Genomic DNA, 72,089 nt, shown 5'->3' with positions numbered 1-72,089 from the left:
ACGTTTAACACAATTTGTTATCGGAAACCAACAATATGAATTCAACCGCTTATTCTATGGAATATCCATAGGACCAGCAGCATTTTCAGCTTTTATGAGCAAAATTTTTAGACCACTAATACTCAAGAAAAACGCAATCACCTATTTAGACGATGTTTTTATGCAATCACAAACAAAAGACGAAATGTTCAATGTTTTAGAAAAATATCACCAAATACTTCAGAACGAAAATCTGAAGGCCGCCCCCGATAAATCACACTTCTTTTTGACAAGAGTTAAATTCTTAGGACATAATATAGAAAGAAAAACAATCACTCCATTGAAATCACGCATTGACGCTATTCAAAAACTTCAACCACCAACAAATAAAAAGAAAATCCAAGAATTTCTTGGAATGTTAAACTTTTTAAGTAAATATGTTTATAAAATGCAATTATATCTACGACCATTTTATAACATCCTTAGACAACAAAATAATTTTGAATGGAACACAGAACATCAAACACGATTTGAAGAAGTAAAGAAACTTTTAACTGAACAAATTTCAAACAAAATTCCAGATTCAAATCAACCATTTTATGCAATGTGCGATGCTTCGAACTTTGGCATCGGTGCAGCACTATTACAATCACATAATGGTACAAATAAAATGAACCTCATATCAGCAAATTCTCGATTATTCACTCAAGCAGAGCTACGACTCTCAACTCTAATGAGAGAATGTACAGCCATAATATATACACTGACAGAATATGAATTTCTGATACTTGGATCAAAACATCCAACAGTTCTATTCACAGACCATAAACCAATCATCTTTCTCTTTACACAAAAATCTAACCCAAACCACCGAGTTTACAGATTTCAACTAATTCTAATGAAATTTCCAAACTTACATATAGTTTGGACTGCAGGAAAAAATCTTGCATTACCAGACACCTTAAGTCGAAATACACCACCTGAATTACTTACACGAAAAACAACAGTTGAAATACCCAAAAACATAAAATTCTACCTTGCAGAAAACGAAACATCACCCCGATTGGAATGCAAATATGCAGTAAAAACTGATATTGAACAATCACAAATAAATAGTTTACAACATTTCCCACTTTATTTAGATTGTCAAAATAATCATTATGAAGTTGATTTACTTGGAACATCAACTTTCAAACCAATCCCATATTCTCAATGGATAAAAAATAACACCCAACAAAAACGAACAAAACAACACCCGCCTAAGAAAGACCATTTTCCACTAATTGAAAAAGAAGATTTAACTGATAAAATAAATTTATCAGGACCACAAACAAATGATTCAAAATACACAATAAATCAAGTTTTTGACCTTCACGACCCACTTGATACAATACCCTTATCTAAATTCGAAATTGAAAACATTTTTCTCCCTCCAACAGAAACGATTACAATTTCAACACTGAAACAATATCAAAATCTTGACCCGATAATTAGACAACTAAAATCATGGCACAAATATAAAACTAAACCTGTCAAGGCAGATTCAACCATTCTAGGAAACAAAACACTCCTCCGATACTTTCGCAAATTTAACAACACAACAATTAACGAAAATACAGACCTTTTAGAGTATAACCTGAATGAATCTACAGTTCCATGTCTCCCTTTAAGTATGATTCTTATAGCTTTTAATATTTCACATACACAAAATATTAAAGGACACTCTGGATCAGAAAAAACATATTCAAATTTTATACAAAACTTCTATTTCCCAAATGCACCAATTTGGATAAAAGTACTATGCAATGACTGTATAGTATGTCAACTAAATAAACCTTACCCAAATCAAAAACAAATAGCACAAAAACAAGATTTTAAAGGACAAAGTTTGTACTTTAATCATCGTATCTCATTTGATACGAAAGGACCAATTTCACCCTCATCAGAAGGAAACTCGTACATTATGGTAATTGTTGACGCATTTACACATTATGTAGCACTTAACCCAGTACCACATTGTAACGCTTATTACGCTTACACAACACTCTATGAACACTGGATAGCAAAATTCGGACTACCAGAAATTTTAGTTACAGACAACGGTACAGAATTCATAAATAATGAAATTATCACACTATGTCATTTATATAACATTAAACACAAACCACGTACATCTCATGCACATTGGACAAACGGCTTAGTCGAAGGTATGAACCGTTCATTACAAGAATATCTTAGATGTATCATCAACGGAAATGATACAAAATATACCGAATGGTCAGCAGATGTAAAATTATTTCCCTTAGCATATAATTCACAAATAACGACAACTTTAGGAATGTCACCATATGAAATGGTTTTTAACCAAAAGCCACGCAAACCAATAATGTTTACAGCAAACTCTCATAAAAACGCACAAGGTTATTGTCAACCAAATAAAGACTCAATTTGTTATAACCTACCTTTACATACACACGATGAAGATCATTTTCATCACCCACAAGTTCCTAAACTAGCCTCCGGTATACACACCGAATGGATTCTAAATAGAGATAAAAAACACAATGAAATTTATCAAAAAATAACAAAAAAGTTATTACAAAGACAAAACATTAATGAACAAATCAATTCACGTTTTACACCAGCCTCCGATTTAAAAATTGGAACATTTGTTTTAATACCTAATTTTAATACTCAAAAAGGAATTTCTAAAAAATTACAACCCCTTCGAAAAGGACCATACCAAATAATTGCAAAACCCACTGATGTCACATAAAAAATTACCGACTCAAACAAAAAAGAAATCGTTCAACATCGAAACAACCTATTACCTTATTACCCAAAAGAATACGCACTCCGCGAATTAACTCAATTATATTCTTTCACAGGATTAAAAATCATTCAAAATGAACCACATCTGAAAAACACAGAACAAAATGATAACCCCACCGAAAATCAAAACACAAAACAAATCGCCACTAAAATCAATACACAAAACCATAAAGAATCACCAAAACAAAGAAAAAATAGAAAAATGACCGAACAAATAATACCCCAAGAACAAATCGACAAATCAGAAAATAGAAAAACAACAAGACTCCGAAATCAACCACGAAAAAACTATAAAATATTCATCCCCCAATCTAAAATTTTAAAGAAAGTGGAATTTCAAAAGTAATTTTAACATTATACTTCACTATCTTGAAACCTTCGAAACATTTTTCATTTACATTTTTCAAAATAACATGCTGACAAGTACGTAATAATTCTAGTTCAAAATAGACCAATAGGATTCATCCAATCCGTCACTTTCTCTAACTCAAACTAAGACCAATTAGACGAATCATATAGAACTCCAGGCACATCTATAACTATAACTTTACGACCTCCAGGTCAAAAATAAGCAAACCACTCCGACTTGACAACTAAAATAAATATCACCATAATACCGTACCCCTCCCTTATCTAATAACCCAAAGATCAACAATATTTCCCCAACTCAGACCACGAATACCCCCAAAGCAAATTTGTTAACTTAGCCTAAAGTAACAAAATGAACATTTTAATTAGCCTAAAGTATAAAAATCTCACCATACCCCGGATCATTTGACAAACAAAAATAAAGAAAAAGACGAGCTCCCAGTCACCATGAAAATTGCCCCTAACAATTTTTTACAGAACTCAACCCACTTGTCAAAAAACTAATAAATAATCCGACCACACTAGAAAATCGCCTCAAACAGCAAAAAATATTCGACCAAGAGATCATTTCTTAAATGCTCTTCTCTCAATCAGTTACTCAAATACTCATAAATCTTAAACATTTTTTTACAATACTTGAAACCTTGATAATATTTCTTTTTGATATACTTGAATCTTTTCTAATAATCCTAATCATTTTTTGTAACATTTTTTTAATTTTTTACACTATACTCGAACTATTCCTCCAACTTTCCAAAACCCTTGATTACATCCACAGGTACGAGTCATATAACTTGTCTAAATGATACGAAAAATTTTCAGTAGAACTGATATTTTTTTATTGTTTGTAATTTTCATAGCATTCTTATCATCCCTCATTTTGACAATATGTAAATGTATAAAGAAAGCAATCTTCACATTTGCCCTAGCAACAATCCTTCTAATTCTTTTTTTGGAAGAATATTATAATAAACATAAACCTTCCCACTAAAGTAACAATTCAAAAATCCATCAAAAATTGCTACCCAACAGTCACAGAACCAGTCTTCACCGACATCATCCCAAGATAACCAAACACCACCTTCAACTACTCAAAATCCTCAAACATCTACACGAATTTCTTTTCAAGACAATCCATACACCTTTGAAGAACGACATGCTCGTTTATCAGAACCACTAGAACCAGTTCAACGACAAGCACCTCTAAGCGAACCAACATATAACCTATACCCAACACTACCACAAGAACTAAGTAGAATAAGAAATCCTAGTCAAAACCAAAATACAGTCGAAATAAATAGACAAATTATACATCCTCGACGAAACAGAAATTTTCAAACTCCCCGAGTTCATTTTGATATACCTCAATCCCCATCACAAAACACTCCAGAAAACCCCATTGGTATATTACCAGAAACCCCTACGCTTCTCTCACAACGTAGCACCTCAAGCCTACCATCAGATTACTTAGGTTCAACACCAACATCTGAGCAAATACGTGAAAATCCTTTCAACCCCACAAACCAAACATCACGATTTCCATATTGGACTACACATTCATTTACACAAGGTGAACCAAATTTAGTCAATGACCCCATAGATATTTCTACGGATACAACAACATCCTCATCACTACCAGAAACATTATCACTACCATCAACACCATCAATAAGCCAGTTTTCACCACCACCCTTTAACTTAAATTTTCCAAATAATCTCGACGCCAGATATCGAGAACAATCATCAATAAATATTCCTTTAAGACTAGATTGGAATACATTTACAGCACCTCCACCACTATTTGGACAACATCAAGAAAGTAACCGCCTTCATAACTGGGCACTTAATAGATTACAATATCGCCAAGATATTCACAACGATATCCGTGATCACAATATTCAAATACTCCAACAAAACAGTTTACAATTAAAGTTTGAAATCACAGTTAAGTTAAATAATATTACCCAACATCCCTACCCATTAAATCCACCTAACATAACAGCTCAATCACTACCACCACCGTTTATAACTACTGAAGTAATATACAAATACGACAGATATACCAAAAACACAATTGGCTACATTACATTTTATAATCCATACTCAGGATTATCATACACATGTATATTCTAAAATTATTAATTTTTCTCCAACTCCTTTTTCTAGTAATCTCAAATCAAAACATAAACCCTTCTCCTCGTACAGGACCACAAGATTTATTAGTAACACATTACGATTGTGAAGAAAATGAACAAAAAACACTACATAAATATGCAATAAATCAAGTATCACAATGTGAAACAGAACCACAAGCTATAGAAACCACAGATGTAATAGCAACACTCTATTCAAAAGCCCGAGCAACAACAGTTACAGGTTATAAATTCACAGCAACATTTTCCGAAAAGAAAGTACATTGTTCACAAGTCGCGAATGGAAACAAAAACCGACTTGACCATGAATCATTCTATCAAAGTAATATAGAACGTCTTTTACATCTCAATCCCGACGATTGTAAAAATGAATTACTTAGACTAAACATCACACAAAATAAAAACTCCGCAAGAAAGTTAGTTAATTTTCAAGTTTTTCCAGACTCTGTACATCAATCACAACTTGAAAGACACCAAGGACATATAAAACTAGACGAAAAATACCCGTATAACGGCGCACACGGACGATTAACCTATGACCTACACGATAAACATTGGATACCACACATTGGTATAAATGACCCATCAAACTGCAAAGCAGACACAAAAAATAAAGGATACCAAGAAATAATGTTTTTCGATTGGAAAATACAACTCGAAAAAATACAACTAACACGAGATTTATCAGATAATACAATGATCTATCAAGGAATCCGATTACCTTGTAAAAATGATCAAGGTTATTGCGACCCTACAACGAGAACACAAGCAACAATTGTTTGGTTCCCCGAAGATACATGTACAACATTTCAAGTAGCAAAAATACACGCTCGTATGATAAAATTTCACGAAAAATATTTTATACAATCAATTCCATATGAACAAGTCCATCCATCACGAAAACTAAGTTCTAATTTTAGAAACATAGACAATATAGAAAACAAATTGACACGTTTCCAAATATATCAAGAAACAGAACTTGCATGTAAATACAGGAATCCACTTCACAGAACACAATATTCTGAAATATTAGTTGAATACGAAAAAGGATTCGACATGACCACTGGAAAAGTAAAAATCGACCCATAAGCCACAGGTCATCCTCTAAACGAAGGAACATCCTATATACCAGTTAATTTTGAAAAAAGCAACGGACAACCTGGTGGACATCTAAAACCCCATGACACCAGAAGCACACGCTTACAAGAATTATCACTAATGAATACTACATATTTCGGTAATATCCACTATGATATTCATTTAGATATGAAACTAGATTATACAATTAGCCGAATTTTTCAAGAAATGTCACTCTCCGAATTAGAAACACTACACCACCTATGCGAATTAGAACGAACACAAATATTACAATCACTTGCACTAGCAGTATTAAAAATACCCTATGCAGGATACTTATTATCTGGAAATAGATCAAATTTTTTAGACTATGAAGGAAACATCTTATGGTTTTATACTTGTACTAAAAAAGTATCACCACTATACGTTTTTGAAGATAAACGATGTTATAAAAGAATCCCTATCTTTTATAAGAATAAAGTACATTTCGTGGATACACTTTCACGAAGAACCTATTTCTGGGATACCGCAGTCCCATGTGGATCAGAAAATAGCCACAATGTAGTACAACTAAACCCTGATGAAAATAAATATTATCTTCTCACTCCATATCCCACATTAATGCAATCACTCAAAAAATTTTCACCAGAAAGCATTCGCGCTATTGCTCGAAACCCAAATATAGACTTACAATCAATAGGAATCTATTCAAAATCAGATATTCAACATCACATTAGAACACAACAATTCCAAGAATTATTAACACAAATGGACACTATACAAAGACAATCAATAGACCAAAATTTACGCAAACTTGCAGAAACCGCAGGATTTGCCGATATCTACACGCAAGACTATAGCGGATATTTTAAAGACATTAAAGATTATATATATCTAAACGGTGAAAAATACCGTCCCCAAGATATATCACCAATTAACATTTTTAGCTTTGTTACACTCAAAAATGAGATCCTCGATTTTCTAGGATGGCCCTACTACATCTTAGAAAAATTGACTATTTTATACGCAATGTTTAACTTTATTGGATTTCTTTTCTCACTTTTAAAAGGAATCTACAACACATGTGCTATACACACACAAGTAAACAGACAAGCAAGCGTAGCACGCATACTCTTTGCAGGATTTTTTGGAATCTTTTCTACATCTATAAACAAAATTCTTTTAGACGCACAAATAAAAGAATATAACACAAAAATAGCAACACGACAAAATACATACGACGAAGAACATAACAATGTAGACATAACGCCAACGGCACCACAATTACCACCCCTACCAAATAACCATCCACTATCCCTAGTCCCACGAAATTTTCGAAATTTAGCCATCACACATAATCCAAATTTTCGACTCACCACATCACAAAGTCCCATCCAACATATAATGACACACCAGTCACAAGATGATAATACTTATGAACAAATTATTGAACAACCCCATACCACCGCTTTTCAGTCTCAAAATAATCATTTTTTTAGCCCACGATGAGCCGCCAACTTGGATCACTACACCGATCAAATTCCCACCCAACCAATCTTACCTCTCCAATCCCAATAATACCACTTTTTGCTTTTCCGCCACCCGATTTTTCACCTAGTAATGTAACATCAGGCATGAATTCCGACACTAATTCACACATCTCAGTTTTATATTCCATCTCACAACTCAATCACCCGAATATTGAAACCCCCGATGAATTTGCCGACTCAGAACCATCCCCATCCAATAATTTTCATAACTCTTCTAATTTTTCTCAACCCCCTTTTCAACCCATATTATCCAATAACCCTGACCCCATCACTCCCACACCCTCTTATGCTTCCCAAGTTACTCCAACCTACTCCTCATACCATTCTGACCAATCATCTCATTCTCCAGACACCCCCCGAATCTCCCCAGAGCTAGATAATTTTATTACCCTTCAACAACAACCCTACCACCTTAATACCCCAACCATAAACCAAATCTCCTCCACAATAAATTCATCCAACCCACCTACCCCTACACCCTCTTCAAATTATACTGAATCATTAGCACCATCATCCACATCAACTGAATCTTCACTCAACACTAATAGAGCTTACCGCACTTTTAAAAGAAAGTTCCCCAACCATCCTTTCCCAGCAAAACCAGGAACAGCCCGTGAATACATCAACCACCCAAAGCATACTAACACAAAAGAATTTTTAGCCATCACCTTACCCTCATTCCCACAATACACCTTAAACACCCCCCACGACACTAACGAAACACGCAACTTTGTCGATGAATACGTTTTAATGCCCACTCTCTCTTGGACCTCATATTATCATTTTACTAACCCTCTTTGCTTACCTTTATCTAACACTCACATCGATATAGAGCGAAATACGGACATGCTATATCGACTCACTACACCACTAACCGCTAGACAATTTACTTACGTTGGATATAAAAAATCACTAAAAACACACACTGCACCTAGAGCTAACGAATATACACTCGAATACTATGATCACAACATCATCAGAGCTAACCAAGATCAATTCTTAGACGACGATCGCTTCGCTAATCCACAAATTACTGAGAAATTTTTCATCAAGACACCATATATATTCACACTAAACATCTTCGACCGAAAGTTTGATCACATTATTTCAGAAGCACTAACAGACGCACAAGCATACGAAAGTTTCAAAGAACGCTTCCAAATATTTTCACTAACCTTTCATTTCCTTGCACCACACGAAAGAGATTTACACTGCTCACACGATATTATGTTGCGCACTAAACAAACCCACACATATAGTTATTATCGCTTCATCCAAAATCACTTTGACCTACACACACCCTCTAGACAACCACACCATCGTTTTCAATTCATTAATTCCAAATACACTTCACCATTTTTCCTAAACTTCACATATTGTATTAAAGACACTAACCTCCATGGTATTCTTCGTAATTATGACCCCATAACCCAAATGTACATCTTCTGTCCCATCACCAAGACCTTCAACGCCGAAGAATCCCGACCCTTCCTTATCCCGCACGAGTTTGTACAACCTATAGAAATCCCAATTTTAGAATTCATCCACAACACTAAATTCAATCACAAATTATATAATCTAATCCAAAACACATCTTATGAGTTTGCAGTTGGCACTGAAGAACTAACCACTATTAAGGCACTTCAATTGCTTTGGCCACTGCTTCAGACTAAAAATATCATCCGCATCTTAGCTAAACTACTAACAACTTCAGAACTAATTCACGACATCTTCCCCCACGGTTTTGTTCCCCGACGACTAACAGGTAAGTATGAATTAAATGAATATAACTAACTAATTGAAATATTAAAAACTCACCATACTTTATTCATGTTTTCTTTAGATTTTTAGCCTTCATCCGACGATCACCTACAAAAACCACAAAAGACAAATAAAAATCGCAAATTTCATCAAACAGATTTCAAAAATTCTATTAATCTCTTACACTTATAAATTTATAAATTTAATACCAATGCAGTAAATTCATTTCTAAAATTTTCCCCACAAGCAGTAAATCTAATTATAATGAAAATTTGTATCTTAAAATTCCCCCATAACTAGCAGTAAATTTCCAAATTCTATGCAGTAAATTAATAAAATGCAATTGCAGTACTAACCTTTTGATATTTTCATTCATTCGCACAGAAATTCTATCCACACTCGCACAGCTCGCCCACGAAGAATTGTTTAAAATAATGAATTTCAGTTTCAAGTTTTCACACTCAACAACTCTAACATATAATAACATGTTTCAAACTTTCCTTTAACCCGGTTGGAAAGGAATTATATACTAAACAAAACTAACCAATGCAGCTTACTAAACACCACAACACATAGCATAACAGCATGACTAAGAAAAGGAAACCAACGGTACCCAAACCGGATTAACCCAGTTTAAAACTGGATAATTTATTCTTTTGAAGACTATTATAAAGTCTAAGAAAGAAATAATAAAACACAAAAAAGTCGAAAGACAAACCCATACCACAAACAATTCGATTTTTGAAAAAAGGACACAACCAACAAAACATAAGAAAAACCACAACAAACCCAACATAAAACGTTGTCACATAACAGGACCCCTCACAAAAACCGCATGAAATCATACTCCCATTCCTGGCCTAACCCACCAGGAAGGACGTCCTGAGCATGCTCTATAGCCGGCCTAACCCACCGCGCTACATCCACGCTTTGTGACCACACCTCTATTTTTAATAAGAGCTACTCAAGTGTGAGTAACTCTTCAAAATAACCGAACTAAAACAAAAAGCTTTTGTGAAAACAACTAACTAAAATCATAATTAAAAAATATTAAACTAATAAATGTTTTATAAAATGTAAATTACATTATGCAATACATAGATCAGAATACAACACCAAGGACGAACATCTAAAGACAAAACGACCCCACTACACTCGAGAGAGAATGACCAACCACAATCGATATGCCACTCACAATCACAACTCAAAGGATTTAGAGTACGACTTGACTTCGCAGAAAAGGACTTCATTGAACTAGACCAATGACCACCTCGATGTTCAAGTATACGTACAGATCCGAGTAACCAGGCATCCCCTCCACGCACAATCTCCACGCCATTCCCAAACTAGATCAGACACAAAAGAAGTTCTCCACGCAGAACAGAAAAACCTGACATAGCCAACCATTCTGAAATCAGATTTGAGTTTGTTGCGAAGACTTAGTCGTTGTCACTAGAAGACACAACGTCTTACGTCTCTAACTCCAGCTTCCTGGAACTTCTTTAACAAAAAGGAAACAGAAGAAATAAGATGTTCGCCAAACACCAACGTCCATCATCCATCCTTCGAATTGCAGAAGAACTATTCTAAAAAACTCTGTAAAACCCGGATGGGTGGAACCTGATCTAAACTACATTTTATGATTGGATAAATTAGATATTTTACCAATGTAAAGTATTTAATATTAACCAATCATGATCCATCTAACTAACAACCCACTTATTTGTAAGTGCTGAAGTTACTTGTAATTTCAGCACCAGAGAGATTTGAATTTAACTTAGAAATTAGTTGGACTCTCCCGAGCACTTCAGCAGCCGCAATAAACCAGTATACCCTAGATCTATTGAGCCTAGCAGAGACTAGTTAAACAACCTGAGACTAGATAGTATAAGAGTAAGATTAGGATCGGTATTAGACTAAGAAGTTGCACGAATCTATCCGGCCGAAAATAAGATAGCGTGACGAGCAGACGGTGTACCCTATCCGAAATTACTCTATGAGTTAACCAACTCGGTCCTAACTCAGTTCATACTATACTAATGAAGCTTTTAATACAGCAGATATCATTATCTTTATTTTCTCTGAACTTTTGAAATTGCCAACTTTTTGTAATTCGAAATGTCCGGACTCGTCGACTGAACTGATTAAATCTCTCTTTCTTTCTCTTTTCTCTCTCTCTCTCTCTCTCTCTCTCTCTCTCTTTCTCTCTCTCTCTTTCTCTCTCTCTCTCTCTCTCTCTCTCTCTCTCTCTTTCTCCTCTCTGTCTCTCTCGCTCTCTCTCTCTCTCTCTCTCTCTCTCTCTCTCTCTCTCTCTCTCTCTCTCTCTCTCTCTCTCTCTCTCTCTCTCTCATCAAGTACAAATTTATTAAAGTAATCCCAGACTTTAAATCATTATCGTTATTTAATTTCTTAGTAAAGTTCGGACAATATATGTCTTACCATTATTTGCTTATAAAATTTACTGTTTTTTGTTTTCATACAAAATTTAAATTTTTTGTTGTTGTGTATTCGCTGACCTCCCACTAGCTCATTTGTAACTAGCGCGGGTGAAACAACTGATAGTTTCCGGACACAAACAGCTGAACTATCTGATAACTACCGACCCTTGAAAGCAACTAGAGATTATTATTTGTGAGTGTTTGAATCAGGGTTGTAGGCTTTTGTCATTTTGCCAAGCACACATTGGGGCTTCGAAACAACTTTTCCCTGATATTTCCATTTCAAACTAATTTTTCCAAAGAAATCATGAGTTTGTATGATATATAATTTCATAGAAACTATAATTGGGCAACATTTGTGCAATCATAAGTTTTTGAATTTGGCATTTTTCTATGGCTTCTATGGAACCATATTTGGTGCAACTTCAATAAACATAAAGTATATTTTAAATTGCGATTAATATTTCATGTTTATAGATATTGAAATTGCACACTAACTGATGTTTGTCCAAGTAAGTTGCTCATCATCAGTGATTGAATTTTTTCTAAATACTAAAAATTTAATATTTTGATTTAAAATTGGCGCTTGAAACTTTCCGACCAGTTGCAAATTTTCTGACATCTTTACTAATTATAGTTAGTCAAGATGTCAGAAAATTTGCAACTGGGCGGAAAGCTTCAAGCGCCAATTTTAAATCACAAGAATAACTTTTTAGTATTTAGAAAAACTTCAATCATCACTTATAAGTCTAAGCCAGAAGTAAACATTTATTGAAATAGATTAAATCCAATTTCTTTTTGCCCATAAAGGGGTCAGAAAAGAAGCGTAAAAGTGTCAAGTCAACGTCAGTAACTCGTACATGTACATTGGCAATATTTCTTCGTCGGATATCCAATCGTTGATTTCAGAGCCCCCTGTACTGTGCAGTCGTTCTTTGTGTCCGTTCGGTGCGTCAGACACCTCGGCAGATTTTGTCGGCAAGAGTTCACGCACGACTCTTTCTGAACAAAAGAGGAACGCCACGAAATGATCTCCCCTGGGTTAGCGTTGTGATCGTTCAGTTGATGTGGCGAGTTCGGCTTCGACCCATGTTGCCCAAAAATTCTCACCAAATCTAGAAGTCTATCGGACGATTTTGAAGCCCCTAAGTTTTCCGCTCTTCGTGATTCAGTAAATTGTAGAGCAGCAAAAAATAAAATAAAAGTTGAAGCGAGAGATATAAGCCTTTTCATCGGTGTCAATGATTTTTAGAACTAACGGCGAGAGCTAACGAAAAAAAAACGCAGATTAAAGATATTCACTTTTGTTAAACTCGCAAAATTGATTGCATTTACCTGACTTTAGCTCAAATTATTTGATATTTGATTAAGCATACAATGTTTAGAATTGTTCCACAAATCAATTTCAAAATAAAAGGTCGTTCGAAAGGTTCAATTTGATTTGACACGTTTCAATAACCTCAGTTTGAAATAGTTGAAATTTTTCAGCATACGATTTTGCTCAAGAAAAGTTTTGCTTTGGGGCAGAAAGAACATTTTTTTAGCTCCAAAAATTTGTAATTACTCCATGCCATTTTTAGTCTGCGCACAATAGATTCAGTCCGAACTCAAAATTAGATAAGTTTTGAGTAGCGATAAAAGCAATTGACGTATTTTTGGCTACGGCAATGTCAGCTTTCGGTAATAATACTCACAAGTTTCTCATAAAAAATTTTAGTACGTCTATTATAAAAAAAATATGATACCTCAATCTGTTGTCATCTGCAGGCAAAAATATATGTTGTACACCGTAAGTCTTTATTTTGTTTTGGATCTTAGAAGTTTGGACCATCATCTCAGTGTGTCTCACAACAGTTACAGTTTGTGTGTCAAACCTTTGATATACAACCTTTCAAAAACATGAACTCACCCCGAGGCTTTAATCCTGAATTGTATTTAAGATTTAAAAAAAGGTTCCCAAAAAGTTCAAGTGGTTTTGTTCTACACTAATTTCTTTTGCCAACACGACTTTGGAAGAAAACTGATAATATTGAAATACGTCTATTGTAATGCAGCTTGGTGTATGATAAAATGTTTCTTTTTTACAGCTAATTCTACTTAGTTACAGATAAAATGTGTTTAAAAAGTGACTTAATCTCAAAGTTAAAACATTAAAAAGTGAGAGAGCATTCTCTCGGCCGGAGAGAATGAACATAACAAGGTCAAATCTAAACTAACCAGTTAAAGTAATTTAAGATTAATTAAGTGAATAAGAATAGAATGGTATGATTCACAAAATTCCCCTTAGTGGGAAAAAATTTAAACTAATATAAAACTTTAAAACGTAACATGATAACTGACCCTTTCTCCCCTTAAAGGAGTCCACCGAGGAATGAAAAAATTGATACTGCCCAAAACTACAGTACAAATTTTGATACTCCGAAGGAGTGACTGTTTGGTAAGGAGAATAGCTCAATTTATGGTTCCGGCGAATTATGATCGGTTGACTAAAAATAAGATTGAATTCTAACTGCCTGTAAAGAAGCACAGTAAAGAAGCACAAGAGTATAAACGAGAGTTTGAGTTTTAGCTTAACTGTCCCCATCCATGAATTTCTCTAACTCCGCATTAAAGATTTCGTTATCCAAATCTATATAGTTATCAAAACTATTCACAGCGTCTCTCAGGGATTCGTCCGTGGAAAACAGAGAGATTTGTTCTGAGGATGATGAGATCGCCGAGCCAGGTATACTTTCTTCCGATTGGGTGTTAAAGGTAGGAGTCTGGATATCCGAAGGATTCTTTGTACTGATTGGTGGAGGGGAACCCTAACTGTCATTTTCGTCCAGTGGTATGGGGTTTTTCGAAGAGCCTGTTTGGTTGTCGTTCTCGTCTATAATATCTATGTACAACCTTTTACCGTAGAATTGGCGAGGCCCAACATTTCCATTCGAAAGTTTTCATATAAAATCGTTACCCGTAATAGTGGTCTCCTTAGGATGACTTTCTTTAGTGGTAACATTGTCGTCCGAGGAATCTTCGATTTCGAAAATCGGAAAGTCAACTAAATTTTCTCGCTCCACTTTCTTCGTTTTATCCAACGGAGCATTTGAGCCTTCTGTCGTCACTGTAGTAGAGGGTTTGCTAGATGGGTGAGACATAGAATTGTTGTGGTCTGCTGGTATTATACTGATTGGGCATTCCACTGGATCCATCGATTGAGGCTGTTCATCTCAAATCTCAGATTTTATATTAGCTTGATATGTTTGAGGATCTAATGATGAGGTAGACTGTTCGTTAAAAAAAATATGGTTATCCGAAATGAGGCGTTCTCTAATCATGTCCCTACAAGAAAAACCACCCGCGATCCACTCCCAATCACTAATGTCAGATGTATCCGACGGTATGAACATGGAGTCATCACCTGCTAGATATTCAGTGTTAGAAGTCGAGGCTTTATTTCGGGTTTGTCTGGGCTTGTAAGGTTCAGCTGATTGGTTTGTCACTCTAGTCCTAGTATTGTCGGAAGTAGCCAGTTCTATTGACGTCTCGTTTTAGGGCCTAATTTCCGCGTCTGTTGGGGCTTTGGCTTAGTAGTCTTTCTTGAACCTACTTGAAAATCAGGATTAATAAATGAAGGGACAAAAAAATTTCGTCTAAAAGAACGGGTTGTAGAAGATTTAGACTTCGGGATGGCAATGTCTGACTTTCTAATGACTTTTCCGTCGGATAGTTCAACCGTAGATTTTAATGAATTTATTATTTTCTGACCAAGTTGTTTGTAGAAGGGGTTTCTGTTTATGCATCCCTCAGTCTTTCGAAGTATTTTACCTTTAAACGGGCTCTTTAGAGACACTCGGGAAGAAGAAGGTTTTGAAGCTGTAGGGTAATCTGAATCGTATCCTTTCTCCAGTGGTGACTGGTTCTTCTTTGGTACTAAACTGTCTTTGTACCCGTCTTCGATCCGATCATCGGCATTCCAGTCGAGAGCCCTTTCTTTGCTTAAGATTGACTTCTCTTTGTCTGAAAATCTACCGGATAATTTACTATATGCCAATTGTTTCCAGATCGTGTTCGGTTTTCTATTAAAATGTATTTCGAACGGTGAACATTTTATTTTTGATTGAAAAGAAGAGTGTAAGTTCCAGATGATTTTTGAGATAGCGAGTTGTAAAGTAAGTTTTTGCTGATCTAGTGACATTGCTAATAATTTATTTTTTACAGTATGTACAAATTTTCTAGAAGACCGTTAGAACGATGGTCCCCAACTGTACAAAATATTAAATTAATATTAAAAGAATTACAAAACAATTTAAAATCCTGACTAGTAAAGCAGGACGCGTGGTCAACACGAATAGAACTAGGAATCCCATGGAGATAAAAAAAATCTTGAAGAAATTCGATTACAGTGTTTGATGACGTTGAAGATGTAATTTTAGCCGATGGAAATTTTGAGAAACGGTCGATACATAATAAAATGTATTTATTCTTTCCCCAGGTGTTGTCTAATGGGTCGGTAAAATCAAGATTAAGTTCCTCGTTAGGCTCGGATAAGGTAGGAAGTTCACTAATTTGAGTGGTAGGTATAATACTTTTTATGTTCTTACCAGTTTGAATGCATTGTGAACAGTTAATCCCATGGAAGTAAATCTGCCGGTTTTTGTGAGGCCACCAAATATATTGTGCTAATTATTTCATACCGAATTGGCCGATGTGGAATTCGTGTAAAATCTTTAATACAGCATTTCGAAGGGTAAAAGGGATAACCGATCTTCCATCCGTGTATAATAATCCGTCGGATTCGTGAAACTCTTTAGAAAATTGGTTCAAGTAATGTGAATTTGCATTAATATTTTTACTTTGTTCTGAAGAGCTTTAACGATTGGATTTAACATTTCATCGTCTTCTGTTAATAAGGCGACCAACTTTGCTTTAAATAAAGTGTTTAAGTCCAAAGGTCTTTCGGGAAATTTTAGATTTTCTCGATATTTGGTCACTAGTTTTTTATGTTCGGAAGAAATTTGGTAATCAATTGTGACCTGTATGCCGGAAGTAGAAGGGTTAACTATAATTTGATTATTCAATATAGTTACACTATTTATATGTTTAAGATCCTTAGGATTAATAACTAAATTACGATTAAGAATTGAGAAATAAACGCTGAATTTGATTCAAAGATTTTAGTTGGGTCGGTGTTTGAAAAATCCGAAGGAATGCATTTAGAGTTACAGAGTTTGGTTCTATATTGATTTTGATTGCAAATTGGACTAGATGAATCAATGAATTTTAGAGCTGTGATTATCACGTGATTACGTAATCTTGTGTAATTGGAATTTTCCGATTTTGAGCCAATTGAATTACATAATGAATTATCGTTATCCAACGGATTGAGTGCGTTATATGTTTTTTTTAGTAGTTGCGACTACAAATTTTTCATCCTAATGTCATGGGGATATTGCTTTTTCCAAAGAAGATCTTGAAATTAGGTCGGTAAAACCCATGTCTTTTCCTGCAAAATGTTTCATTGTAAAATTAAATGGTAAAAGACGATCTACCCATCTTGTTAGTCGACTATGATAAGTTTTGTTTCCGTGATTAGGTAATAAAGCTGAAAGGAGAGCTTTGAGGTCGGTAATGATTTCAACTTCGGATCCGTAGAGATAATTTTTATACTGCTCTACCGCCCATATAACTCCTAGTAGTTCTAATTCGTTTGTTGAATATTTGGATTCGTTAAGATTTAAAAATCTTGAAGCAAACGATACTGTTTTCCAGTCATTCCCGTGGAGTTGTTCGAAGGAGGCACCTATCCCGTTATGAGAAGCGTCGCTTTTACTCTCGTGGAGCGTTTAACGTCGAAGTGTGTGTTTTCTGTAAGATTAACTATTTCTAGTTTTATTTTCTCGAACGCTTTTGTATGGTCTTCGTTCCATATGAAAATTGACTTCTTGTTTAGAAGGGGTCTTAACGGGCTTCTGAGGGATGCTAGATTCGGTACAAATTTGTGGAATTGGTTTGTTGACCCGAAGAATGATCTTAATTCTTTTAAAATTTTTGGAATTGAGATGTCTTTAATCGCTTTGGTTTTGTCAATTAGTGGAGCGATTCCTGATTTCGATATTTTGAAACCAAAGCATTCAACTTCTTTTTGGAAAAGTTTGCGTTTTGACCATTTAACTGCAAAGTTGTAACTGTCTAGAGCAGATAAAATTTTATAAACAATTTTCTTGTGGTCAAAAAAACTTCCTTTGGAAGCGACTAAAATGTCATCGAGATAACAATTAGTATAAGGAATATTTCCGAGTGTTGAGTCCATGACTCTTTGAAATTCATTGGGCATATCGCCGAGTCCGTAAAAACCAGTTAGGAATTGATATGTGCCCGTTATATTTCCGCCTACCAGGCTAAAATTGCATTGGCTGCTAGTAAAATTGTCTAAAAAAAGTTGACTATATGCATTCTTTAAGTCTAAATTGGTGAACCATACTTCTGCAGCGGAATCATTAAAATTTTGAGCTGCTACATAATAGAATTATTCGTGTACATTGGGCATCTGGTATTTGTTCTTGTAAATTTGTTTGTTGATGAATTTTGAATATAGGGCTAACCTTATCGATTTGTGTTTTTTACAAGTGATAACTATCGGACTAATAAATCTGTCTTCGTCGCAATTTTCTAATTTTTTAATATGTCCTTCGGATTTGAGTCTGTTTAATTCAGTTTTTAATGAATCCAGTAAATGTCATGGAACGCGTCTGCCCTTTAGTTGAATTGGTTTTAGTGGTTCGTGGAAGTGCGTTATTTTGTTCGATTTTTTATTTTTCCGATCCGAAGGAATAGTTGTTTGAAAGTCTTGGAAATCATGTGTATTTCATTCTCGTTGTCAAGTGATGAAATTAAATTGATAGACTTACAAGTGTTCTTGTAGGGGTAAGGCGGGAAATCTTTTTGGGATACTTCGTTTCCCACTTTTGGCAAATTGTCATTTCCCAAGATGTTTTTTTCGTGTCCTTTTGTTAAGAAGAAGTGGCATTCCCTGTGAGACCATCCATTTAGAAAAAAAAGAAGGATTACCTTTCCAGTGATATTGATTGCATTGTCTGTAAATCCGCAATAAAGTTCTTTAGTCGCCTGGTCCACTGGATAAATCTTCACATAAGGGTCTCATAACTTCAATTCATGTAGGACATTTTGTTTGAGGAAACTCGTGGGACTAGCTGATTCCATCTGTGTATTAAGAGTTACTTGGTTTGTTTTTTCCTAGGCCGATGTTTAATAGTTTCTTCAATTCTTTTCCTTGGTTGTCGTACATAGTTGTCACATTTAATACAGAGTAATCATCGTTATCGCTCTGTCCGGACTCCGACCATGCGTTGATTACTCCACAGCATTATCTATTAACACTGTCGTTATTTTCATCCGGTTGTTCCGAAGGACAATTACAATCTGTATTATGTACAATTTGGCTATCCACAAAATTTACATTTTACGGCGTGATTTACAAAGTCTGGTAAAATGTCCTCGATATTTACAAGTTGTACAGGTCGTATCTTTTGCAAGGCTTACTGCCAGATGTCCTTTGGAGAAATTTCCACCGCATTTCATGCAAGTGTTGTTCCTTTCGATATTTAAGGTGGGTTCTCTTTTCACATTAAAATGATTAAAAGATTTATTGGAAGAGTATCCGTTGGATTTAAAAGTATTCGTCATTTTTATGTGGTTCGTTATTCCTTTTTCGTCGATCAAGGCCACATTAAATGCTTCTAGGGGAGGCAAGTTTTCCGTGAGAAGTTTCCGTTGGATGTCCGAGTTCTTCATATTATTGATAAAAATATCTCGAATCCACTCATATTCTCCTGTTGGTATATCACATCTTTTTGCCATTTCTGCAAGTGCTCACCAAAATTGCTCCAACGATTCTCTGTCTCTCTGTTTTCTATTCAAAAGCTTTTGACTTTCGAAGGTTACGTTTGTCTTTCTCACGAATGCTAAAAGACAAGTTTTCCCAGAAGTCTTTGAAGGAAATTTGGAGAAATTTAACTCTCGGGAACTTTTGGCCAAATATTTTCTTTCCTTCGTTTACGAGGGCTAAATAGAATATGGACCTGAGTTTTTTGTCCGCCTCTTCTAATCTCATGCCGTTGAATTTTTTAGTTTCTGACTTTATAGAAGCCATTTCTTCGTCGTCATACCTCTTTTGTTCGCGGATGTTCCTCTCCAAACGAGATGTTTTTTGAGAATCGATTTCGTATTCCGGTGGGTTTTCTAGTGTTGGTGGGAGTGGGTGATATTGTTCCGCTGGATTTAGAAGATTTTGATGTCGATATGTTCCTTTGCGATTATTGCTAGTTGGAATAAGTCGCTCCACTCTTCCCAAGGAATTGGTGGGTCCACCGTGTGATTTTGCCAGAATGAAGGTATACCTCTCACGTTTGATTCGTTACTTTTTGACTGCACCATGATAAAATGTTTCTTTGTTACAGCTAATTCTACTTAGTTACAGATAAAATGTGTTTAAAAAATGACTTAATCTCAAAGTTAAAACATTAAAAAGTGAGAGAGCATTCTCTCGGCCGGAGAGAATGAACATAACAAGGTCAAATCTAAATTAACCAGTTAAAGTAATTTAAGATTAATTAAGTGAATAAGAATAAAATGGTATGATTTACAACAGTGTAACTTAGCTAAAATACCTGTAGCACGAAATTATTCTCCAATTGATAATTTGATACCGCGAAAATCGAGCGCTGTAAGAAAGTGCAATGAACTTCCAATTGTTTCAGACAACTATTTGATCAACAAAATATTTAGATATGAGCACACACATTTTTCTGAAAAAACAAAAAATAAATACTTCCGAGCAGACCAATTAAGCCTGAAAACTTTTGAACTAGATAGAATTTTTTTTTTGAAAATCGATTTGCATAAAGTTCAAATTTTTCTCAGCAAGAGATTCATGCAATAAAATTTGGAAATGATTCAAGTTCTTCCATATCGTGAATTGATTTGCAAATGTTTTAAATTTTCTGCGCCCACCATTAAGAGTTGAACTTTTTGAATCAATGAAGTTATAATATCGCGTGAACCGAACCACAAAAATTTAGAAAAAATTCTAAGCAAGATATTCAAGCATTGATCTTCGAAGCTTTTCATGTTAATTAATTTATAGCGTGATTTTTTATCTATTAATTTATAGCGTTAAATTTTTATCGGCTCTCTAAAAGTTTTAGCAAGATATTCAAGCGCTGATACTTTGACAGTGCTCATGTTTTTTCTTAATTATCGAATCGAAACTTTTTCCAAGCTATTAAAGCTAATAACTTTTGAAATAATTCTTGTTAGTTTCTTGAGAGAAGTGGATTGCGAAGAAATGGTTTTTCTTCGGGGAGCTATTCAAGAAGCAAAAACTTTAATTCATCTCAAGGTAATTCATACAGCAAAAAAGGTGTCAGTAAATTTCAATTTTTTTAAACGAGCTGAACCATGGCCAATATATTGAATACTGACCGAAAGGAGGAGAATTATTAAGTAGATTAAGTTAACCGATTTTTCGGCCAATCAGAATGCAGCAAAATTGGAAACTTTAATACAAAACTAAAAACTATTTTACTAATTTATTAAAAGGGGTGTTAATATTTAATTTATTAAAAGAAATGTTTAGATTGAAATAAAACAAGGATAGACCTTGAAAAGATTTGTATGAAAGATTAAAAGTTTAAGAAAAGGTTAGAGTTTTAAGTTTAAATGAGATTAGTTTCTTGACTGATTGTGTGTTATTGTTTGGTTGAAGAAACAAAGAAGCAAAGCAGACAGAGTTTCTTGAGAAGCAGAGATTTTTTTGTTTGTGATGAAAATTAATATAAATAAATTTAGTAATTAGTTTTTTGTTAAATTTTTTTCAAAAAATTTTGAAATCATAAAGTTTTAAAAGTTTGTATAAACGATTGACCGAAATCGATTTGATATTTTTAAAATTGATATTTATACATCAATGAGAGATATATAGCTTGATTATGAATCCTACTGCTCCAAGTAAGGTAATTCTTATAAGTGAATGAAAAAGTTTTTCATTGATAAATTTGTTGAGAATTAATCGTTTCAGTCTGCTTTTTCGTTTCACGGTGTAGAAGCTCGGTTGTTGTTTGGGTTTTGACCTGGGGTAAGTTTGATTACTCGTTTGAATTGAATAGACTTATTGAGACGGTGAAGTAAGCACAATAAGTTTTCAATACTGTTTCACATTTTGTGGTGTGTTTTTGATCTTATATCTATTGTGTCTTTGTTAACTCTAAATTTTTAGAGGTTTGATCGAGACTCTTGGTCGCATCAGATGAGTTTAAGTCCGGGATGGCTCACGCATAGAGTAATTTTAGATAAGGTATACCGTCTGTTCGTCAGGCTACCTTATTTTCGGCCGGATATATTCGTGCAACTTCTTAGTCTAATACCAATGTTAATCTTACACTTATATCTCTTAATAGATCTCTCAATAGATCTAGTGTACACTGGTATGGGCGAAGCTTGATACCAAGAACTATTCTAGGAAGAGCAACTTTTTGCTAAGTTAAATTTAATCTCTTCTGACTGAAACTATAAACAGTTTCAGCCTTACAAATAATTGTAAGTGTTAGTTATGGATGCTGATTGGTTAGTTATAAGTATTGTACAGAGATAGTTTATCAAAAATATAATAGGATAAAATAAAAAAATGTTTTGAACTGGTTCCATTTTGACGGAATATTTTTATAGAATTCAAAGGGTATTGTTGTCCTCAGCTCAATGTTTAAAATATATTTCACCTGTGATTGATTTTCGTAAAACTATTGGGGTCAAAATTTGCAAACTTAGCACATTTGGGATAATTTTTTTGAAAACTTCATCTATTTCGTTTATCGAATACTACTTCATAGACCCTAAAGTGTAGTCCTACTGAGATTAAATGTAGGAAATTTAATTTCAGTTAAACTTAGCCGGTCAGAAATGCGCATTCAACATCTCAAAAATAACGGTGGAATAATTAACAAGTTTCAAAAGAGGGGGGAATAGCTTACAAGAGCCACATATTGTCTCATAGATACCGATACACAATTTTTTTAAATGCACAAAAGTTATTGAATTGGCACGGACTGTGCACGCTATATTTCACTTTCTACGAAGATCATGTTTTTGCACTTTCACACGTGTTCTTTCACGGCAAGGCATATTTGAAAAATAAAATGTTAGAACGCTTGAATGAAAAAAGAAATCATTTGCATAGTTTCGCGCACTTCTCGCAATTTTCTGGGCTCTTTTTTTGAAAGAAGCCCGATTATAACAATTGAAAGAGCAAAAACGGCTTTTTCCTACCCCCTCCCCCCCCCCCCCCCCCCCCCCCCACCTGCAATTTTTTACAAGTGAAATTACTGTTCACACCAACCGATTAACAAGACAATTGGCATGCGGACTAACCGGGCCATGACAAACATATTTGGTCTTCATAAACAACCTTGTAAAAACACTCATTACATCATACAATGATGCTCATACGAGGTGGGGGGGGGGGGGGGGGGGGGGGATGAAAAAAGAGCTGCAAAAACAAACAGAAAGAGCAAAAACATAATACTCTTCAACAGTTAGAACATAGTTGAAGATGGACTCGGGCAAAAGAGCTGCCATCGGACACTTCGTGTCCTCAGGCCGGGTTCTTTTTCCCTCGGGCATCTTTCAACTATGTTCTAACTACTACAAAGTGTTCCGACGACTTTCGAAGAAAATAACGGAAAATTTGTGCTCGGGTTGGTTTTTATTCTACAGACAAGATTCGACTGTTAACCTAGCAACTTTTGATGGAATATTTTTAAATCATTCAAAAAGTATTGTTGTCCTGAGCTCAACCCTTAAAAGGAGTCCGAACTTTCAGGTCTTCGCCTTGATACGAGCAGTCTTGTTTTGTCTTGGGTTCAGTGCAAAAATCAAACCAAGTCAACATAACATCCCCCCCCCCCCACCCAAAATCCGTTTAGGGGCGAGGATGTTAACTTGGTTCTGAGTTCGAATTTTCAACCAATCAGAATAGAGCATTTTACATGCAGCGCTAAGTAGATTTAAATTAAAATGAACGCTGGGGTGGAGGATCTTAACTTGGTATATTGGGGGGGGGGGGGGGGGAAATACAAAGCTTTAGTGCTAATTTACTGTATTTATACATAGGGGTGGAGATTCTTTAGAGGATACCATAGGGGGGGGGGGGATTGTTAAGTAGATCCGTAACTTCTGATTATGATTGGTTGAATTTTTCCATCTTTCGGTCCCTCATCATGAGAAAAGCCCCCTGAGATAGTTAGTATAACGAGTTAGTTATCCCATTCTCATTTTGTTTGTTTTGTATCTTGTCTGAATGGCACTGAATGAAAACTAAAAGGCTTTAAGCCGCGAGTAGAGTTTAGTCTGTCTATCACAATGTGCCTGGATAGAGTAGAGTAGATGCATAACCAAATCGGAGTCGAGTGTTTACTATCGTGACGTAACAATTATAAGCAAAGACGCGCGAAGTTATGCAACCGACTGTTTCGATTGTATAATCAAGCTATCATTCCTGTAGTAGTCTGGTCTAGCTCTGTCGTCATGTCTAGACTGATTAAATCAGTTGTTTAGACCTTCTAAAAACTAAAATTTTGATCAGAAATGGTTCATTATTTCTGGTAAATTATTTCCTTCCTAATCTTTGTTTCGCTTTATTGAGCTAATCAGCTGCTTTTCTGGTTTGAATAGTTTCCCATGACATGATTCGCAGGTCAATGGTATCATACCTCTAGTAAGTGTTACTTTTGCCGGAACCAAATACGACATGACGTATACTTAATGTTCTATTTATAGCTATCATTATCGTATCGTAAGTTTACTAGTAACAGGACTATTGTTGTCTGCTTTTCTCTGTTTTTGTTGAGGGCAGAATGTAATAGGCATATGTTAATTGACTCCAAATTTATAGATACCATAGTTTTTTTTTCATAAAAAGAAGTTAACTTCTTTGTTTCTCTGGAATATGCACTTCGTTTTTATGGAATAAATGGAAATCATGCGCGGAACGGGATCATCATGTGAAAAATTTAATCTCACTAAACGGTTAGTTTTACAAGGCGGATTAGAAATCCGAACCGTTAAAAGTGCAGTAGTTCAGTTCGCGAATGCGATATACTCCATTGCGTCATGAGTTTGATCACAGATTACTACTACTAAACCGAACGTCAGTTACTTAGCAGCAAGTAGACAACCACATGAGCAGACAGGTCAGACAGCAGACATCATTTCAGTTTCCATATCTACGGCAATTTAAATAAAACGTTTCTTTTTTTTATAGAAAAAAAACACCATATTAATCCACGAATAATTTGAACAACTTTATTTTCATAATGTTATATGAAAAGTTAACTGAATTTGATAAAATAACTTTTGACAGAAGCGTCGTTAGACAAGAATATCTATTAACTTACAATGAAATGGTTCTTTCTGTAAAAAATGGGAATTTTAAAAACCACGTTGGATATTCGTCAATTAAATTTGCTTTTATAACATGACTCCGACAAATTTTTAAAGATTTTTTTTCAGTATTATAGTAATTTGCTCATTCAGTCGAACAAATACAAACATACATGTACAAATTTCCATGTGTCGATGGTGAACAATTGACTCGGATGACACTCGGCCAATGTCGGATTTCTACAAAATTTATCGAATGTTAGTGAAATTTTTTTTTGATCACGCCTCATATTTTGTTTATATACTTCTTATTTTTTATTTTCCACTTTCAATGACGCCATCTAGTTAAGCGGAAACGATGAAGATTGATTACCATTCAATTTTACTTCAGGGCTCGCGTTACATCTAGTTAAAAACTCGATTTCAGTCATAGTCTTATTTCATAAACGGTTTCTACTCGAGTATATCGCATTCTAGCAGTGCTTTTATCAAGAAATCCTTAATCAAATTCTTACCTTTCAAAGCTACGCCAAAGTTTCGGCTTGTTAGTTCAATAGCTGCTTTTCTTTTATCACATTTTTAAAGCTGCCTTTTCTTTAAAAAAGTACGCAAAACAATTCCCCCATTTAAAATGAATCATTCATCACGTGTTTTTATTTGACCGACCTGTTAATTCGCCACAATTGTACTTGAGATAGACTGCTAATGCTGTACATGGTATCAATGTTGATGTAAGTACCATCATCATCTTCATCAAAAAACTCTTCATCAAAAACTCGTGAGTTGAACCGAAGCGTGCCAAACCAGGGATAAGTGGAGTTACGGATTGACTGACCAATCGATTGGTAAGTAAAAAGTTATTTCACCTCTTAAACTTTTTGAATGAAGCCTGTTTATTGGTATTGGGTACAAATGTGATAGAGGGTTGAAGACTGTATTTCAAAAATGTTCAATTTTTTGCCTCTATCATGACATAAAAAACATGAAATGCGGTAGGTTTGAGAAAGTCTTCAAAATGATCGAGAGGCGTCCATTGATTTACTTAACTGCTATATTCGCTCAAAATTATCGTGGGTACAAATATGATAGTTGGGTCCCGAAAGATAAGATGGGTCCCTGAAGAAAATTTTTTAGGCCTTAAAATCTTCGAAAACCTGATTCGCATTTCTTTACTTGTGTTTTTGAAGTTTGCTCAAAAAATGCAGGGCCCATCTATCATACTTGATTTTTCTTGGGACCCAACTATCATATTTGTACTTCATCGTGATTTGGGACCCCTCTGTCACACCTGTTTTTCATCTAATTCTCAAGATTGTAGTTTTGTGGGTCGTCTAATTTCCGTTTTTTATCGTCGTCTAATTTACTTGTCTAATTTCCTAGACCCCAATATTCGATTCTACTGGACTGATTAGGCTTTATACTTTTTCAGCATACGTTGTTATAAATCGATAATCGTTTTTTCCAAAAATTGGGCCTTCCGTTAATGTTATACGGCCCAAAAAATGCAAAATAATATTAAGAAGTATTCGATTCTACTTTTGGGCCGTATAACGGTTGGCCCAATTTTTGGAAAAACGATTATCGATTTATAATAACGTATGCTGAAAAAGTATAAAGCCTAATCAGTCCAGTAGAATTGAATATTGGGGTCAAGCAAATTGGACGATGATCAAACACGGAATTTAGCTACAATCATGGTTTGTGAGTCGTCTAAATTCCGTTTTTTTATCATCGTCTATTTCGCTAGTCTAATTGCCTAGAACCTAATATTATACTGATTTATAACACCCCAATATTTGCGAGATGAAGCGTGTTTATTTGCAAGATGAAGCGTGTCTAATTTCCTAGAACCCAATATTCAATTCTACTGGACTGATGAGGCTTTATACTTTTTCAGCATACGTTGTTATAAATCGATAATCGTTTTTCCAAAAATTGGGCTTTCCGTTATACGGCCCAAAAATGCAAAATCGCACGTCAAATTTTTTATTAACCAAAATAACTGTGACGATCGCGTCCAGACAAATCGGCCAAAAAGAATTCAGCCAATGTGAAATTCAGACAATTCAGCCAAAAGTATGCACAAAATTCAGCCAGAGACAATTCAGCCAAAATAGTGACCGCCGCAGTCGCGCCAACGTGTTGCGAGCTTACCAACAGAGGGTAGGACTCAATACGAAATTTAGAGAAGGTTATCGAGAAATAACTCTAATTCCGATTTTTTCTTTCGAATGTAGCTTTTTGTTAAACTGGTTGAATGGTCTCAGGCTGAATTGTCTATGCGCCGTGACAAAATATAAAACGCAAAACAAATAATATTCAACCGTTTTAAGTTTTTATTGAGAGTTTGGGGCGTTAGGGGGCGGGCCAAAACTGAGCAATTTCTATCACTATTTAGTTGGTCTTTTGGTACTACTATGATAGACAGGTCGCGCATGCATTTCGCATGGTATAATTTTGACCAATTATTTTGTATAAATTATTCATTTCAAAAATTTAGCAAAATATGTTCAGTCTGGAACTTTTCAGATTCAAAATAATAATTAATTCATTGCTTATATCAAGAAAATTGCTCGTATATGTTTATCTTATAGTTTAACAAACATTATTGGGTTACCTTATTTGTCATCAAAACTCATTTATTTTTTAATTTTTTGCGTTTTTTTAATTTTCCACCTTAAAATGGTGAGGAGGAAATTTTATTAAGTAACTAAATATAAAATTTGTTTGAAAATATACTGCGACATCTTTTTGAATGACAAAATCAAAATTATTAAAGGATTTGAGAGCTCTAGGTGTGTTATGCTACAGAGACCTGGTTATTTTCAAGAGATTATCATAGTAGTACCGGTCATGTGATAAAATAGCAATGTTTTTGGTCATGTTTGTATTTTCCGGCGAAATGAGCTTTGGTATAATGAGCATTTCCAACTTTTGTCTCGGCTGGTTTCATTTTTAACCAATCAGAATCGAGCATATTGATCTCATTTATTCCCGTTTTCAAAATTGTCAATATTATCTATTGTTAAAATTGTCAAAATCATCTAAATTATTTATTTTGGGCCGTATAAAGAAACAGACCCCACAAATTGAAGCTCAAATTGAATGAGTGGCTAGAAAATGGGAAGTAGGCTATAGTTTTATTTTTAGATTTTGTAGAAGTAAATCAGGGAATAATTCCTTAAGCTCGAAGCCTGAATGTTCCGACTGCCTTATAGGGTCTATGGAGTAGTGTTCGCTTTAAAAAATAGATAATTTTTTCAATATTGAAACGTTCGAAATTTTTTTAAGATATTTTGAAAATTTTGAAAATACAGAAAAACACACCCGAATACAAAATTTCTCCCCATTTTTAATATTGGGAACAATAAGGTTAAAAAATTGGATCAATATTACAAATAAAGGCAGATTTTTAATATGAGGTAGGTTAAAATAAAGTATTTTTTGATTTTTTTTGCCTCTAACGGTTCTTTTTCTTCAATTTTTTCTACCATTACGTTCAAACAAAATTCACATATTTGAGTCTAAGTGCGTCTTGAATTGTCATGTGATTTGCATGTTCCACTTTCAAGGTTAGGCAATGCTCTGGATTTTAGCTAATTTTACATAGGGAAAAATATAGCGTTTGCTTCTTTTTCACACCATCCCAATTATTGGTAAGTGTATTCATTTAGTGGGGATATAACCGAAAGGCCATATGCAAAATATAACATTTTTGGATTTTTTCCAGTTTTCTCACCCCTCGTAAAGTTACAACTTAAAACTGTTCAAAATTTGTTCACAAGACATTTTGCTGGTAAGAATTGTGGTAAGAATTTGTTCACCTGCTTGCGTTGCGCTGACACGTTTTAATACAGTATATAAAATAGAAACTCATTTTTGATAGACTTCAAATACTAAATTTCAGAAAAAAATCAAAGATGGGAAACTGTATAAGAGCCTCAATTTTTACTTAACATAGCGAGTGGGGGTGAGGATGAAAATTGTTTTTTAATTTTCATCAATTAGTTTCATTTGAACCACTTTTTAAACATTTGCTTCAAGAATTTGTCTGCTTTGCATACTGCCCTGTCTGTTTACTAAAGTGCCAAAAATAAATGCCAAAAATAAAATTCTGTCTGAACTACAAGAACTGTCTGAACGTTCGCTGAACGGTGGAGATGGTGATGGAATCCAACCGTTGTCATGGTGTCAACCATTGTCTGCAGGAAGTTGGTGAGATCTTCGTAGCTTCTGTTGTGTCGTAGAGTCGGGCGATTGATGCTGTCTAGTCGTCGAAGGAAGGATGTCACTGTCTTCGTCGGGTTTTCAAGATCATTTTCCAGGCGTTGGAGTGCTGATTTGTACATTGATCGCGGATGAAAGATTAATTATCTTCGAAGACAAGTTGATGTAGATGAGTCAGCTTCTCCGATTGGGACATGTCCGTGTTTTTGATTGTCGTGTTGAAGAGTCCGATCCAATCTAACCAATGTTGCGGGTTTCTGTCGAAATCAAATGGCTTGACAATTGGGACTGATTTCCTGAAAGTCTTTGACATATTTTGCTGATTGCTGAAGTCGGGTTGCATTGCTCCTTGCGTGGGTGTGACGTGTTGAGTTGCTATGAAAGCTGGTAAGGTCTGATATGATCTGTGTTGATATCCATGCTGAGATGAGGATTGTTGGCTGAATACTGGCTGGGTCATTTGTTTAGGCTGATGCTGACGGCAGCTGATTATATCGTTCGTTAATGTTGCTTGGGCTAGTTGCACTAATGTTAGGATGGTTGTCGATGCGTGTCCTGAGTTGGTCATATGCACTTCCTGATGTGGTCTTATGAGGGCTGTGTTCTTTCTAAATATTGGGTCGGCTGGCTTCTGGTCCATGTCCTTGTTACCTAAGCTCTGCTGTCGAAAATAGGCTGTAGGGATGGCTGAGTTGACTGCAATGTCGATTCAATTACGGGGTTCGTAAGTGTCGCTTGATACCTTTTGGAATTGATTGGGGGTAGTGCTGCGGGGGGGGGGGGTAGTGTGTTATGTGTTCGAAGATATGTGTCTGAAGGCGCTGAACTGGTTGTGAAAAATTGGGCGTTGACTGGGAACTGAAAATCTGCATGAATGGAGGTGGTGAGTTGTGCTGACATGAAGGTCGTCTGTTGCTGGTGTATAATGATGATAAGTATGGAATTGCCGTGCTGTCAGTTGGAAATCAATACCGATTTTGGGGGCATCGATGAAAGCAGAAAAACTAGTGCTGAAGAGTTTAGTAATTGTGTCCTTGCAGGTTCCGTCTGTCTTTTGTGAAATTAAATTTGAGTTTCGAAGTTGAGGCCGTGCTGTATTCCATGAAGTAGAGCTTCTGGGCTGCGAGAATATTGCTTCAAACGTTTTGACTTATCAACTTTAGGTTGCGGTTTTAATGCGGTGTCTTGATTTCGGCTGCTGTGGAGTTGTGTTCCATTAGCGGGCTGTTGGGAGTCGAAAAATGATGTACGGCATCCTGTGGGGGCATGAAATACCTCATCGTAATCGTTGGTCAATAATGATGATTAAGTGTTGACTGCGGGTGAGATTGTCATTGCTGCTCCGGAGAGCGTGGAAAGAATGTTGAGGATGGTGAAGGTAAATGGCAAGGAGACGAAGTTTGCTGTTGTATGGGCTGCTCGTTTTTAAGTTGATCGGAGTCCCTGTTGGATCCTTGTATAGAGTGATGTAGCAACTTGAAGGTTCGGTTCGTTGCTCATGGCGTTGCGAATCGTAATGTGCGAAGAAGCGTTGCTGTTCAGTCGTGAAAAATTGAGAAAGCTGAAGAGGAGGTTAGAAGAGACTTATCGTATCATTTTTAGTGCATCTGCACCTTTCTTTAGTAAAATTTCTCTTAACTTTCTGTTTTGTTGAGACGAACTTATAATTTTGTTTTGGTTCATATTTTCGGTGCTCATTAGTGTACGAATCTCATCGTTCATAGGCGCAATTATCGCTTTCAATATATTCAGCTCTGAAATAATGTCGATGGCGGCACGGCTTGCAATAATTTTTATTGATTGTAGAACAAAGGCTGCATTTTTTTCGACTAATTGCAGCTTGTTATCATAAAAGTTATCTCTTGAATTTTGCACAATAGTTTTAGACTAACTCTTTTGCTTGCTACGTGTAACAGGCATTTTAAAGGCGTAAAAGATATCACGACTTGCAATAAATTAATTGATTGTAAACACAAAGACTGCGTTTCTCTTTCATCTAAATGCAGCTTGTTGTCATAAGAGTTATCTCTCGTGTTTTGTACAAAAATTTAAGCTTTACTTTTTTGCTAACTAAGTGTAACCGGCATTTTAAAGGCGTAACAGAAGCAGAAGGCCCTAAAATTTGACTGGGAAACTATTGCACTCACAGCGGATTATTTGCGATTTTAGTTTGAAGAAAAAAAAATTGATCAAGCAAAACAAAATCAGATTTGACCAAAATGAGGCTAAATAAAAGTGTAAGATTGAAAAAAAAATTTGGGGGCCATAATGTCCCGGTAGGCATGAGAACTGCGAAGGGCACAATGAAGGAAAGTGCGGGACAGTAAACCGTACCCAGTAAACCGTAAACCGTGGGTATTGTGACTTTTTAAAAGTTTTTTTTTAAAATTTTGTGAGTAATGTTTTTGAGAAGTGCGTCGAAGTGGAGGGAACGTCTATGCTCAGGGTGGTTTTTTTTCAGTTAATTTTCACAATTAAAAAAAAAACTTTTGCTGGTTTTTTTTTATCATTTGAAAGATATTTTTGGTGCTCAAGTGTAGAGATTTTGGGGCTAAAATTATTTTTGGTGCTCAAGTGTGCTCAAATTACCTGGTACTGATTTTTCGTAAAGTTATGGGGGTTTAAAAATTGCTATTTTGGCCAATCTGGGATAATTAAAGCGCGATTTATTGTGTTTTTATAACAAGCTAAAGTTAGGGATTATTGCGTTTCAAATTAAATCAGGGCAGGTTATTTGGCCTTATTATAAGAATATCAGACGCTTAATGCGTCTTTTTAAATTTTATTAGCGTGTGCGGGATGAATTGAAGAAAAAAATATAAAATTTATTACTTTTTTCGATCGTTTCGACCTAAAAACTTTTAGCACCAAAAAATGCAGTCGAACCTTCAGAGCTTTGATCTGATATACAAGCAGTCTTCTTATGCTCTAATTTTGAGGTATTTTAGCCAGGAAAAAATTGCATTTAGCCTGTGCCATTTTGTTATTTTCAAAACGCTAAAATTATTTTGTTAGCAAAAATTGTCATCGTATAACCTATCATGACTAGCCTTAGATCTTAGGGCAACTTTTGTTGATTGAATTTCTTTTTTGTTTTTCATGTTCTAATTGCATTTCAGTTTTTTTTTCGCGGCTCCAACGTGAATTATGCAGTACAATTCCAGGGGCCAAATTAAAAAATTGAGTTGCCGCTGAGACAATTGGACCAGTTGTAAATCTGTTCATTTTTTGTATAGTTTTGTCCACTCATTGAAGACCATTTTCATTGTAGACATTTGATACCAAATTCACAGCAGCTGAACAAACTGAAAAGGCAGTTCTGTCTGTAAAGCTACAGCACGCTGTTTTCCAGGTGGCTCAAAAGACTGCACCAATAGAAATGAAGTGGAATGACTCATAAAACGTTAGACAAATTTTATTGGGTGTCTGGATATTTAGCGCCAAAGGTTACAATAGTTCCTGGTCGTTCTCCTTGTATATAGATTATTTCGCATAACCATTTTCTGTTCATTCTCATTTGAACCAAGGACTGTTTTTGGTCAAAATAAGAACCGTAAATACGCAAAATGACTTTTTTAAAAATGATATATTGGGGCTTAATGCTAAGATAGCTACAACATGCAGATTTGGCACATGCAGACCACACCAAAGATTAAAATACATTGAATGCTGAAAGGCTTGACAAAAGCAAGACGGGTAAATTAGTAATTTAAATTCAAAATACACTTCATGAATGATTTGATTACAAGAAGCATTCATTTTGAGGGAATAGTTTCAGTCAGATCTGAACATAGGATATAAAAAACCCTCCTCGCTATTGAGAAATGGTTGAAAGAGGTTATTCATCACGTTATTTTAATCAACAACATACGAACCAACTCCTCGGCCGTTAAAAATAAAGAAAAGTTAAAGCTAGAATCTCCCATGTTTTTTTTCCTTTTTTTTTCTATTTGTTCACACTTTCTGGCCTCATGTCAATTACTAATTGTCTTATGATGCAGAAAAACAATAATCATTCGAAAATTAGCCACATGTTGCTCATATAACTGCAATCTTTAATTCCCTAAAATTTGGCTTCTTTGAATGTTCGTTCATGTTGTACCAACACGTTTTTAGCATAATTGGTTTTCAAGTAATTTGGGGAGTCAACCAGCGGGATATCAAAAATTAATTAATCCTTCATTAAATAACAGAAGGTTAACCTCAGTGTTAGTGTTAAAACAACTGGGTTTCAGTTTCATTTTTATTAATTATCATTTCATCCTGTAAGTTTTTAAAGCCTGAAATTTTTCCTCTTTCTTCACTTACTTTCGAAAATATATATAATTGGGGTGAGTTTTTCTTGAGGCCATTTTCGGTGGTGTGACAGGTATTTTATCCCCCTTCCAATTGTGTAACCGACCGAGTTTTTCAAAAAATTTCAGCGAGTTAAAAAAAAAAACAGAGATGAATTTCTACGATCATCTTATCAAGGACAACTTTTTCAAATTTCTACAAAGTTTATATAACTTGCTGTACATATAGCTCAGAACTTTCCGGCTAAATTGTTCCTTGCAAGATATTTTTTCGTTTCCAAATTTTTATTATAAATTTTTGATTTAAGGAAGATATATAGCTTTCAGAAAATCCCACACACGCCTCATTTGATCATTTTCTCAACGAAAGTTTTTGCAGAGCTTGGAAATTAAAATGCTGAGCTTGAAAATAAAAAATGACAAATTCTCGGGATAAATCAAAATGTATAGTGATTGTAAACTCACCCCCGCTTCAAACTTAAAAAAAATAGACTGTTTTTCGGTAAAATATAATTAGGATCTAATCCAAAATATAGTCACTTCCGAAGGAAGAAACAGTTTTCAAAAACATGCTTGATTTTGAAACTGAAAGCTATATAAAAGAAAGCTATCTAGCCAGCTTTTTATATCATGCTTTTCGCAAGATTGTAGTGATTCAAAAATTTTTCAGATTGAATTTCTAATTTTTATATAGTCTTCATTTTTTGATATATCCTCGTTTTGTTTTGATTATGTTTTGATGTTTTTCGAAAAAGGTAGACAAAGAGGATACTCCATATAAATCTAACGGTTCAATGCCTCAGTAATTCAGTAAAAAATTAGTAATATTCTGCTAGATTGGTTATCTTTATCGTTTAATCATAATTTCAGGTAAAAAAAAATCAGTAATATTCGACTAGATTGGCTATCTTTATCGTTTAAGCATAATTTGAGGTCGCATATTTCTTTCGCTTAGACGGGCTACATGCGTTCTCGCTTTTTTGGCAAAAAAAGGTTGTGATAAAGGCCTTTAGGTCGTGAGAGGGACCTTCAAAATTTCTCTGAAATCCTGCCCTCGTTTAAACGCTAAAAAAGGATCAGAGATGTTGAAAGGATCCTATATAAAACATAATCAGCTTGCAAAAAAATGTTAATGTGTTTACAAATTTTGCAAAGATTTTTCCTAAACAATAATTAAGAGTTCTTATATGTGTATGAAATTCAAATTTACTAGTATATAAAACCAATCGATACTCCAATTTTATAATGTAATATAATATTTTATAATATAACCAGTTTTTATATCATGGTTATTCAAAGGTTTCAAGGTTTTCAGATTGAAGTATTTAACTTGATTCGATCTGTTTTTCGACATATCTTCTTTTTGTTTGATTTTCTTATGCAGAAGGTTATTTTGCGAATATTTTCCTTTTTATGTATGGACGCTCCGTGTGAATCTAACGCTAGCATGCCTCGATTCTAAAAGTTAGAAATAAAGCAATGTTTGACCGTATTGGGTATCTTTGAAAAAAGTTTTGATCTCGCATTCTTCTCGCGCTAAAGAGTTGCTTTTTGAGCTCGAAGTTTCTTTGGTTCAAATTTTTTAAGAATGTCAGGAAAATATTTGCTCGGGTTGCTTTTATCTATTCAGACTAATTTTACAAAATTCTGGTCCCTCGGGGGATCGATCTTTTGATCTGCAATGGACCAGCCGGGTGTGCACGCCACTAAAGTAATATGATACGAGTCTGTCTAACCTTCTCTTTTTTATAATTTACGTGTGGTGAATTAACCCCCCCTACAAAATCATTCCAAAATTCCAAATTGAATTGAGGCAGCTAATTGGTTTTATTAGTTTCATGCACGACTCAAATTTTAACCTTTAAATTTTGATACAATCAGCTTAGAACTTATAGTTTTGCCCATTTTTTCATAATTCACCAAAAACGATTCGAGACCAATTAAATGGCAGTCCGAACATTCAGGGTTTCGCCCTGATACGAGCAGTCTTGTTTGTTGTATACAAAAGCAGGATTTTTTCGAGGAGAAGTGAAAAAACCTCTAAACTTCTCGTCAAATGAATTGAAGTTTGTTCCTTTACTTCCGATAGTCGTACTCACCCTGTATTAATTTAAATTAAATCACCCTGTAAGAAGCTTCACATAGGTTTTTCGTCAGTGAGAGAGAGAGTTTTTTGGAATTACATTTTAGGAACACAATTAAGGGGCTTCAACAGAATTAAAATGAAGCCAAGTTTCGAGCAGATATATTTTTGGACACCCTCAAGTGCTTGCTGAAACTCACTCACGAATAAATTTCTAATTTCAGTGCAAAATATAGGACGATTGGACTGAAATTTTCATAGTAACGCCATTTGTTAAAAAAACCGCGGTTAAAGTTTTCGTTTGTTCATTTTGGCCTGATATTAGAGAAATCGTACTACTTTAAGGCCTAAGTTGGCTTTCCATTTGTTACATTTGTAAGATTGTGGGAATCTGAAAATTTTGATACTGGGGTTGATATTGAATTTTTTGTTCCGACTTTTGAAGAAAACGGAATATTTATGCTCGGTGTGGTTTTTTATTCAGTCAATTTTCGCCGATCAAAATAATATTTTTATGCCCCATTGAAGATATTCGACTTTTTGGGTTCAAATTTAAAAAGATATTTTACCTCCAATTTTTTTGTAAAGTTCTGGGGGCTTGAAAATTGCCAAATTAGCGATCTTCTGGACTAAATTATGCGCGCTTTGATTCATAATGCTGAGAGCGTAACGCAGCGTTTTTACCATAAACTATTCGATATGAATTAAGGGACTGTCGGAACATTCAGGGCTTTTGATCTGACACACCAGCAGTCTGGTTTGCTTTTTGAAGTCTATTTGATATATTCTTGTTTTTTTTTCCAGTTTTTAATAGGAAAGATATGTTTCGGGGTACAATTAATTTATTTTGAAAACTGCATGGTTTAACTGGATCAGTTACCCGTTCCATTTATTATGTCTAGTTCCAAAAATAGTTTGTTAACAACGAAGCATTAATTAAATAAGTTAGTTACACTTTATATTTAAAAAAACAACGATTTGAGGTCGCATACTTTGCACCCATATACCCCATTATAACTCTTTTTAATCTTTTTCACTGACTTGGTGAAAATATAGAATTTCCAAACAAGTTCTCAATGTTGAAAAAATATCTGTTTGATATTATCCTTTTTAGTTCAAGTGTACAGTTACTCCTCCTATATATTCATTGCGAGTGAAAATTTTTTAATATAGTTTAATATTGCTGGTGTTTTTTTCTAAGCTAGTTTTTAATCTTTTTGCCGCGCGCTCAAAAAAAGAAAAATTAGTTCAAAAGTCAAAATAAAAAACGTTTTTGTCCCAAATAACATTGGTCGGTACGAACTTCTATGCTACTTGCAAATTGAGCGAATATGGTTAATTCTATGTTATACTTGCCGCCCTGACCACGCAAATGATCCCCTTTTGCTAATATTTTATACAGGCGCCAATATATATTAAAGGGTTGAAAGAAGGCAGAAAAATTCGAGGAAGTGCGTGCCGAAAACGCAATTTTGCCGGCGGCGCAGATTTTTTCGCAAAATTAGCGTCTTTTTAGTTTTTTTTCGGAGAGCTCTAAAAACCAAAAAAATGCCTTGTTTTTTGAATATCATACCACTACCCATCAATCGAGAATATTGTTGGCCCGCGCCTGCTTCATACTAACAAATTCTTCGAGACTTTTGAGCTTCTATGCGCAAAATTTGACATCACTGGTATTGCAAACTTTCTGTTTGTAGTTTTTTGAACCTCATTTTGTCAAGACTTTCATGATGTGCATACAAAACTGGAATTTAATAATTCTTTTCTGCACGCATTAGTCATTTCAGTTTCGCAATTTTTTATACACCCATTTCTTGTTAAGAAAATCTATCAAAGTGAAAATTTGTTCAATGTTTGGTTTCAGGACATGGAACATTTTTATGTTCTTTTGAATATTTTCTATCAAAAATGGTTCTTCGACCAGAGACTTCATAGCAAAAGTCGAAATTTTATAAAAGCTCAATTATTTAACTACGAAGAGTTAAGTAATTTTTGTTTCAAAAAAGATGTTTTACAGTTTTAGATAATTAAGGGAACCAATAAGCAATAAACAAGCAGTAACTTAAATTCGCTTAAACTGCCTTGACCCCCACTTTGTAATCAAACCAACGATCAATCTGTCTGAACAAAGAACAAAGTTCATTGGCTCTTTTTATGCATCTATTAAAACGTGATTTGATTGTGATAAACATTAAGTTAGATAATAAAAGGTACTTGAGTTTAAGTTACTGGTATTAGCTTAGCTTGGTGTGTTGTTACGTAAGGCAACATACCTGATAATCAAAGTAAGCGGTGTCTAAAATTAGACATATCAATCAACTCGTCAACACCTAACTCGACGATCAGCAGATATTAAGATTGTTGCAAGATTGTTTGAGTGGATTTCATTTAGCCCTGGATTTAAACGTTATTTCATTGAGTATTTAATAAGCCTGAAAACTGGTTTAAAACCATTGACTTTGAAGACTAACTCGTTCCTTATAATCCACTTGATTATGAACTTTTTTCATGTCAGAACTTTATCCATGTAGTTGTAATCTATAGCCTTTTAGTCTTTGCCGAATTTACTTAAACTAGGTTATTCAAAGTAATTTATCGCCCTTGTTATCGATTCTTCCGCTACATCAGATGATCCATAGGTGTCAAATCAAAACTATGTTTCAAAGTCATTGTATCAGTGTCTGTATCTATCTTTGTACTTATTGACTGATTGTGTTTTGACATTCTATTTACATCGTTCTAAATTGAGTGACCTCGTTTTTCGTTATTGCTGAAGTTTAATATTACAGTGACATCCCGTTCAGAAAAATTACATGATCTATATTTGGTCTCAGACAACAGTCGTAAATTTTAACTCGTAAAACGACATGTCCCAGTTTTAAGAAGACAGTTTAGCCCAATTCGGGGCTGACTTATTAACCGCAGATATAAAAGTTCCTTTTTTCTGATTTGTATACTCAGACATCCTTTTGACACGTGACAAGAACAACCAACCCATTCCATGGCCCGAATCAATGATCAAAAAGGTGAGCTTTGAGGTCAAATTAGAGTTCAAAGTTACCCAAGGTCAATTTACCAGACTGATGTATATGTAAATGGTATCATCGCGTCTCTTTAACGGTCGCCATCTCTTTGATTTTGAAATCAAATGCCCAATATTTCATCACTGAACTGGGTTACTTAACCAAAACAAAGTTATCTTTTCAAAGAATATTTTTCTAAAAGTAGACCAGTTGCAACTTTTCAGGGCTTACAACTTGATAGTAAAATAACTGGACCAATCCGTTTATTCTTTATTTTGATAAAAGAAACTTGTAGAAACAAATTGTCATTATTTGGCCTGAAACAGAATTAGCCTCTGCACCCTAAAGAATTTAGAGGTAAGTTTTCTGCGGACAATTTAATTTTGCTCCGTTTCATATATGATCATCGTTTATTAGTATTGGGGTATTCTTCAATTTCATAGGCTTAGATTTTTCTTCATTAGGCTTAGCTTTTTCTTCAAAAAATTTTGTCACCTTTTTTTTTTACAACTTTGGCAGTCTTCAAAATGAGTTTTAAATCCATTTTTAAATCCATTTTCAAATCCATTTTTAGTCGTAAATCGTATCATCGTCTAGCATTAAAATTGAACGCAAAATTCAAATACTGAAAATAAAATCATTATACGCAGAAATTTGATACCAATCATAATTTTGACTAACATTTCACAATTTGAGCGGCAATCAGTGTTCGATTTGAGCCATTAAAGGTCAGGGAGTCTGATCTCATTTTATATGTGTTAATGAATTTCATTTGATTGCTGATTGCATAGTTTCTCAATTTCTAAGTTTTCTCGGATCAATTTGCTCTTACGTATTTTCAAAAATGAAGCTATTAAAATTATGCTAGTCGATACATTTTCATGCTTTCAAACTTTTATAATTGTCGAGCTTTAAGCTAGTCGAGCGGTCGCCAATTTTCCAAATGAGAATTGAATGACTAGCGTTTTTTAAAACCCCAATACCAACAGCTTTTTTGTTGCAGAAACGTTAACCTGGTAATACTAACAAGATTGTTTCCCGGGTGTCTAACATTTTTTACATTCAACATTTTGTAAATGAAAATAGTCGATTTTTTTAAAATCAAATACACTACGAGGCCAAACTGTGCACTGGATAGGCGCACAATTTTGTGTCTGTATGTTCCTGGTTTCCAGAGACAGTCTTTAAACATGTTAAAATTTTGTCGGAACGATCAAAGACAGTGAAAGAACAAAAGAAGAACACAGGGAGTGTCCTTATTGCGAAACATTTTACAAAAACACAGTTTGACCTCGTAATGTACCCTCTTACCCAGCATCAGTAGTGGATTTAAGGGGAAAACGGTGAGTGGACACCCTTCTTCAAGAATTCGACCCCCTGGCTACCCAAAAGGTCCTTTTTTAGTACTATCTTAAAAACTCCATTTTTCGCAAAAAGTTTTTTTTTAAAAACAAGATATTCTTTTTACTCATATACTCAGATATACTTGTTTTTATTTATACTTTAGTTTTGAGGGTAAAATATACTTTTTTGCGGGTTAGCGCGCGCCAAAAAACGCGAGTTTTTTGGCGAAAACTGTCTGAAAACCTCTTTTTACCTTTTTTCGTGGAAAAATGGCCGAAACGTTGTCTTTTTTGGTGTTTTGGGAGAACTCGTAAGTTCAATTTGGTAGACCAAAAAAAATGTTTATTTTGCATTTATTATCATTTCAAGGCCTATAGATATTTAACATATGATAAATATTTTCCCTAGCAAAAACTAGTATAATATAATAAATTGTTTTCGGGCATTTCCATTGTGGGTAGTTGAAAAATTTACAAACCACTCCAACAATGTTACTTCCTAGGAGAGCACCATTGGACCTACAGGTCCGTTCACAGGTGTCTCAGAACGGAAATTCATTTGGAAAGTGTTTGATATTCGGTGAGAAATAAATTTTCAATGCTTGAATTTAAATTATGTGACTACTTAGATTTCGCTTTTGAGTGTTTTTTTTGCCCGAAAACGTGAAAAAGTAGCATTGCTAGAAAAAATGACGAAAAATAATCAAGGATCTTACTGAAATAATAGAGATTATTTTTTAAAAGCTCCCCGTTATCCAGGATATAGCAGTATAAAAATTTATGAATGAATGAATTTACTTTCTTGAATATTTTTTTTCCAGAAAATTAGCCTGATAGCTTAGGATAATGTATAGCATTTTTTAGCCTAACAACAATTGACTTACGTAATTCTTATGAAGTTTACTCCGATGTTATTTCGATGTGATTTTGGCTTAAAGATACGGCGGTTTGTTGAAAATCCGCCATAAAAGGACTTATAATAAAAAAAAACTTCGTTTACTTAGAACTTGTTCAAATTTAAAAAATTTACCTCACTTTAAATTTCATTAAAGTTTTTTTTGCGGTTTTTAGCTTCGCGCTACCTGATCTACTTGAGGTTGCTCACCTTGTATCTATGAACCTCTCTAGGGGCTTATTACTATCTTCGAATTTCGATTTTTTTATTTTTCCGATTTCTTTGTATTTGCTCGTTTTTAAATTTTTTTTAAATTGTATTCGGGCGTGTTTTAGGTTTCTTAAGACTTTGTATTCGGGTGTGTTTTAGTTTTTTTGTGTGTCCCACGCAAAATCAGCTACAACAATTAATAATCGGAGTGACTTGAGTGATAAATAATATAAAAGCCTTGTCAATCGTGATTCGAACGCCATTACAAAGTTTTTCAAAAAGTTTTAATGTCGAGAAAAATCGGTTCTAATTTTGAGCTAGTAACGCAATCGAGTAACGCTGGTTATATGGAAATTTACTGTTTCTTAAAAAAACTTGATTTATATGTAAAAAAAATAGTTTTAGATGCTTCAATTAGCGTTTGTTTTGCACAAAAGTTTTTTTTTATAAAAGCTTTAAATCATTGTGCAAAAAAATTGAAAGTTTTTTTTTCATTTCTTTTTGCTTTTTATTTGTTTTTTTGAAGGCAGTGAGTGTTTGTCTATCATGCTTAATTCTCTAATTTTCTACATAATCGTGACACTAATTTGAAGAAACTTAAACAAAAACCTTTTGTCAGTTTTTTCATGAATATGGCCGGAAAGTTATGTGGTACTTTCTCAGCAACCGGCCATTTTTGTTATTGATTCAGTTTAATCTTCACGAACTTGCTAACGTTAACCAAATTATCTTACAGCAATAATGAATTTGTGTTGAAAATTACTTTCTTAGCAGAGAGTGAATGACTTCCTTTAGCGGTACAATAGTCAGAATAGCAGAAATCTCATAGTTTGTCAATATTTCATTAAGCAAAAACTATTCGAGACCAGCTTATAGACAGTCAGATTATTCAGGGTTTTGCCGTGATACAAGCAGTGTTTTATCTTAGGTTCGGCAAAGGCTTCAAATAAGTGGTTCGAACAATCATTAAAGTTTAATTGGATAAAAATAAAAGCATAGGTTGAACATCTCCAAACAAAATTACCCAAGAAAAATAAGACTGCTCGTATCAGGGCGAAGCCCTGAATTTTCCCACTGCCCTTCGAGAGGTCTATGGAGCAGTAAAAACATGAAATAATTAAATGTAATAAAATAAAACGAAGTATTTTTTTTTATTTGAGATTTTTTTGTGAAAATCATCCGCCCACACGCCATATAAAGTACAAAATGATAGATTTTGCTCCCAGTAAGAAATCAATTATGGCCAATTTGGAACGATTTCTAAGACGCATTAATTCTCCGCTTAAGCGTTAATAGCGCGAACTATATCGCGCGTTAATAGTCCCAAATTGGTCAAAATGTCTATCTTTATACCCATAATTTTACAAAAAACAATCACAATTACAAAAAACCTACCCCGAGCTCAAATATTCCGTTACTTTCGTTACGAAAGTCGGAACAGTAACTTGCCATTTATTCATGAGCGATTCGCAGATGAAAAAATTCAACTGAATAAAAAGGGTGTATAACAAAAGATCTCACGAATCTTCGATTTTTTCAAAATCCAGAACTAGGCGTCAAACAGAAGATAGTATTGTCCTATTAAGAATTCCGATCCTCAGGTTGTCTCAGAGCGATTGGCGTTCTCAATCGGGCGATGTTCACTTCCTATTTTAACCTAACTAAACTAATGTCTCTTTCTGCTGCGCTCGCTTTTGAGTCGTTTCGTATGAGGGCAAGTAGTAGTTACTCGTCTCGTGACTCGGATTCTTGTCGTTTTATTTCATGTTTACTCGGCTCAAATCTGTTAAAATAAGTAATATTATTAATACCAACCCAGTTATATTTTACTATTAAGTTAACGGCTTCAATTCAGTACCGAATTCACTTTGTGGAGTAAAATAGGTCTCCGATTCGCTTTGTTTTATCTCCCAAATCTAGAATTCTCTTTTATGTAGGAAATTTTGTGCCCCTGTTTTTCTGAAGATAACCGCATAATTTGTTGACATCTTAGACTTTGAAGCATTGCCATTTCACAGAATTCAGCCATCAAAACTAGCTGGCTAGTTATTTTGAAATAATTTTGCAGGCGAAAATTTACTGATCCTGTTTTATCTTTAAGCTCAAAAAGTGCCAAAATTTTCATAGTGTGAGTAACCATTATTTTCCAATATGCTGTTTAGGATATTCAAGGTTATTTTCTTAGTTCAATATAGTTTTTAGGATATTCAAGGTTATTTTTTTAAAGCCAAGTCAAAAATTCAAACTTTGATCCTAGAAACTTTGATGCGAGAATTGCGGGGTATAAACATACAGGTTCAAAGGTTGAACTTTAGCTTGACCGTAACGAAACCTGGTTTCCGCTCGAACCAAACCTCTCCTAGGACATTTGATTAAAATAAGATTTTTTGTGTTACTCCCTGCATTTTGATAACCCAGTACTAATAATAAACTGAAGTTTTCTCTGATAAAAGAAATAGATTCCGTTTAGAAAGAATTGTTTTTTTTTAAATAAGCTGAAGACTGATTTTGTCAAAATTTATCCGAATGATGATGATGATTCAACGTAATCGCAGCCAACCTTGAATATGAAATTCGATTCGAGAAATCAATTCCGTAAGAAAAAATTTGAAACAACCTTTTCATTTTAAAAAATCAATAATCAAAGTTGCTGCAATCTTATTCAGGTTTTGAACACGAATAAAAATCTAGGCATTGTTTTTGATATAGACATTTTAATTATCATCTTTTTCCTTATATGGCTGAGTTGTCAAGAGTCAAGTTGAAATAGCGATTTTGACCTTGAGGAGTTGAAAAAATACAACCAACAATATCCTTTTAAGGAAATTTTTATGTCATTTTTGTCCTGTAGTGCGACCATTTTGTTGCCTATTGATTTTTATGCTGTAAAATTGAAATTTTGAAAACATATTTACCATTTTAAGTTTATTCAGAAGTTGGATCAAATTAAGAAGGCGTAAATGTATCGATTCAGAATTTATAAAAGCGAAAGTTTTACTAGTTCTGTTACTTGACACAAAGACTCTTAAGTCTCTCTTAACGATTGATTGTGACTTTGAATTTATTTTATTTAGTAAAATTATCACCTGACAAACCGATACGCATTTGCCTTTATGTGAAAATCATATCCTCCCACAAATCCGGAAGAAGTTGAAAAAAATTGGACCCAAAATGCCAATTCCGAAGGACGGTTTACAGCCCAATAATTCCCAGAAAACCCAAAAAGACGCTCGGCGCCTCGAAAAGAAAAATCGAAAGCCCGACTCTAGTGAGAAACCGGATCCGATGAGAAGACGAGCGAGCTCGGCTCCGGTGGGTGTTCATATCCCACGACAAGTTACGAACAACTCTCGAGCTAAAAAGGAGTGCCTTACTTCTAGTTGTGGAAAAAGTAAACACCGATCGGACAACCAGAAAAACTCCGAACAACAGTCATCCTCTAACAAGTAAGGAAGATTTCTTTTCTGGCTCTTTCAAGGGTCCTTGTAAAATGAATATTTTTCTTGTGAGTTGATGTTTCCTGTCAGAGAAATGTCTGCAGAATTTTAATATCGGTTAATGCCATTTAAATTTTTAAATCGAAAAATCAAAAGTTTTTGCTTCAGTGCCAACGAAGTTCTGCCAATTGCGATGCCAATACCGGTGGAATCATTGAATGGTGATCCGCCACATAGAGGCCAGGATGAAAGGGACGGAGGTAGTCCGGACTCTGCTATTTCTGCCTCTCCTGCAGACGGAGGAGAAAGAATAAATCGCCTTGTTGAGAAGCTAGAAGAGATCGCCAACCAGTATGAGAGGGTACGTATTGTTTGGGCCCTAGGAAATTAGACGACAAGAAATTAGACGACCGTAAAGAAACGGATTTAACGGACAACCAGTATTTACTCAGCCAAAAGTTAATTTAAGTCTGTCTAAACAAAATTCACGCAAAAGATAATTTAAGAGTGGTTCGCTCAGCTTATCGTGATCCAAAACGTCATTAAAACTCTGTATCTTTCGCGTATCAAAGAGATGTTTATATCAGAGAAATTTGAAATTTCTGAATAGTATAATGAGTTGATAAACGTTTTTTTGTATATTTATATAATTTAGTCAATTCAAACCAGAGCATGGTTGCAGTAAATAATCAATATGATTGTACGATTTAATTTAATATTATAATTCATCTTTTGATATTCAGGATTGCCAGCAAGAGTTCCAGCGATTGGCCAGTTATCTGGACTCGAACTTTGAAAACAGAGGAGTGGCCATGGACTTCGAGGCATTCCGAAGAATGATGGACCAGATTCTGGAGAACCCCTCCATCCGTGCTTCCCTCGAGACGCCAAACAGAAGGGTTCGTTAATACAAAATAAACTTAAACGAATTATTGTGCGTACAATATAGTTTGTTGGCAATATCCTTTTCGGTCAACGAGTCTGAACTTAAAATAACTTAAAGCTGCTTTTTTGGCTTTGCAAATCAATTTCGAACTCATTGCAGCAAGCAAAAACTGTGTCAAATTGTAATTAACCTGAAAATTTCCGCTTTTTGACCGACAAAATTATTCTGTCGACGATATTGCCAAAACTATACGTTGAGGCTACTATTTAGATGTTAAACTTACAATTAAATATGTAATTTATACATTAAATGAGGGATAAAAAAAAGAAACTTAAAAAATTATGCTAATTCATATAATTCGTAAAACAATTTTTCTCCGATACCACGTGGTTGCTTCAGATTGCAATAATTGACTTTGAGTCAAGCTTATATTGATAGACATCCAAGGAAAACTGTCTACTCTAGAAAACGTATATAAAACCTCAATATCTTCTGATAATAAACCAGCAGCGAAAATATTCAAACTAATTTTTCTCGAAACCGCAAAAGCCTTCAAAAAATTGTTTAGAAAATATTAGTTTTTCATTTTCGTGGATAGATGGAACAATAATGCTCTTTTTTAGCGAAAACGTACTCATTCGCTACCTAACGTGAGCTGGTTTCAACCAGTTGATGGTGGTCTTCACCAGGTGGGAAACTAACTTGACTACATTCTAGAATAGAGTTACTGAAGCTACTCTTCGTAGGTTTATTTAGTTGAACTATACATACTCTTACTAATTATAAAAACCGAATGAACTTTCGCATTAAACTTCCGCAACAGATTGGCTTACAACTAATTGACCTCAACGGAAAAGTTAGAAGAAATTGAAAACACACTTTTAGCTAAGCATTTTTGAACAAAGTTTTATTTACCATCTGAAAGCCAGTGATGCCTTGAACTCAAATTTAAAAAGATATTTTACCTGTGATTTTTTTTTGAAAAGTTATTGGGGTTTGAAAGGCAATTTAGCTAACTTGGGACAAGATTGAGTAAGCTGCTATTTAATCCGCTCATAAATTGTTCCAAATGGAATTGAGGCAAGATTTTGGGTGTTGCTAACACATAACTAGACGCTCAGAACTTCACTTTGGACTTGCATAGCGTTTTTGGCATTTTTAAAGAAAGTTCAATCATTTGTTTCAATGGATGTTTTCAAAAGCTGCTTCAAAGACATTGAAGGGAAGTTGGGACATTGAGGGCATTGCCCTGCTACCAACAGTTTAGGGTGCTTTTTTATTCAGTCAATTTACGACTTTTTAACTAAGCATTTTTGACAATTTTTTATACCACGTGAAAGATATTGTTGCCTAGAGCTCAAAATAAAAACACCGAGGCGAATCGGAGCTTCTCATCGTTTGCGATACAACTCATACATAAAAAACTTAAGAAAAAAAATGAAAAATTTTGAAAAAAATAGATCTACCTAAATTTAAATTTTCGTACATCTCGATAGAAGTTTATTCAAGGCAAACAAGCTAGACAATAGAGTATTAAATTATTAGCGGAGCAAAGCCCACGAAGAAAGAGGAAACAAAGCCGACAATTTCTGAGCAGATACAAATTGAGCCGGAAAAAATTAGGTCTATAAAAACAACTAAAACGTTTCAAATCCCCCTGAAACTACATTGAACAACACTTGCACTTGCAACTCACTACAAGGAAAATTGCTTGCCACATAAGAAAAATTTAAGCCATGGCAAATAAGCCGGCGAAAATTGAGCAGAAAAATGAAAGTCCCGACTATTCAACTTATACCGGAAAAAAATTCCAATTGCGTAGATACTCCCACAAGGTCTGGCCGGGACTCGAACCCCTAACCTAGAATTGCCAAGGTGACGTCGTTACTTCTAGACAAAGTGGGAACGAACCTGAAAAATGTTAAGCTTCACTGATAAAGCTAGTAAGAATAGCAAGTATTATTTGTAAGAAAAGTTGTTAACGGGAAAAAATGTCTGGTTCCCGATTATAAGACATTGCTTCCGCCAGTGTAAAAATATTTTAATTGTAATCATTTTGCACAAAGTTATAATGATTTGAATTTAGGGAATTTTTTGAGCACTATAATTCAAATTGGGATGTTCGTCCCCAGTTGACGTTATTTTGAAATGATAGATATTTGTTTGGGAAGAAAAAAGCACGATTCTAAAGCTTTTTCTATCTCCATGAGAGTGGTCGGAGCCAAGAAAAAAATATATTGAAGTTTTCAAATGCATAATTGAAATGATTAGAACCAATTCAGGTCTGAAAGTGCATAAGGGCAAAGAAACATTTTAAAGCTCTTCAACTTTGCTCAAAATAAATGAATTGTTTTTTTTTCAGGTTGTGTTCGTGCGACTGTTGAATTACTTCTATACGCAGCAGCTGGGCACAGCCGGACAGTTTGTGTCGAGGCTGTGGGGATTCGCCATTGAATACATCAACACCCTCTCTCCTTTTGCAATGCTATCAGAAAGGGTACGCACAAAAACCAGCCTCTGTATGAGAGAGCCAAAATTGCTCATATGTCACAAAAGCCAGCAGCTACTTTTGTATTTGAAAGTTATAAGCAGTAAGTAAAAAAGTCGAAGCTGCAGCGCAAGTGACATAAATTTTGGTTGGCTTGTTTTTTTTGGGTCTTTGGTCCACTTTTACTTCGGTTTTTCTATTGCTAGTGAGGAGCTCAGGTTTTTGTCGGACACAAAGCAGTTACCTAAATTTTTTATCATTTTATTTAAGCGATCGAAATGATCTTCAGAATGGAACATGAACGGTTTTTTTAAACCATTTTAAGATTGAGTAAAATTTCACTCTGATAGAAAAGAAATTTAGGACGGCAAAAATTTTCTTAAAGAACGTATTTGTTTTCAGACTTCATCCTCAGCCTTTGGTTTGAGCACCTCGTGCAATAACGATGAAGGCGACGACGAGCAATCCCGAAGTCGTCTCTCGTCAGTCGGCGCCCAATCAAGTGTCTCTTCGGAGCCAAACGACAACAGGTACAGCAGCACCTTCGAACTCGATTTAACTGCAGGGCCTTTGCGAAACTCTTCAGAAGCTGTTCCAGTCCCAGTTGGTTGTTCGAGTGAAGCGACTTGTTCGATTGAGACGCCAACTAATTTTCCGAAGAGAAAATTTGGCTGGACGACATCTTCCAGTTTCTCAAGTTCGGTTGACAAGGAAGAATATGACGATGAGTCACGAGAAGAGAATAATGAGTCACGATTTGAATCGGCAAATGACATCATTCAAAGAAGCCTCACGAGTAACAGTTCAACAGAGTTGTCTAGTTAGTACTTTTTCACTTTTAAGTTCTGAAAATTATTCCATTCTGGAATTTTTTATTTGGATATTCGACTCATATGGAATAAATTGAAGTTTTGAACATATCAGCGTGACGTTCAGATTGCATATTAAGCCTTACTTACTGTATTAAAAAAGGTTCAATTTTATTCAAACAGTTGCCATTTTTTAAGGGTCTGCTGGGATAGTTCGAAAAAGAACAAAAGAAAGGAGACCAATGAGCGAAGATGAACCGTCGTCATCGTCGGCATCCAATCAACATCAAGCAGTAGGTCGCCGAGAGTCAGATGTAGACTCCGCTTTTGGCGAAGAGAGTCTTCCAAGCGCGAGTCTTCCGAAGCACTCCGCTGTGATTCCTAATCATCCGGATCCAACGAGTGCGAATCGAAGAACGCGCAACGAGTCGGCATCGGTCACCTCGGTCGAAGACTTGAAACGAGAAGAAGAAGCAATTTTGGCACGAGCTCAAGCTCAAATGCAAGCACGAGGACGTCGAAGACAAGCGGGGTTTTTGGGGGGCTTGGGGGGACGACTTCTATCTTTCTCTGAAATTCTTCCCCAAACTGAGTCTCGACCCTACAGATCTTTTTCGATATCAACTGCAAGTCATTCCCGATTTTTCGAAGAAAGAAATGCAGACCGAACGCAAGGGTCAGAAGGAAGTTATAATGGTTTTTACACAACTTTCACTCTTTGTATTCTTGCAGCGATCTTCATTTCTAAGAAGTGATTTCCCCCAGTAAGTGACGAAAGTTACTATGAAAAGAGCATCTATCTAAGTTCGTAAAAAAACTTTGTAAAGATTTCTATTTGTAGTCAATGGAATCAATTGCAGTGCTAAAATTTGTAATTTGCCTTATTTGTCAGTAATGTAATCATTTATTTCTTGATTTTTTGGGTTCTCTGTTAACGTTGATTTGCTTTGATATGATGTTCATTTTTCATAGTTTAGCTTCAACTTTAAATCAGTGTTCATTTTCCGATAATTTGTTAAATTTAGTTCTATATATTTGTCCGAAAATAATTTAAAAAGAATCCATACTACTAGATTTTACATCGTACACAAATCAGTTCGGCAGCATCGTATAAGTAGAGAGTAGACGTAGTTCGCAATTATGGATACCAATTCTTTCCAGAAGTGTTAATTTCTCTATCGCTGGATTTGATGTGGAAGCAAACGGTCACAATAAAGTCATACTGGCCATGATTTGGATTCCAATAAAAAACGCAAGATTGTCGCAGTCTCGAGAACAACGTGTTTTGAGTTTTTGTTTGATTTTCATACTTTATTAGACAGACGGAAATTGATTAAAGGCAGTCCTCTGAGTTTTATTTTACTAAATTTTAACGTTATTTGATCGAGTAGTTAGCACTCATTTCGTTTTGCTGATTTTTAAAACCCAATTCCAACTTTTCATAACTAAATTTCGGGCAGAGAATGATTTTTCAAAATTAAGTTTTCTCTTGTATCTGAATTTTCTCTTTCTGATTTTCATTTAATAACACAACGCGGGTCGAAGTTCCCCATTATTATTTCAAACGCGGCGGGTGGAACACATGTCAGAGTTCGGCCGAATAGTCGATAAGGCCCTATGGTCGAATTCAAAGTCAAAACATTAAGACGAGTCGGTCGAAACATAATTTCAAACACAAAATCGAAACATAAAGTCGAGCATAAGATCGAAACATAAAGTGGATAAAAAATTACATCACAGTCGAACTCCTAGGTCGAAACGTTTTTTGCTCGATTGAATTTAGTCGAATTTTTTCGGTTGAACTTGGTCAAAGCATAAACAACTTGAGTCCAGTCGTTCGAAACATACCGAGCCTGGGTCGAGACGGTCGATACATAAAATTTTCCGGTCGAGTCGTTCGAAACAAATTGCAAACCTTGCCCCGGGAAGCGAGCTAGCAAGCATAATCGTATAATGAGATTCCGTTTTTTTGTTTTCCAGTGCCGTTTTTGGCCTAAGAGTACTTCTTGCCATTTTCGCTGGTATTTGCAAATTTCAACTTCGCCTCAGTGTAAATAACAGTAAATTAGTTTTGGCTTTGGCTCTATTTTTGGCTTTTTTACTCCCACTAACTATCTGCAATTTTTTAGAAGAAATATTTTGTTCTTACTGTCCGAGTGTTACTAAAAGTGGTAGGCAGACTGATTAGACCATAACAAACATGTTTTGTCCCCATACTTAACTTTGTAAAACTTTTCGTTGCACTATTTAAAACTGAAAATTTAAAGCTGAATATTTGGCAAACCCTAATTCTGACGGTTTAATTCGTATTCCGCAAAACAAAATGGCATTTTGGATGCCCGTCATCTAAAGCCGGTTATGTTTGATTTTTGCATCTTGAAACAAAATTGAATTTTCAAAAGCACATGAAACGTATTTTCAATTGAATTTTAGATCAAACTGAAATTTTGTACAAATGTAAAAAATAGAAAACCATTTTTTCTGGAAAAAATGACCTCTGCATATTAATTAGCAGCTATTACCTTATAATTTTTTTTGGTCCCCCTCAGTCTGTTTTTGGTTGAAAGCGAAATTTTCAAACTCCGGACTTAACAGTTTTCACATGTATACCTCTTCATATATTCCAGAAAAAGCAACTAGAAGTTAATTCTGATAGCTATAAGCAAAACTCAGTTGATGTTTTCTATATTTTGTTCTAATTATTTCAGTGTGATTTTGGATCATTAGGCCAAGATATTATGAATTAAAAAAATAAAGTGGCTTTTTTTCCTTGTCCCGCAAGTTTCAAAATTTTATAGATAGTTTTTCATGTCTGATTCAATGATGTGATTGTAACAAAATTTGGCATCCCGACTAATAAGACCATGACATGCTATTTTGCACACCAAACTTTGTTGATGTTTCACCATAGAATTGATGCTTATTATGGGTAAAAAAAAACAATAAAGTTTCAATATTATGCTAATCCCTTGATTTTTTTTGTGCTTGGGATGGATTTTTTCCAGACAAATTGCCACTTTTTAACTAGCAATTTTAAAGAATTTTTTAAAATCATTTGAAAGGTACTGTTATCCTGAGCTCAAAAGTTAAAAGCTGCTTCACCTGTGATTATGTAACGTAAAGTTATAGGGTTGTAAAGATGGCCAATTTGGGACATTTAGTGCGCGATATATTTCGTGCTATTAACGCGTAAGCGGAGATTCAATCCGTATTAGAAACCGTTCCAAATTGTATTGAAGCATCCTCTTTGGTCTATTTAAGAATTTGCTATATGCGAAATTTATCGTTTCGTATTTTATATAGCGCGTGGGGGGATAATTTTCAAAAAACATCACAAATATTATTTGAAGCTTTTCATCAATCATTTTATTTTAAATTACTTCAATCATTTTGTTTTAAATCGCACTGATTCCAACAGTCTTGTTTCTTATTGTTCCGACTTTTGTACTGAAAGTAACAGAATATTTATGATCGGGTCGGGTTTTTTTTCTTCCGACAAATTTCGACTTTTCAATTAGCCTTTTTGACGGAATTTTGTTGAAATCATTCAAATGAGATTGTTGTCCTCACCTTAAATTTGGAAGAATATTTCACCTCTGATCAATTTTTGTTAAGTTATGCGGGTTTAGAGATTGCCATTTTGGCCAATTTGGGACAATTAACGCGCGATATATTTCGCACTATTAACGCGTAAGTGGAGATTACGCGTTATTTCGCACTATTAACGCGTAAAAACTGTTCGAGTTCATTATATGGATAGTCAGATCATTTAAGGCGTTGCCCTGATACGAGCAGTCTTGTTTTTGGCACAGCGCTGATACTATGACATATTAAACAATGCTTTTTTGGTTTTCAAGTTGCTTCTGATTTCAAAGCCCATAATGAACTTTGAAGACTATACTGGACCTGTTCACTGGATACTGCTGCTTGAGATCCTTGTCTTAGCAACTAACTTTCCCATCTACCCAATTAGTTTAAGCGACAGGAAAGCTCTATGAAGTTGGTATGGTTACCACAGGCGGAAACCGGTAGTTGAAGAATTTCAGCTTTTGCAATTAAACCGAAGAAATGTTGCTACAATTGACAATTTTTGGCAGTTTTATTGAAGATTTGTCTGTTTTCATCAATTTTGTCCAATTTGTTATTGAAATTTGTGTGGATACAAAAAAAAGAGTTCTTCCTCCTGTTTTTCTTTTCAGTTTGAACAAGCTCTACCAAATAGTAGACACATATCTCTTTTATTTTCATTAAAAGTCTGTTCAAATTGATTTGTAGTTCAGTGCGCAGCAAACGTTTTGCTGTCAAACAGGTGTGTTCAGTTGGATCTTGTTAACTATTTACCCACTATGGTACCGTGTAACGAATTGGCATTACTACAAAAAAAAGAATCGAACACTTAGGCATATACGTAATTTTGTACTTTCAACAAATTGGCATCGCTGATGCAACGGGGGGGGGGGGGGGGTAGGGTATACTTAACAAGATCTGTTTAGTTTAGCATCTATGACTTGTATTAATCTTGATTTTATCCTAGTTATATCTTATTTGATTTCTTCAAAATGTAGCCAATTTTGTTTACAAGCGCAAAAGATAGATTTCTAAGTGAATTTCTGTACCTCAAAATTACTATTTGTCGGCCAAAAAATTGATTCTTGGATAATTCGAATAAAAATAGTAATACCTTTCCATCATCTTGTCCAGAAGGACCAAGGCATCTGATCCTCTGGGTCGTTGAACAACGTTCCTGCTGTGCTACCCTAAAGTGCTTTCATTGTACAGTATGGCTGCGAATCAATCTTTTAGAATAGCGCCCGTACCGAACTTTTCGGCCCTAATCATATCTGATCATCGTAAAATCATACAAAATTCATGTCTGTAACAAATGTGCAGCATGTCTATTTTCGCCATGCATATACCTGCATCACACCTGCATCAGGTGTGCTAACTGAAGATATGCTCACACCTGCAGTATACATGATCATGCCTGAACTCAACATGCTCACACCTGTATTTCCATTTCTAAAACAAATTATTTCAACAGCGTATGGTGCACAATTTTTTTTTTCGTCATTTTTGCTTTCAGGAGATGCGATGGGAGCGTGGCACTGAAAACATTTGAGTTTTAGATCAATTTTGACACACAGAAAAAGCTGTGGAAATTGTCAAGAAATGAAAAACTATTTAAAAATAATTGTGTATGTATAAAAAATGTTTGAAAAATCGTTTATGAAAATAGTCTGTTTAAATTCATAATCTGTATTTCCTTTTTGTGGACACAAAACAGCTGTGGCTGAGGTTTAACTCCAACAATTCCAAAATATTCTATCAAGTTAGACTTAACGCATAGTTTTTATTCATTAAAAGTTCAACTTAGATTGAGCAAAAGTGTATCACGGGCCAAATTTTTGAGCCACAGTTTATGTCACAACAAAAAATTGTTTGTGGCAAGTATCTGTTTAAATTAGTACTTTTTACCAAAAAGTGAAACTTATCCAGCAAAATTAACATAACAAATGCCATCACCCATCGCCCAATGCTTTCAACAAAAAATGTTTTTTTTCTAAAATGTTTGAGAATGCAGCAATAACCATTATGCTGTAATATTTTGCTGCTGAAAAAATCCTGCGTATCAAATAGGGCTAGTGAAAGTAACCTGCTGCTTTAAGATTTGAATGTTTCAGTGAAACAAATGGCCTGTGCAAATAGCTCAAAAAACCAAACGAGCAACGAAGTTTTAGTTTGTGCCATTTGCACAGACATTAAAACTAATCCTAGAGCATTTCTTTGTGGCCATTCTTATTGCGGGCCTCCAAAAACATGCTTAAAGATCCTCCAAAGGCCTACTGGGTTGTTAAGATGTACTGTATGCAACGCAGAGTACCGATTAAACTTACAAGATCTGAAACCTTCGTATGGAATACGTGAACACTTGGAAAAATACCCACCAGAAATCAGTGTATATCAAAAAGATATCGAAGATATTCGAAAGAAGATGGAAAACCTGAAGAAAAGCACTTCATTCAAACCTCAAATTTGCTCGCATTCGTGAGCGAAAAATCAAGTATCCTTCTGGTGCAAAGATTGCAAACTTGAGACATGCGACGATTGCCTAGAAACCCGGGTCGAGGTCCCAGACTCATGTTCAGACTTTCGCGACAAAACTTTGACATGTCCAGTATTTCCAGACCAAAATTAGGCATGTCCAGACTTTGGCGACCAAAACTTGGCATTTCCAGACTTTCGCGACCACGATGATCCGTCGCCACTGTCGCGACCGAAGCGGAGGTGGCGCGACCAAAACATCGCGACTCATATTAGGTATGTCCAGACTTTCGCGACCGAAAGACTCCGGTGCGACTTTCGCGACCAAGGCGGATACGGCGTGACCCTGCGGCTCAGGGAACGGCGTGACCGGCGCGACTAAAATTAGCCATTTCCAGACTTTCCAGACCGAGATGGAGACCGCGCGAATTTTCAGACCAACATGGAGACGGTGCGACTTAAAAAAAGGTTTCAGGGCTTTCGCGACCAAAGTGGATACGGCGCGAGTTTCCAAAACCGATGCGGAGGCGCGACTAAGAAACAATTCTTTGCGATTGTAGTGGAAGCGGCGCGAATTTTGCGTTCAGAGTGGAGACGGCGCGAGTTTCCATACCAAGGCGGAGACGGCGCGATTTTTCAGACCAAGGCGGAGACGGCGCGACTAAGAAACAATTTTTAACTGATAACTGATTACGACAAGCACACAGTTGTTGCTTTTAAGAAATATTTGAGAAGAGTGGTGGAGAGAAAGCTGCAAAAACTTCCCTTGAAAGAAAATTTCAAGCAAACTGGTAAGCATATCTAATTTTTCTCATGTCATTGTCAAACCAGCAATCATAAAATCGTCTATTTCATTGACAATGAAAATGTAAAAAATTAAAGCAAGTCATATGAAAAACAATGAAACAGTTATTCGCTGCAAATAAAATCATAAAAATTGAAAAACAACAAAGTAGTGTAAGTAAATAAAAATAAAGCTAACCAATTATGCGGACCAAGTTGAGTGCAACTTACCGGAGGTAAGAAAAATACATTTTTTGCAGACAGTGTTGAACTTGAAAATGATTTTTCTGGAAACACATTTTTCTTATACAATCTTTTCTGGCACAATTTTTGAATTTTTTTTTGAAATTATTGTTTGTCTAGGATCATTCTAGAGATCAATTAAAATAAGACAAAAATTTATGAACAATTCATTTAATACCAGATACGCAAAAGTTCACATCTATTGATTTTATTTTGATACTTTTTTAAATTCGAATAAAAAATCATACAGCTCGGATATCAAGGCGAAGCGCTGAATGTTCGACGACAGCGCTTTAAGATCATTTTAAAAAGCTTCTTTCTCTTATAGTTGACGAGCATACGAAAAAAAAACTGTTTTGTTTTTCATTTTCTAAATTTTCCCCACACGCTAGTGTAAATTACAAAAAGATATGTTCAGCGTATTGTATCCTATTAAAACAACCTAATGATTTGTTTCACCTTAATTTCGAATGCATTGATTAGCCGCTTACGAGTCATAAAAACGCAATACAGGGTAGATTTGAAAAAAAACCGGTCAAAACGAACCGCATTCGAAATTTCAAATTTGTTTTTCTCAAATTGTGTTAGAATTAGGCTTGAAATAAAATTCTAAATCTTTCCTTGAAAACAAATTTTAAATGTTCTGCCCAATTTTTTTTTGGGAGTTTTCACTTGTCTAGAACTTTTTTCGACCGTGTAAGATGTTTTTTTTAAAGTTGTCATTCATTATTTTGATACACTTTGCGCAATTTATAAAATAAGTTTTAATGAACTAAAAGGAGACAAAATGCTCCAGTTTTGGAGTAAAATATTGGTTCCAAGTTTCGCAAAAATCAATTGCAGTGTAATAATTCTAGTGAATATCTAAGAAATTTTTTTTCTTATAGTTTTTGTCTAATTTTAAACGGATTTCAAAAAAAACACGTTTGAAGTTTTCAGTGTTGTTCATTTTGTCTGGTTAAGTGAATTCAGCACTGTATATTGCGCTTTAATGATACCAAATTGGCCGCATTTAGCAAATTTCGAACCCCCATTATTTTACAAAAATTGATGAGAGGTAAATTATCTTATAAGATTTAGATCAAAAAAACAAAATCAGAACAACTAGACGACATATATCACGGTGAGGTCCTGAATATTCTGAATGCTTTGCAGCTCAATGGAGTATTGAGCGACTTTAAAAAATTTACAAAGCTTTCAAAAAAAGAAAAAAAACGAAGTTTTATTGCGTTTTTTTTTCAAAATCAATCCCAGCACGCTCTGTAAAGTGTCAAAAGTATATATCATCTGAAGCAAAATAGTTCAAATAGTTTGCTTCAGTTTATTTTGGAACGATTCCTAAGAGGGAATGAATCTCTGCTTACGCGTTATTAAAGCGAAATATATCGCACGCTAATTGTCTTATATTGGCAAAATTGGCAATCCTTTAATCCCCAAAACTTGACAAAAATGATCACAGGTGAAATATAAATTTTTTTAAATTTTAGCTCCGGAAAACAAATGACAAATTATTTTTGGATGATTAGAAAGTTGTGTCAAAAAGCTAGCTAAAAATCGAAATTTGTCTGGAAAAAAAACACAGCGAATATTCCATCATTTTTCATTTGGAGAAAAAAAGCAAATTTTCTTAAGCGACACGTCAAACAAATGTTTTCCACACGCATTCATTTGACTGATGACATATAATAGGCAGCAACAAACAAACTCGAGCCACTCAATTTTTTTCTCTGTTTTCTAATTTTTTTTTCAGTAATTGTCAAAAAAATTTGCCCAATTTTTTTGAACTAGTTTTGGCATGCATCAATTTGTTGTCAAAATTGACCACTATTTTGTGACTATTGAGTTAAAAGTATCAAAAAAATCATCAAAATGCAAAACATACTCCTAATAATCAGACCCCCTAATAATAAAAAAAACCAAAGTCAAACTCTTTTTTGCGAAGTTGAATTTTACTAAGTTGAATTTTACTATCGATATGGCGCAAACCGAAACGAAGGAGTTTTGTTTGATTTGACCTCAAAAAAGTCTTTTTCTCTGTTTTTTTGCAGTTTTTCTTAATAAGTTTTTCCTTATATTATGTTTGACACCAAATGGTTCCAAATTGCATGACATTAAGAAAATTAAAAAAACTGCAAAATCTGCGAAAAATTTTTTATTATGATTTTGAACACAAGTATAGTCAAATTTTGTCAAATATTTTGTTTAAGGAATGGTTCTTATTTTTCTCTTGAGTCTGGATTTTCAAAAGGGAGAAATTATTTGAAAAGGGATAAATTTTCACCTCAAAACAACCATAATTTTTTCAGACTAAAAAAAGTTCTATCAAAAATGGCTAGTTTAAATGACGGAAATTGTCTGGAGAAACAACCACTCCGATCGAAAATATTCCGACATTTCTTCATTTTTAGTTAGAAAAATATGAAAACGACACCCCATACAACGATGTTTTTTGCACGCATTCACTTCACTGATGATATAAAAGCGAATTCAAGACATTTCATATATTTTTCTCTGTTTCTTTATTGTTTTCCCTGTAAATGACTATCAACAAAGTTGCTCAATTGTTTTTCCAGCCAATTTTTTTTGAAAGTAGCACGTTTAATTGCTACTGCGCTGAAACCAATTTGAAGCAAAAAAAAGATGTTAACTTGATTAAACATTCTGAATGAAAACCAATCACATGCGCACGATTAGGGAAGTTCTGTTTGACTTTCCCTCTTCATTTACGTAGAGAGCAAGAAATTTCGCATGCATCACTTTGTTTACAAAATTGGACCACCGTTTTTGGGCTGTTGAGTCAAAATTATCAGAAGAAAAATAAAAAAAAGTTGGATCCGAACAATACATTTTTGGGACTACAAAAAAAAGTTCTCACCAAAATGGCTGGTTAAAAAGTCCGAATTTTTCTGGAGAAACAACCACCCCGATCGCAATTATTCCGTCATTTTTTTCATTTGTAGTAAAACAAATCCGGCAACGACACATCGTACAACAAAGTTTTTCACACGCAATTACTTGAATGATGATATAAAATTGGCAACTATAAACAAATTCAAGCCATTTCGTTCTTTTCTGTTTTCTTGTTGTTTTCTCAGTAAACGACTGACTACCAACAAAGTTACCTATTTTTTTCAACCAATTCGAAAAAAGCACGTTTACTTGCTATCAAGCCAACTTGAAGAATACAGTATCTGATGTTTAAGAAGCATATTGAATGAAAACCAACCACATGCGCACAAAAGTTTGCTCGATTTTTAGAGTAGGAGAGTTCTGTATGAGTTTCTTTCTTCACTTAAGCAGAGAGCGAGAAATTTCAGTATGCATTCATCACTTCTTTACAAATTTGGATCACCGTTTTTTGACTGTTGAGGCAAAATTAACAAAAAAACTGAACCGATGACAAGTTTTGGGTCTTTTCGTTCGAACCCCTCTAATAATGAAAGTCGAAGTCCAACTGTTTTTTGCAAAATTAATTTTAACTAAAAAATGCTGCCTATCGCTATGGCGCAAACCGACACAAAGCATTTTTGATTGTTTTGTCCTCGAAATGTCCTATTTTCATTTTTGATTTTTTTCTTCACTTTTTTTTCATAAGTTCGACTTCAAATGGTTCTGATTTACTGTTTGATTAATATTTTTGCATTTTCTGAGATGATTCAAGGCTCTGGATATCAGCCTTGTGTTTATTTGTAAAATCGATCCACTTTTTTTCATATGAATTCTCACTTTTCTTATTCATCGCTTTAGTGGTGGTATAACCAAAAAATTTCAGGTTTTTTCAACTCCTTGCAATAAACTCACATTAAGGATTGATCTTCTGATTCTTTAATATGGGATTGTGGCTTATTTTTTTCAAGGAAGGCTTTTTTGCCAGCAATCAGTGCAATTTCAATCGAATTTCTTAGCGAATTTGACACTAAGAAACTTGGAAAAGAAACTAAAAATTCTGCAAAAAAAATTTTTCTTCTTCTTATTTTAAAGGCAATTGAAGTCAAATATAATTCATTCACTTTTGTTTAAGGAATGACTCCAATTTTCCTATTGAGTCTGGAATTTCAAAAAGGGAATAATTATCCGCTTGCGCGTTACAAAAAGGGAATAATTATCCGCTTGTGCGAAATATACCGCATGCTAGTTGTCCTAAATTAACCAACAAAACCTTGCTGGACTCAACTAAATTCTTTTTTTTTTGTAAAAAAAAGGCTCAAAAAAGGTTGATCTTCTGAATACTTAATGCGTTAATGTGACTGTTTTCTCAAAAAAGCGCTTTATAGCTTTTTTGCGAATTTTTGACCAAGTTTATGATGTAGCTCAATATCAAGCGGAAGTTTTTTTTTGGAATCGACTCTTAAAAAAATAAAAAAACTGGAAATTAGAGAAATTTCAACTTTTTTTTTCATATTTTGAAGACAACTATAGTCAAATATGATTATTTTTTCTATTTGTTTAAGGGATGGTTCATTTTTTTTTCTATTGAGTCTACTGGAATAATTTTGATTTTTTTTCCACTGTGCTTGATCGTTTTGCATAGAAAATTAACAATATATAAGACTATAATAGGTTTCACCTGAACTGGCTTGGCTCAATTCCTTGTTTCCACAGCTAGCCATTTCACGAAGGCGGATCTAGGATTTTCTCGAGGCGGGATACTATCTTAAGAAATCCATTTTTATCTGACGTACCTTAAAAATGCAATTTAGCAAGCCCACCAGAGACAAAATTTTAGGACAAAATTTTTGCATATTAAGTTTGACAGGAGCCAGAAAAAAAAGACATTTTGTGCCGTTGGTCCTAAAAACAAATTTTATCCGCGGGTTTTAGTTCTGGCTAATGCTCTGGTCATAATATTATCCATGTTTGCTTAGAGAAGAAAGGAGGAATTAACAAAAATTATGAGTGTGGATTTTTTTCCTGGTAAAACATCGAAGAACTGATCAAAATGTCTGTTTTCTATTTTTTAATGACTCGGGTCGTGTGGTTGAAAAAAAATCATCTGTTCCACAAATCCCTGCATCTAACCCTGATTCAGGCATTATTCAGTATTATTATAGAACATAATATAAAAAGATACCAAAACAACATAGCATGGCATTATCATGAATAAGCTGAAATATTGATTATCAAACCATACTAAGTAAATTGTGATATTTAAAGATGAGTAACTTGTTTACTAATTTGATTCAAAAACAACCAAGTCTGATTAATTTTTCAGCAAACAACTTCGTCTCAGTAAATGGTTAAGGGTCGTTTCATTTACCAATTTTGCTTTCAATACAGGATTACTTTGTTCACGAGATGTCACAGAGCGGAAAATATGTAAGTGTGAGTTAAACTATTGCGGGGCTAAAAGTACAAGAAAAAAATCTGCATTTTATCAGCAATTACACAAATTTAAAACTTCAGAACTGCATGCAGGGGCGGATTTAGAGGGGGGGGACGTTCGGACGCCCTCTTCCCCTCAGGGATTCGACCACCTCACTAATCAAAGGGTCCCCTTTGGTATTACTTTCTGACATTCATTTCAGGCCGTCCAACCGTAAAATGTTTCTAAAGGCACCTTTGCCGTCAATATGTACTAATTTTGAATGGGAGCGCGCGCCGAAAAAACGCTGTTTTTCGGTCAAATTTTTTCGAAAAAGTGCCCAAAACGGAATTTCCCAAAAATTCGCCCAAAATGGATATGCATGCAGTCAGGGCCTAGATCCGCCCCTGACTGCATGCATATTTCACTTAACCGTTCTTTTAACGGTGTTATGAAACAGTTTTTTAAAACCAATACCAAAAGTTTACCACCTTTATCATATTATTTCACTATAATGGCAATGCAATATTATGCCTCACGAAAAGGAAGACTATGAACGTAAACTGGTAACAATTTCCTCAGCCCAGATTGAACTCTATACGACAAGGTGGTTAGGTCAGCCAATCTCCGAACTATGTCAAAAAAATTGACTGTCCATCAGAGCAATAATAACTGGATGGACTCTTTTTCAACCCCCCTCGCCTGTGAGGTTTTATAAGTAACTTTTCTGTTCACATCGTCCAATTGATAGAAAATTGGCACACGGAATAATTTGGCTATAACAAACATTATTAGTCTTCTTGCTTAACCTTGTAAAACCCCTCGTTACATCATAAAAATGATGTAATGATGTTTATGTGAGGTAGGGGGGTTACGAAATTTTCTTTAAAATAACATTTGATGTTCAACTGCAATAAAGTATGTCAGCGTGAACAAATGAACAAACTTAATAACTTTTCTGTGATGCAAATTGCCCCATGAACAATTATTAAACAACTTTAAGTTGTAATTTTGCTAGGGGGTGGGAAAATAAAAAGAGTCAAATTGGTAAATATGAAGTGGAACCTGATCTAAACTACATTTTATGATTGGATAAATTAGATATTTTACCACTGTAAAGTATTCAATATTAACCAATCATGATCCATCTAACTAACAACCCACTTATTTGTAAGTGCTGAAATTACTTGTAATTTCACCACCAGAGAGATTTGAATTTAACTTAGAAATTAGTTGCCTCTCCAAGAGAACTTCAGCAGCCGCAATAAACCAGTATACCCTAGATCTATTGAGCCTAGCAGAGACTAGTTAAGCAACCTGAGACTAGAATAGTATAAGAGTAAGATTAGGATCGGTATTAGACTAAGAAGTTGCACGAATCTATCCGGCCGAAAATAAGATAGCGTGACGAGCAGACGGTGTACCCTATCCGAAATTACTCTATGAGTTAAGACCATCGGTTATAACTCATCTGGTGCGACCATAAGTCTCGAACAAGACCTTAATAGCTTAGAACTAACCAAAAATAGATTAGAATTTAGACAAAACATTTTTAAAATGTTACACGACGATAATTTAATCGAAATGTCTCTACGACTCAATAGATCAGAGCCAAAATTCCGAACGATAATAGAACTACCCGGAATTGGAAGAAGACCTCGAACCAGAGACGACATACGACAAAGTAGAAACTTACCAAATAGTTATATGATAGTACGGCAAAAGCCAACACAAACTTTTATATTTAGAATCTTATTAGCAATGAATTTAGATTTTCATTTGCAAACTTAAATCTTGAAGTCAATCTTCATGATCATTTCAGGCGCTAAACAAAAATATTAATATACAATAACGATTGATAAAAAGATCTCAAATCGTTTTTCTAAAATTCTGCAGTATTCTATAAAACATGTTTGGAAAATTTTTATTGAAAATCAAAACAAAAATTAGTAGCATGACAATAAACTGTTAGTAATCATAAAATCATCAGTTGTCCCAGCTTCATCAAACATAACAGCAATCATAAGCTCACTAATATCATTAAAATACTAAATCTTTTCTTAAATAAATTTAAACCATTTTAAACTTAAATTCACTTAATTTTAAAATCAGATCATCAAGGCTTATCCTTGGATGTTAATTAATTTTCTATTTAATTAAATTTAAAACTTGATCATCAAGGCCTATCCTTGGATTAAAAAGAACAATTTTGTTCTCCCCCACCCACTTAGCTAGTGTCTAACGACCTCAAACGTCGATTCACTATCCAAACCTTTCAAAAAATCCGAGACTAATATAAATTTTTGAACAAAACTAATCATTCAAATTAGGATAAACAGTGAAGAACTTCGGTTATTCATCCTTCACTTGAACCCTCCTCTTACCAGACCCAGGATAAATCTTAGACTTAGTAAGTTTAAAATAGTATCTAACGAACTACTCGCGTTCTAATTATACCTGAACCTTGTGGATCGATTTACTATTCTCCAACCCTTGAACACAATCACTGCCCCTAATTAAGATTAAGTAAGTTAACACCTTAGCTTATACTAGCCACGAGAAAGTAAAAAATCATTCTTCGGAATCGATATACTTTTCTCTCCAACCCTGAACAAATTGTAACATTCGTCTACTGCAGTCACACATGAGGCTTAAGAAAAATAGGCCCTATAACCACTGGCTCAAGGGTCAGGGACACTATCTCTTGTGTTTTTCTACCTCAAGAACGGTCGGAGCCAGTTCGGTTCGCTTGTGACATGAGACTACGACCCGTTACAGCTTAAAGGCTACTACTAAAATATCCCCCCACTCTAGAATTAGAAACGTCCCCATACTTAGGTCTCTAGATACCCAAAATACATGAACGCCGTTAAAAACCGGGTTGGAACAATCCGTTAAGTTGCTTTTTTATTAGACAGTGGAACTTTGATCCATTTCAGATGGATCAACCTAAAACTCGCCTTACCTCAACATAACAATCATAAAACACACTCTAGAATTTAAATTTGTACTCACATAGTAGCACGCTCAAGAAGTGGGAAATAATCCAGTCGGTAGTTAACTCAAGAATTAAATAACGTAACTAAATGAGTCTAATGTTTTATAGTTTTAACAATGAGAACGAGTTTACACTCTAGACAATAGTTTTCTTGTGAACCATTAGGACACTCAAGCTGTCCACCTTTCCACCGAAGGTTCACTCTAGTCCAGTTCCGAATAATACTCCAGTCGTTATAATCCAATTCGAGGGAATGCCCTCGTCTCTGTCACAGATGGGACAGCTCTACTCTCGATTATTATAGTGATGGAAATTGCGAATAGCAATTTCCTACTGCTTTTTCTTGCGACTTTCCCGCGTATGCGTCTCAATCGTTCTGAAATTGTTCTGATCTCTTTTTCTGATTTTCAGTTCTCGCGAGAAAATCGTGCATGACAGGTTCCATTCGAAATTTTGAAAAATTAAATTTCACTCCAAAATCAAGTGTTTTTTGCTTCTCTCAAGGTCAAACTTCCAAATATGACCGACTGGCACATACTCCCCGGACTCGAGATCGATGTCCTCATCGCGCGCTGTCTTCTGCCAGTGAGTCCCAGAAAAACCGAGCGTTGCTCAAGATACAGTGCCAGTGGTCATTTACAGAAGTTTGCAGCAGATTTAAGCTTATCTACACCCCAAAATTCACAGCCATTTAAAATTTTCACACTATTGCTAAACAGCAATCAAAATCTGCATACACCTGCACCCTTGAATTTTCGCTTTTCAAGCCAATCATTTTAAAATCTCTTTTGTCCTATTCAATCAGGAAATTGTCATGCAGCATTTCGATTTATATAATAAATATAGTATATTAGTAACAATATTTATTTGTTAAAATTTCTTTTTCGTGAATCCAAGTTTCACTCGGATCCACGCTCAAGCCCCCCTTCCCTCTCAAGACTCAAGATCCATCCGATTTGCCCATTCATCTCGTACTGTTCGCCTTGGAGGTACTGCATCCTGAAGTGCTAGATGCGGCAAACTGTCTCAACAGTTCCTCTTCATCATCGGAACTAATCACAATCTCCTCCCAAGCCTTCAGCTGTTCATAGGATCGCATCCATTCTCTCTGCTCCTGCAATCTCTTTGCTTGGTTGGGTAGTGCCTTCACCCTAGCTTCTCGGTTCAAGCAAAAGGAGTTGTGCAGGCTCAAGCTCACGTTCTTCGCCAGGTCTTCCTCTAGTATCGACTCCCTCGCTTTGGTATTGTCTCTAGACATCTTACCCACTCTTTTCCATCCTGTCGTGATCGCATTACGATGGGTTAGCAGGGGTCTCTTGAAAGCTTCCGGCCTAATCTCGGCCTGGAACTGTCGATACTCTTTTTGATGTTTTCTCATGTGATCTTTCGTTGTCATGTACAACCAAGACGTCAGTGTCGCCCGAAACCATGGAAAGTACCTCAAGCGACTCCATACGTGCCTGACTTCCGTCGGTATGGCGAATACTTTGCACGCAGTCTCAAACAACTCGAGTCTCCTGCTGTAGTCTATCGCGTATATTGACTCAGCCGTTGGCCTCGTCGCCTCCCGATACTTCGTTATATTCTCTTCTATCCATCTCAGAGCTAACATCGTACTCACTACTAAGAGCGTCACCTTCTGCCGGTGATCCGGTAGTCCGATCGACCGAATCTCTTCCACATCCCACACCAGGCAAAGGTTCTTGTGATCTGGATACCACACCGTTTGTGCCAAACAGTGGCATGGGCATTCCCCATGAGAGATCTCAATGCTCCTGAGATTACGCTCCCCTGAGGCTTCCAAGAGAGGCTCAAGCTCCATCATTTTCTCGTGCATCGTGTCGTTGTCTTCCAGGTTCGGAGTACTTCCCACAGGTTTCCCGATCACGTTTTGTCTCTCGTGATCGCTCGTGTTTTCTCTTTCCAACTTCAGAAGATCTTCTCCCCAGATTTCGCTTAAGTCATCTCTCAATTCTTTTGGTACTGTCCCTTTGATTTTTCTCAACAACTTGTGCGAGTGATGCGACATCCGAGCCAACCTCACGCACTTGGGCACTGAGAAGGCCTTGTCCACCAGTATTCTCTGGCTGGACACTTCCACCATCGCCATGTGTAGCGGGTAGTGACTTCCGCACAAGTTGGCCATCATTGACCCTATCAGCGATTTCGCGTTCAATGGCAAGCCATAAGCTTCGCTCATGGGAAATCCCATTTCCGCCTCAAGACCAACCTTCCAGCTCCGGATGTGTTTTTGAGTCACCTGCAACACCCCGGGCCATGATTCTACGCTCAACGCCGTCACTAAATGATGTTCAGACTCCAGTCTCTCCAGTGCCTGCAGACCACACATTCTCGAGAAGAATCCGAGAGCTGTCGCTATATTCACCGTGGTTCTCGCGTAACATTCCGCTATTATTTGCACTTCACTTTTCTCCCTTTCTGTGATGTCTTCGAACCAAGTGACCAGGTCTTCTTTTTGAAACGACAGTATTCTGACGCATGACCGTCCATCGCAGATGTGCTCTCCGTTCCCACACGTCGAATCCAGACAGCTACCCGGCTCCAATTTCTTTGCTGACCCGGGGTCGCTCGTCCTTTCGCTTGGCTCTTGCATCTGGGGCGTGATTAGCTTATGTAGCACACTCAACTTCGCCAGATCTTCATCTTCCGTTGGTGCTAACCTCACTCGCTCTGTGGTTTCCTCGATTAGACTTGCATGGGGATGTGGACACCAGGAGGGTCTTAGTAGCTTCCATATCACTCCCAAGTTCGTGGTTAACAAGCCATTTCCACCGCCCATGTTCACTTCAACTCTCTTGTTTGAGCGCGGTATGCTTATCACCTCTGGTGTTTTCTCAAGAATCAGGCCCAGGCTCGGCCCCTCTTTTTCCACCGCGTCTATTTCCATTATTCTTTCTGTCCAAAACTTCAGTAGCTCCGCTACCTCATGGTTTCTGTGGGCTCCTCCAGCTTCCGAGTCTAAGAAGGGATTGTAGGCTATTCCCATCACTCCAGACACATATTGGTATTCCCCCTTCTCACTGAGTCTCGAGTACTGTTCTGACGAGGCCAGGTTACGGTGAACATCATGTTCTTCCTCGAACTTCTTATTAGAGAACCTCCGTACCTCGTCCAGCTTTCGATGGTTCTCTAAGGATAGTCTGGAACCATCTTCTTTCTCTATTCCTGTACTCTGATATACGTTCAAGATGATCGTTGAGACTCTTCTCTCCATGGTTTTACTTCCACTTGCTCTCTGGTGGCATGCCAGGATGGTGCTATCAGACATCATTGACATTGTCCATCTCAAGAAACATGTGGCATCTTTTCTTCTAGCCAGGCTCAAGCCTGAATTGTCCCTGGCCACGTGTTGCATCAGTGCCTGATACACCTCTAGCTTCTTGCTTCCCAACTTCAGCCTGTCATACGAGGTCAATGTCTCCAACTCTATTCCCACCAGACTCCAGGTGAACATTAATTGTCCCGCAGTTCTAACGAAGGGATTCGCCATTAGTGGCGGTGCTGATGAGGATGTTCTCATCGCCTCTTCAAAATGATCCTTCAACAAACTCTGCCAGGACCTCTTCAGATGACTTGCCATCTCTATCTTGTTAACCTCGGCTTTTTGCTGGGTGGCCCAATTGCGTCGCCTGCGAGCTATTCCACTGTCCAACTTCTTCAAGCAGTCCTCCATTTCCTTCAATGTTTCGAGGGCCACCCACCACTCCGGGAAGTGTTCCTCGTCTTGTTCCTCTCCAATGGATCACTCGTCACTTGTTTGCCCATGTCCTGATGTGCCTTCGAGATCCATTCTTTGCCGATCTCCACTTCCCCTACCTGTCCGTTCGTTGAACCTCTCTTCACGTTTACCTTCTGAGGCTTGAAGTCTTCTTCTGACGTCGAACTGGTGGAAACCTCTATTTCCTTTTCTACTTCAAGTGGTTTCCTGAGCTCCGAGCTGTTCTTGTATGCCGCCGTCTTGCATCGGGCCAAAACGATGGGCGCCGTCTCTCTCAAGTTTCCTTCCGAAACAGCATCCACTGAAGGACTACCCCATCCTTCCACTTCTCTCTTCCTCTTGCGAGTCTTCACATCTCTGCTCGAGGGTGTTGTGGCTATCATCATTGATTCGACCTCTCCATCCACTCCTTCCAACTCTTGCCTCCCCCCTGCTCGAGCCTTAAGGATATTAGTACTTTTAATCATATTACTAGTCCCAACCTTATCCCTTTTTATATCATCAACCATTTTATCCACAGTTTTTTGTTTCAGAGTAGAGCTGTCCTCACATTTCTCTTTTCTAGTCTTCGATCGTGCGTTCCTCAGCTCCACTAGCTTGTTCAGCAGCTCTTTTCTTGCTTTCTCATCCAGGCCCGTTCCTATCAGGAGCGGTTCCCCCGAATCTCACTACTGCGTCCCACAGTTCCTTCTTGAACTTGTCCAGCGTCGTCTCGCTGCCCACTTCTCGATTGAATTCCCCCAGGAATTCCTGCCAAGCGTCATCCTCGAGAGATCCCAAGAATATGTCCCTGTTCCCTTCGAACGTGTTCTTCTCCCTTTCCTCCGAGCTCAAGAGTAACATCCCCATATTGAAGGTCTCACCTGCCAATGGCAACTCTAGGTTCTTCCGCGGGGACGGGTTCAGAGGTGGGGTGGCAGTATCTGCCCAATTCTCTTCGCTCAAGTCTTTCAACAGCTCTTGAGTGGTGAGTTCCTCCCCTGATGGCCCTGGTTCAGGCGTATTCCCCACCTCCATGTCTTCTCCAGCTTCACTGAGAGTTTCATCCATACTCTCTTCCTCTGATTCATTTCTTCTTCTCTCGAGAATTCTTTTGAATCGATCCTCAACAGGTCCACTCCTCTTGTCTCCAGGCGTGTCTACAGACAGTGGTGACGGTGTCGTAGGATCCAGCTTTTTATATTCCGTCAGGGCTACATGCAGTTGACCTGCTGCATCTAGTTCTGTTCCCTCCTGTGTCACTTCTACTTGTTCCAAGCCATAGGGTGCCTTGTATTTTCTCGTGGCAAATTTCATTTCGTCCACCAATGCGACGTGCCCCTCCATCACGATCATCCTGCCATCATCCCATATGGGTAGCATATTCTCAAGTCCTTCCTTCTCAAGAGTCCTCAAGACTTTCCGCACTTCATATCCAGGGGGCTGCGAACCTCTACTCTTTTTCGCTTGCGTCGTCCACGAATTTACTCTCATCTCGCTGATGTGGAAGTAGACTGCCGCCGTGTAGCCGATGAACAGGGGGTCCCAGCCATCCGTGAAAGGCCTCTGCGTTTCCTCCGTCATCATCTTCGCCATTATGGAGGGAACCACCAAGGGACTATTCATTCCCAAGGTCATCCTCCTGACTGTCGGGAACTCAGGCATGGTGGCTGGTAGGATTTCTTTCTCCATTATGGCCTCCAGCTCCCTCTTGACTAGTGCAAAGCACTCCTTCCAGGCGGGGATTCTCAAGACTTCTCGTCCGTCGGCCGTCAATGGGTTTAGGTTCCAAAACTTTGGATACATTTCAATGGGGCCCTCTCGCTTGCCTCCCATTCTACATTGCATTTGTCCCCTGAAGTTGCACACCATCATCTCGGCATCTTTCACTTTTCCGAAGAGTACCGTGTTGCTCATACGCGCCCTGAGCACCTCCTGCTGACACCAATTCAGCGCTGTACCATCCAGTACGCTGATGAGACTCAAGTGCGTCACCGAGTGACGATACGTTATCACCAGGGGATCTGGAAACGCGTACGTCACTGCTGGACCATAGATGCAGGTCACCACCTCCTCTAGACCTCGGATTATCCCCATTGGGTCCGACCTCATTGCCAGGCACAGGTCCGTCAACAGAGGCATCCCTCTGTTCGCCTTCTCCCATTCTTCTCTCGAGGTTGGGTTCTCATCTTCACCCGTCATGTATCGATTCTGCATCATGAGGTATTGCACCAGCAGTGTCTTCAACCCTGCGGCACACTTGTAGGAGCTGGTTTCAATGCTCGTGTGGACTCTCCCCATAGACAGAGGTTCTCCATATTCCATTAACCGATGAAACGACACCAATTCCCCATGGGTCAAGAGCACTAGTGCCAGGTACCCATCAACTCGAAGTGTCTCCACTCCCCGACTAAACATGTATGCTGGACCCATGTTGAACAAGTATCTGGGGTAGACCAAATACAGGGCCAAGAGCAGGCTGATGGGCATGCCCAGTATCTCCTGCACGAAGGCTCCAAAGATAGTCGCCGTGGTACCGAATACTCCTGCCAAGAATTCCTTCTCCCAGCAAGGACTCAAGAACTTGAGAATCTCGTAATCCCTCCGAGTCTTCAATTCGCCTTTGGCGTGCTCTCTCCAGAATCCTGCGATTGTCACTTCATTGGCGGCCGAGACAAATCTAGCCACCGTCATGTCTCTTACCTCGGCCAGCTCCAGTTGCTTCTCTAGGAAACTCCAGACTTGCTTCACGAGGAGTGGTGCTTCCTCCCTTGTCTTATTCGTGGCGTTCTCCAACCTTGGTGTCAAAAATGGCCACCAGCCATTCTCTTGAGTCAAACGATATTTCAACGATCCTAATTGCTTTTCCGTCTCGGCCACATTTCTTCTCTCGTTACTGGGACCTCTAGACTTGCTGGTGGAGTTCGTGATCTTTACATCCATACTCCGAAACCACAGGCTGGCCGTTAATTTGCTTATCGCCGGGTGATCGTCCCCGATGACTGGGCTGAACTTGAGCTGCCTGGCAAAGTTCGATATCTCTAGCAAGAGCACCTCGTCTAATACGATCAGGATGTCGGCTAGTCCATAAAAGCCCCTCAGTGCATGAGATATATCCGCCCATGCCGCCGCCAATTCTGACTTGCGAAGTCTCAGGCTCGATGGCTCCAACTCCCGATTGGGGGCTGCCATTAGAATCCGCCATTCACTCCCTTCTGCTATCAGGATCAAGACCGCGTACACGAACTGTAGGGCGGGTGGCATATTCGCGTATCCAGGGGATGTGGTAAACACCACCTTCGTCTTGGACCCGAATCTCGAGACAACATTCTCTTGCACTTCATTCATCGCCGCAAACAACGCTTGAATGGCTTCCCATATCTTCCTCGATGTCGGAATTTCATCGCCCTTTAGTTGCTCAAGAAGTCCCATCGCGTGCAGGTGATCATTCATCCCTGCAAACAATAGCAGTTCAGGTTCACAGGGCATCTCCGACTTTATTTCCACTACCAGAGTTAACATCTGATTCAATTCAGCTCCTGGCAAAGAGTATATCAAAGTCTCCGGCCAGAACAACTTGGGAGACGTTCCTTCGAAGTCTGATCCCGCCACAATGACTACTCTCGCAGCAGCTGGGTCTGCTCTATCATATACTGCCAGGGTTTTGGCCAGCTGGGTACTCCCACAGGGCTTCCCGTACCTGGGATCTTC

At 36.2% G+C, this 72,089-nt stretch overlaps 2 protein-coding genes across 6 annotated transcripts in view; both read left to right on the top strand.

The window, feature by feature from the left end:
- Positions 1-25,033: 25,033 nt before the first annotated feature.
- On the top strand, positions 25,034-50,328 carry LOC134846227 (uncharacterized). Of its 5 annotated transcripts, none has more exons than XM_063863492.1 (8): positions 25,034-26,441; positions 44,747-45,118; positions 45,266-45,470; positions 45,853-46,008; positions 46,619-46,684; positions 48,358-48,492; positions 48,886-49,303; positions 49,491-50,328. In XM_063863492.1, exons 2-8 carry the CDS (start codon positions 44,844-44,846, stop codon positions 50,045-50,047), a joined length of 1,812 nt encoding a protein of 603 aa, XP_063719562.1. In that variant the 5' UTR covers positions 25,034-26,441; positions 44,747-44,843; the 3' UTR covers positions 50,048-50,328. The 5 variants fall into 5 exon arrangements, with proteins under 5 accessions (XP_063719562.1, XP_063719563.1, XP_063719564.1 ...); XM_063863493.1 differs by lacking the exon at positions 25,034-26,441 and adding an exon at positions 38,418-39,227; XM_063863494.1 differs by lacking the exon at positions 25,034-26,441 and adding an exon at positions 38,418-39,581 and having other exon boundaries at positions 45,278-45,470.
- An 11,200-nt stretch (positions 50,329-61,528) lies between these two features.
- Positions 61,529-72,089, top strand: part of LOC134845774 (broad substrate specificity ATP-binding cassette transporter ABCG2-like) — an 81,962-nt gene continuing 71,401 nt past the window's right edge. The window contains exon 1 of the mRNA XM_063862851.1: positions 61,529-61,676. Coding sequence (XP_063718921.1) covers positions 61,656-61,676 — 21 coding nt within the window. The 5' untranslated portion in view covers positions 61,529-61,655. The remainder of the gene's footprint in view (positions 61,677-72,089) is intronic.

Source organism: Symsagittifera roscoffensis, chromosome 5 (genome assembly GCF_963678635.1).
Source record: "Symsagittifera roscoffensis chromosome 5, txSymRosc1.1, whole genome shotgun sequence".
Classification (NCBI taxonomy): domain Eukaryota; kingdom Metazoa; phylum Xenacoelomorpha; order Acoela; family Convolutidae; genus Symsagittifera; species Symsagittifera roscoffensis.
This window is presented reverse-complemented; position numbering and strand designations above follow the sequence as displayed.

Bases quoted from the DNA above. Each gene is read 5' to 3' on its own strand.
- LOC134846227 (XM_063863492.1), top strand. From the start codon at position 44,844: ATGCCAATTCCGAAGGACGGTTTACAGCCCAATAATTCCCAGAAAACC. The intron at 46,009-46,618 runs GTTCGTTAATAC...GCTCTTTTTTAG, and splicing joins TCGAGACGCCAAACAGAAGG to CGAAAACGTACTCATTCGCT. The intron at 48,493-48,885 runs GTACGCACAAAA...ATTTGTTTTCAG, and splicing joins TTGCAATGCTATCAGAAAGG to ACTTCATCCTCAGCCTTTGG.